General features: G+C 35.9%; 1 pseudogene; it reads right to left on the bottom strand.

The window, feature by feature from the left end:
* Window positions 1-29,637: 29,637 nt before the first annotated feature.
* Window positions 29,638-40,646, bottom strand: LOC137244241 (tRNA (guanine(26)-N(2))-dimethyltransferase-like; annotated as a pseudogene).
* Window positions 40,647-72,089: the final 31,443 nt, after the last annotated feature.

Here is a 72,089-nt window from a genome sequence, read left to right as displayed (position 1 = left end):
TTCTCGTGCACAAGCGCGCCATCTTTGGGAACAATTATCTAAGTTTTCTAATTCGAATTTCAAAGACCTAAACTTTTATGCACAAGCGCGCCGTTTTTGGGAACAATTGTCTAACTTTTCTAATGTGAATTTCAAATTTTATGTATACTCGCTAAATTCGAAAGCACAAATGTTTCACCTACATACAAATATGGTTCCCCATTGTAGCCGCTTACCTATAATAGTCTCTACCAAAATCCTAAAAAATTGTTCCAAAATAGAATTAATTTTTGACCGGCCCATTTTTTGTGGCAAATTTCACTGAAACTTAAATACATAAATCTTTATTTAACAGATTCTTTGTTTTTTATTTTAGTTGTTTTCAAAAAACATGAAATCATAAATAATGAGTTAACTTTAGTTGAAACTAACTAATTTATTTATAACAATTAATGGCAAATTTGCCCGAAAATGTTTTTGCATTTGCAGATTTAATCCTCATTTTAGATAAAGTACGTCTTATACTGAACGAAAAAAAAAGTTACAAAAATATAACATTAAATTTTTTATATTGCCTTTTATGCTAATTTATTTTAGTTCTTATTTCATTTTATTATATATTCTCTTATTTCAAATTGGTTTATTATTATTTAACTGCAACTTGACTGAATCGGAAAATTTCACGTTGTATATTAAACGAAACAAAAAAACGTCCCAAAAACGTCTTTGATTTTAGGTCAAAACGGCAACCGGCATCGTAGCGTGCATAGTCAGTATATTACCCAATATCTATATATTAATACGCTAACAAAATTTCCATACAATCAATTGACAGGCCTGATGTCACGTTGTTTAAATTTTTCCCAAATTATTAAATAAATTATAAAATTAAAAAATTGCTCCAAATAAATGTTTTCATACATTTGAAAAAGCAATATGGGCAATCCCCGATTATTAAAATCATACAAACAGACAAAATTGGTTAATTCGTTGTAGTTCTATAAATAGAACGAAAACAGCAACAAAAACCAAAGTTTCTTTGAAAACCGCCGTACCAAGCATAGCTTTAACACATAATTGCATACGAAGTATGCAATGTGTAAAAGATTAAAATATGCAAAAAGAAGGCAATTGGGAAGAACTTTACAACAGGCATGACGTAGCTGAATGCGTTTACAACCATTTCAACTATCGTAGGAGTGCGAGTTCGACTCCCACTCCCGGGAGAAAAGGCTTTGAAGAGATTTACAAGGTATAATCGAAACAGCTGTCGCCTTGTCCGTCCTGATGTCACGTTGTTTAAATTTTTCCCAAATTATTAAATAAATTATAAAATTAAAAAATTGCTCCAAATAAATGTTTTCATACATTTGAAAAAGCAATATGGGCAATCCCCGATTATTAAAATCATACAAACAGACAAAATTGGTTAATTCGTTGTAGTTCTGTAAATAGAACGAAAACAGCAACAAAAACCAAAGTTTCTTTGAAAACCGCCGTACCAAGCATAGCTTTAACACATAATTGCATACGAAGTATGCAATGTGTAAAAGATTAAAATATACAAAAAGAAGGCAATTGGGAAGAACTTTACAACAGGCATGACGTAGCTGAATGCGTTTACAACCATTTCAACTATCGTAGGAGTGCGAGTTCGACTCCCACTCCCGGGAGAAAAGGCTTTGAAGAGATTTACAAGGTATAATCGAAACAGCTGTCGCCTTGTCCGTCCTGATGTCACGTTGTTTAAATTTTTCCCAAATTATTAAATAAATTATAAAATTAAAAAATTGCTCCAAATAAATGTTTTCATACATTTGAAAAAGCAATATGGGCAATCCCCGATTATTAAAATCATATCGTAAGTTATTTTCGTGAACAAGCGCGCCATCTTTGGGAACAATTATCTAAGTTTTCTAATGCGGATTTCAAAGACCTAAACCTTTATGCACTAGCGCGCCGTCTTTGGGAACAATTGTCTAAGTTTTCTAATGTGAATTTCAAATTTTATGTATACTCGCTAAATTCGAAAGCACAAATGTTTCACCTACATACAAATATGGTTCCCCATTGTAGCCGCTTACCTATAATAGTCTCTACCAAAATCCTAAAAAATTGTTCCAAAATAATTTGTAGCGTACCTAAAAATCTTAAATAGAATTAATTTTTGACCGGCCCATTTTTTGTGGCAAATTTCACTTAAATGTAAATACATATGTCTTTATTTAACAGATTCTTTGTTTTTTATTTTAGTTGTTTTCAAAAAAACATGAAATCACAAATAATGAGTTAACTTTAGTTGAAACTAACTAATTTATTTATAACAATTAATGGCAAATTTGCCCGAAAATGTTTTTGCATTTGCAGATTTAATCCTCATTTTAGATAAAGTACGTCTTATACTGAACGAAAAAAAAAAGTTACAAAAATATAACATTAAATTTTTTATATTGTCTTTTATGCTAATTTATTTTAGTTCTTATTTCATTTTTTTATATATTCTCTTATTTCAAATTGGTTTATTATTATTTAACTGCAACTTGACTGAATCGGAAAATTTCACGTTGTATATTAAAAGAAACAAAAAAACGTCCCAAAAACGTCTTTGATTTTAGGTCAAAACGGCAACCGGCATCATAGCGTGCATAGTCAGTATATTACCCACTATCTATATATTAATACGCTAACAAAATTTCCATACAATCAATTGACAGGCTGTTTCGCATACTTGGCATACGTAAAATCATATAAAATTTATAAGAATCGATTCGTATTGATCAGCCGCAGTGCATAGGCTTATTTTTGTTAACAAATATTACTCTATCAGCCCAATTCTAAACGAAAATTCCGTGCGAGTTTTCTCCCTTCTCCCATTCCTCGTATTCTAAATAAAAATTCCTTGTGAGTTTTTTCACTTCTCCCTTTCCTCCTATTCTGAACAATGTTCGAAAAAGCGGAAACCGGCTATGGGAGAAAAGTAGGTATTATGAATGTGAGGGAGAGGGAGATTTCTCTGCCATTTCATAGGAGTTTTTTCACTTGTTAAATTAAAGGGAATGCATCAAAATAGTTAAAGAAAATTGGTTATTTTAAGAAAGAACACTTATTTGTACAAATTTGTGCTAAAAGATGTATTTATATTCTACCACAATATTCTCACTTCTAATACAACAACAACTACAACCACAATATTCTTTATTTTAAGTTGAAAAGTATATCATAAGCAACGGTAGAGCTCTTGGTATACAAATTTGTTGCAGCCATCCAGAAATTGCGCAAGGATTTTTTAAAAAGGCTTAAATAGATTTTGGCATATGATGAAGGACGAATTCAACTCAACTTGGCCGCCAGAAAATTGCTTTGCTGAATGAAAGCAGGCAACTCCGGCAGATTTGTGTTATGCGGCCGTCTTCTTCTTATGTTCCGCTGTTGATGTTGCTGTGGCACCAATTCATTACTCATTTCAGTGAATACCACATGAAATGCAATAAATACTGTGCAATGTTTATATTTTAGTTCTTAATTTCCAACAAATTTGCAACAATAATTAAACTTTTCAATTTTTTAAACAAAATAAGAAATGTGCAACGAAATTTCAATTGACAAAACAGCTGACTTCGAAAATTCGAAATTCCTATTCCCCAATTATTGTTCTCCCTAGGAGAACAGAATTGGAGGAATTTTTCCGCGGGAATAAAAAAATCCGCGAGAACAAAATTCCGCGAGAATATTTAGAATTGGTCTGTATTTGTTTATAATTAATAGAAAAAGTTATTTGTAAATTCGAACAATTCATACAAATATCGTAAGTTATTTTCGTGAACAAGTGCGCCATCTTTGGGAACAATTATCTAAGTGTTCTAATGCGAATTTCAAAGACCTAAACATTTATACACAAGCGCGCCGTCTTTGGGAACAATTGTCTAACTTTTCTAATGTGAATTTCAAATTTTATGTATACTCGCTAAATTCGAGAGCACAAATGTTTCACCTACATACAAATATGGTTCCCCATTGTAGCCGCTTACTTATAATATTCTACCAAAATCCTAAAAAATTGTTCCAAAATAATTTGTAGCGTACCAAAAAATCTTAAATAGAATTAATTTTTGACCGGCCCATTTTTTGTGGCAAATTTCACTTAAACGTAAATACATAAGTCTTTATTTAACAGATTCTTTGTTTTTTATTTTAGTTGTTTTCAAAGAAACATGAAATCACATATAATGAGTTAACTTTAGTTGAAACTAACTAATTTATTTATAACAATTAATGGCAAATTTGCCCGAAAATGTTTTTGCATTTGCAGATTTAATCCTCATTTTAGATAAAGTACGTCTTATACTGAACGAAAAAAAAAAGTTACAAAAATATAACATTAAATTTTTTATATTGCCTTTTATGCTAATTTATTTTGGTTCTTATTTCATTTTATTATATATTCTCTTATTTCCAATTGGTTTATTATTACTTAACTGCAATTTGACTGAATCGTAAAATTTCACGTTTATATTAAACGAAACAAAAAAACGTCCCAAAAACGTCTTTGATTTTAGGTCAAAACGGCAACCGGCATCATAGCGTGCATAGTCAGTATATTACCCACTATCTATATATTAATACGCTAACAAAACATCCATACAATCAATTGACAGGATGTTTCGCATACTTAGCATACGTAAAATCATATAAAAGTTATATGAATCGATTCGTATTGATCAGCCGCAGTGCATAGGCCTATTTTTGTTAACAAATATTACTCTATTTGTTTATAATTAATAGAAAAAGTTTTTTGTAAATTCGAACAATTCATACAAATATCGTAAGTGATTTTCGTGCACAAGCGCGCCATCTTTGGGAACAATTATCTAAGTTTTCTAATGCGAATTTCAAACACCTAAACCGTTATGCACAATCGCGCCGTTTTTGAGAACAATTGTCTAACTTTTCTAATGGAATTTCAAATTTTATGTATACTCGCTAAATTCGAAAGCACAAATGTTTCACCTACATACAAATATGGTTCCCCATTGTAGCCGCTTACCTATAATAGTCTCTACCAAAATCCTAAAAAATTGTTCCAAAATAATTTGTAGCGTACCAAAAAATCTTAAATAGAATTAATTTTTGACCGGCCCATTTTTTGAGGCAAATTTCACTTAAACGTAAATACATAAGTCTTTATTTAACAGATTCTTTGTTTTTTATTTTAGTTGTTTTCAAAAAAACATGAAATCACAAATAATGAGTTAACTTTAGTTGAAACTAACTAATTTATTTATAACAATTAATGGCAAATTTGCCCGAAAATGTTTTTGCATTTGCAGATTTAATCCTCCTTTTAGATAAAGTACGTCTTATACTGAACGAAAAAAAAAAGTTACAAAAATATAACATTAACTTTTTTATATTGCCTTTTATGCTAATTTATTTTAGTTCTTATTTTATTTTGGTAGAGGTAGCGAAACAATCAATGCTAAACTATCGAACAAAGAGTTCCACCTAACACATATTAGCTTTGTCAGAGGTTTTCCAAGATATTCTATCATTATTTCTCTCTTCTTCGGGGAGCGTAACAAAGACCACAGAGCCTGACAGCGGTTAATCGTTTCACTATGTTGGGAAGACAAAGTGGCTGACTGCTTTATGAAGGAAGTAAAATCAGTGGAGGCAATTAAATTAATCGTATGACTGGCGCATCTCATATGCACCGAAAGCGATGGCTTTGGTCGGAACTGATGAGGTTCATCTTCGGGTAAGGCTGGTTCCGCATCGAATGGTATTTGGGATGATGCATTATTGCCGACATATGGATCAATTGTAACATCGTCTTCGTCATCATCGGACATAAAATCAGTAGCGCCTTCTGCAAAATTAAGTTTAAACTGAAAAAAATTAAGAAATGTTCCGAAATGTGGTTTCTTTTGAGAAACTCAGCAAACTCGAATAGGGTCTACAAACGCTGAGTCTCACTCGCGAGCCATTCGTGTACGTGTTACATCCACGACAAAACCAAAGGGTTTTTGATTTGTTTTATTCATCTATTACGGGGCAGAGGGAATAACAAACACCATGCAGGATAGTGATTTTAAATATTTATAAGACTATTTGAACTGCATACGACCCCTTATTGATACCTTGAATAAACTGCAAGGTGAGAAAAACTGCAGCTATGGGTATTTGTTGCCGTGTATCATAACACTGCGCAGAAAGTTGTTAGCAGTCAAAAAAAACGTCGGAACAACCTTTTGCATTGATGCTGTCGATTATTTGGTAGAAAGAGTGGAGCACCGCTTTAGGGACTTTTTCGAAGTTGAGGATTGCGGGAAATGGGCAGCTATTGCAGCTGTAATTCATCCGCAATTTAAAACTCAGTGGCTAGGTTGCCTCTCGATTGAAGCACAGAAAAAAGTTTACTCAGTGGTGATGACTGCTGCAACGGATGCGGAAGCCGTAGTGTTGTCAACGACAAATACACCGAACAAGGTAGATGAGTTTTTTGATTTCGGTAACATCTCCAGTACTACCTATAGTGAACTTGATATATTCAGTAACACTGGAGCGCAACTTCAGGTAAAAAAATATTTACACGAACCTGTAACGAACAATCTTTTAGCAGTGGATGTTTATCCGGTTGAGAAAAAAATTTTCCTTAAATACAACACCCCGTTGCCTTCCTCAGCAGCGGTAGAGAGGCTTGTTTCATACGCAACGGTGCACAACTTACCTCGGTATAATAGGCTTAAGGACTATAACTTTGAAATACGCGTTCTTGCTAAATGTAATAGTTCGAAAAATTGGCGCTAGACTGGCATGAGCGTAAATAATAAAAGCAATCAGAAATAAAAGAGAGCAGTATAGGCAATAGGTACTCCCTCATTATTCAATCAATGAAAACTTTTTATTCGGTATAAATATGTATGTACATATTTGTTTTAATATTAAAAAAAAATTGATAACCAACTAAAGTATATTTGTTTACATACATATTTGCCATATGTCTATATCTCATATGTACAATCATTCTCAAAAAAATATATAAATAAATGAAAATCTACCTATCTTTGTAATTACAGACGTTCTTATGTACTTTATTGTAGTTTAGTACTTTATTGTGTAAGATCGATACCACTGTTGCTATTTACTTCGCAGCTTTTTATTTATATCATCTTAAGTAAAATGTATATATGTACATATGTTTGTATGTATATATAAAATTACTGCAAATAAAAAGGGTCCATATTAATTTCGTGTGGATTCCAGGTTCCCGGAAGGGTTCCGAACTGATCCCGAAATTATCAAAAATGACCCCGAGGGTGTCCCCAAATGACCCGGAGGGATTCCCCAAAACCATCCCGAAATCACCCCGAGAGAGTCCCCAAAAAGATCCCGGAATGACCCCGGGAGGACCCCCAAATGACCCCGAGGGAGTCCCCAAAAAGATCCCGGAATAACCCCAAATGACCCCGAGGGAGTCCCCAAAACCATCCCGATATGACCCTAGGGACTCCCCAAAACCATCCCGAAATGACCCCGAGGGAGTCCCAAAAAGGTCACGGAATGACCCCCAAATGACCCCGAGGGAGTCCCCAAAACCATCCCGAAATGACCCCCAAATGACCCCGAAATGACCCCTAGGGAACCCCAAAACCATCCCGAAATGACCCCCAAATGACACCGAAATGACCCCGAGGGAGTCCCCAAAATCATCCCGGAATGACCCCCAAATGACCCCGAGGGAGTCCCCAAAAAGATCCCGGAATGACCCACTAATTACCCCAAAATGACCCCGAGGGAGTCCCCAAAAACATCCCGAAATGACCCCGAGGGAGTCCCCAAAACCATCCCGAAATGACCCCGAGAGAGTCCCCAAAAAGATCCCGGAATGACCCCCAAATGACCCCGAGAAAGTCCCCAAAAAGATCCCGAAATGACCCCGAAATGACCCCCAAATGACCCCGAGGGAGTCCCCAAAAAGATCCCGGAATGACCCCCAAATGACCCCGAGGGAGTCCACAAAACCATCCCGAAATGACCCCGAGGGAGTCCCAAAAAGGTCACGGAATGACCCGCAAATGACCCCGAGTGAGTCCCCAAAACCATCCCGAAATGACCCCCAAATGACCCCGAAATGACCCCGAGGGAGTCCCCAAAATCATCCCGGAATGACCCCCAAATGACCACGAGGGAGTCCCCAAAAAGATCCCGGAATGACCCCTAGGGACTCCCCAAACCCATCCCGAAATTACCCCCAAATGACCCCGAAATTACCCCGAGGGAGTCCCCAAAACCATCCCGAAATGACCCCGAGGGAGTCCAAAAAAGGTCACGGAATGACCCCCAAATGACCCCGAGTGAGTCCCCAAAACCATCCCGAAATGACCCCCAAATGACCCCGAGGGAGTCCCCAAAATCATCCCGGGAGGACCCCCAAATGACCCCGAGGGAGTCCCCAAAAAGATCCCGGAATGACCCACGAATGACCCCAAATGACCCCGAGGGAGTCCCCAAAACCATCCCGAAATGACCCCCTAATGACCCCGGGAGGACCCCGAGGTACTTCCCTAAACCATGCCAAAGTGTCCCAGAAATTACACCCAAACGGCCCCCAAAAAACCCCGCGAATACTCCCCAAAATCATCTCAATATTACCCTAAGAAGCTTCAGAACTACACGCGAAGTGGTTGCGCATATGGGTATATTTTGAGGGTATCTCGATGGTTTATTTTTTTATTTTTGAATAACTGATTAAAAACTAAAATTTTATTGTTATTCAATATTTTGTAAATAATGAATAATAACTCAACTCTTTATTCAAAATTTGCAAAAATACGAATGGGCGTTTATCATCAATTAGAATATTTTGAATAACGAGAAAATGTTATTCATTATTCAAGAAATGCTTGAATAAAAAATAACATGTTATTCATTACTCAAGTTTTCTTGAATAATGAATAAAAATTTATTTTTTATTTTTTCGTCAATGGTTATTCAAATTTGTTGATAACGCCCATCCCTGCCTATAATAGTCTCTACCAAAATCCTAAAAAATTGTGTGGTTACCCATTGTTGCCGCTTACCTATAATAGTCTCTACCAAAATCCTAAAAAATTGTTCCAAAATAATTTGTGGCGTACCAAAAAATCTTAAATAGAATTAATTTTTGACCGGCCCATTTTTTGTGGCAAATTTCACTTAAACGTAAATACATAAGCCTTTATTTAACAGATTCTTTGTTTTTTATTTTAGTTGTTTTCAAAAAAACATGAAATCACAAATAATGAGTTAACTTTAGTTGAAACTAACTAATTTATTTATAACAATTAATGGCAAATTTGCCCGAAAATGTTTTTGCATTTGCAGATTTAATCCTCATTTTAGATAAAGTACGTCTTATACTGAACGAAAAAAAAAAAGTTACAAAAATATAACATTAAATTTTTTATATTGCCTTTTATGCTAATTTATTTTAGTTCTTATTTCATTTTATTATATATTATCTTATTTCCAATTGGTTTTTTATTATTTAACTGCAATTTGACTGAATCGTAAAATTTCACGTTTATATTAAAGGAAACAAAAAAACGTCCCAAAAACGTCTTTGATTTTAGGTCAAAACGGTAACCGGCATCATCGCGTGCATAGTCAGTATATTACCCACTATCTATATATTAATACGCTAACTCTATTTGTTTATAATTAATAGAAAAACATTTTTTTGTAAATTCGAACAACTCATACAAATATCGTAAGTTATTCTCGTGCACAAGCGCGCCATCTTTGGGAACAATTATCTAAGTTTTCTAATGCGAATTTCAAAGACCTAAACTTTTATGCACAAGCGCGCCGTCTTTGGGAACAATTGTCTAACTTTTCTAATGTGAATTTCAAATTTTATGTATACTCGCTAAATTCGAGACCACAAATGTTTCACCTACATACAAATATGGTTCCCCATTGTAGCCGCTTACCTATAATAGTCTACCAAAATCCTAAAAAATTGTTCCAAAATAATTTGTAGCGTACCAAAAAAACTTAAATAGAATTAATTTTTGACCGACCCATTTTTTGTGGCAAATTTCACTTAAACGTAAATACATAAGTCTTTATTTAACAGATTCTTTGTTTTTTATTTTAGTTGTTTTCAAAAAAACATGAAATCACAAATAATGAGTTAACTTTAGTTGAAACTACCTAATTTATTTATAACAATTAATGGCAAATTTGCCCGAAAATGTTTTTGCATTTGCAGATTTAATCCTCATTTTGGATAGAGTACGTCTTATACTGAACGAAAAAAAAGTTACAAAAATATAACATTAAATTTTTTATATTGCCTTTTATGCTAACTTATTTTAGTTCTTATTTTATTTTATTATATATTCTCTTATTTCAAATTGGTTTATTATTATTTAACTGCAGCTTGACTGAATCGGAAAATTTCACGTTGTATATTAAACGAAACAAAAAAACGTCCCAAAAACGTCTTTGATTTTAGGTCAAAACGGCAACCGGCATCATAGCGTGCATAGTCAGTATATTACCCACTATCTATATATTAATACGCTAACAAAATTTCCATACAATCAATTGACAGGCTGTTTCGCATACTTAGCATACGTAAAATCATATAAAAGTTATATGAATCGATTCGTATTGATCAGCCGCAGTGCATAGGCCTATTTTTGTTAACAAATATTACTCTATTTGTTTATAATTAATAGAAAAATTTTTTTGTAAATTCGAACAATTCATACAAATATCGTAAGTTATTTTCGTGCACAAGCGCGCCATCTTTGGGAACAATTATCTAAGTTTTCTAATGCGAATTTCAAAGACCTAAACCCTTATGCACAAGCGCGCCGTCTTTGGGAACAATTGTCTAAGTTTTCTAATGTGAATTTCAAATTTTATGTATACTTGCTAAATTCGAAAGCATAAATGTTTCACCTACATACAAATATGGTTCCCCATTGTAGCCGCTTACCTATAATAGTCTCTACCAAAATCCTAAAAAATTGTATGGTTACCCATTGTTGCCGCTTACCTATAATAGTCTCTACCAAAATCCTAAAAAATTGTTCCAAAATAATTTGTAGCGTACCAAAAAATCTAAAATAGAATTAATTTTTGACCGGCCCATTTTTTGTGGCAAATTTCACTTAAGCGTAAATACATAAGTCTTTATTTAACAGATTCTTTGTTTTTTATTTTAGTTGTTTTCAAAAAAACATGAAATCACAAATAATGAGTTAACTTTAGTTGAAACTAACTAATTTATTTATAACAATTAATGGCAAATTTGCCCGAAAATGTTTTTGCATTTGCAGATTTAATCCTCATTTTAGATAGAGTACGTCTTATACTGAACGAAAAAAAAGTTACAAAAATATAACATTAAATTTTTTATATTGCCTTTTATGCTAACTTATTTTAGTTCTTATTTCATTTTATTATATATTCTCTTATTTCCAATTGGTTTATTATTATTTAACTGCAATTTGACTGAATCGTAAAATTTAACGTTTATATTAAACGAAACAAAAAACGTCCCAAAAACGTCTTTGATTTTAGGTCAAAACGGCAACCGGCATCATAGCGTGCATAGTCAGTATATTACCCACTATCTATATATTAATACGCTAACAAAATTTCCATACAATCAATTGACAGGCTGTTTCGCATACTTAGCATACGTAAAATCATATACAAGTTATATGAATCGATTCGTATTGATCAGCCGCAGTGCATAGGCTTATTTTTGTTAACAAATATTACTCTATTTGTTTATAATTAATAGAAAAAGTTTTTTGTAAATTCGAACAATTCATACAAATATCGTAAGTCATTTTCGTGCACAAGCGCGCCATCTTTGGGAACAATTATCTAAGTTTTCTAATGCGAATTTCAAACACCTAAACCGTTATGCATAATCGCGCCGTCTTTGGGAACAATTGTCTAACTTTTCTAATGTGAATTTCAAATTTTATGTATACTCGCTAAATTCGAAAGCACAAATGTTTCACCTACATACAAATATGGTTCCCCATTGTAGCCGCTTACCTATAATAGTCTCTACCAAAATCCTAAAAAATTGTTCCAAAATAATTTGTAGCGTACCAAAAAACCTTAAATAGAATTAATTTTTGACCGGCCCATTTTTTGAGGCAAATTTCACTTAAACGTAAATACATAAGTCTTTATTTAACAGATTCTTTGTTTTTTATTTTAGTTGTTTTCAAAAAAACATGAAATCACAAATAATGAGTTAACTTTAGTTGAAACTAACTAATTTATTTATAACAATTAATGGCCAATTTGCCCGAAAATGTTTTTGCATTTGCAGATTTAATCCTTATTTTAGATAAAGTACGTCTCATACTGAACGAAAAAAAAAAAGTTACAAAAATATAACATTAACTTTTTTATATTGCCTTTTATGCTAATTTATTTTAGTTCTTATTTTATTTTATTATATATTCTCTTATTTCAAATTGGTTTATTATTATTTATCTGCAACTTGACTGAATCGGAAAATTTCACGTTGTATATTAAAGGAAACAAAAAAACGTGACAAAACGTCTTTGATTTTAAGTTAAAACGGCAACCGGCATCATAGCGTGCATAGTCAGTATATTACCCACTATCTATATATTAATACGCTAACAAAATTTCCATACAATCAATTGACACGCTGTTTCGCATACTTAGCATACGTAAAATCATATAAAAGTTATATGAATCGATTTGTATTGATCAGCCGCAGTGCATAGGCCTATTTTTGTTAACAAATATTACTCTATTTGTTTATAATTAATAGAAACACATTTTTTTGTAAATTCGAACAACTCATACAAATATCGTAAGTTATTCTCGTGCACAAGCGCGCCATCTTTGGGAACAATTATCTAAGTTTTCTAATTCGAATTTCAAAGACCTAAACTTTTATGCACAAGCGCGCCGTTTTTGGGAACAATTGTCTAACTTTTCTAATGTGAATTTCAAATTTTATGTATACTCGCTAAATTCGAAAGCACAAATGTTTCACCTACATACAAATATGGTTCCCCATTGTAGCCGCTTACCTATAATAGTCTCTACCAAAATCCTAAAAAATTGTTCCAAAATAATTTGTAGCGTACCAAAAAATCTTAAATAGAATTAATTTTTGACCGGCCCATTTTATGTGGCAAATTTCACTTAAACGTAAATACATAAGTCTTTATTTAACAGATTCTTTGTTTTTTATTTTAGTTGTTTTCAAAAAACATGAAATCACAAATAATGAGTTAACTTTAGTTGAAACTAACTAATTTATTTATAACAATTAATGGCAAATTTGCCCGAAAATATTTTTGCATTTGCAGATTTAATCCTCATTTTAGATAAAGTACGTCTTATATTGAACGAAAAAAAAAAGTTACAAAAATAAAACATTAAATTTTTTATATTGCCTTTTATGCTAATTTATTTTAGTTCTTATTTTATTTTTTTATATATTCTCTTATTTCAAATTGGTTTATTATTATTTAACGGCAACTTGACTGAATCGGAAAATTTCACGTTGTATATTAAACGAAACAAAAGAACGTCCCAAAAACGTCTTTGATTTTAGGTCAAAACGGCAACCGGCATCATAGCGTGCATAGTCAGTATATTACCCACTATCTATATATTAATACGCTAACAAAATTTCCATACAATCAATTGACAGGCTGTTTCGCATACTTAGCATACGTAAAATCATATAAAAGTTATATGAATCGATTCGTATTGATCAGCCGCAGTGCATAGGCCTATTTTTGTTAACAAATATTACTCTATTTGTTTATAATTAATAGAAAAAGTTTTTTGTAAATTCGAAAAATTCCTACAAATATCCTAAGTCATTTTCGTGCACAAGCGCGCCATCTTTGGGAACAATTATCTAAGTTTTCTAATGCGAATTTCAAACACCTAAACCTTTATGCACAAGCGCGCCGTCTTTGGGAACAATTGTCTATCTTTTCTAATGTGAATTTCAAATTTTATGTATACTAGCTAAATTCGAAAGCACAAATGTTTCACCTACATACAAATATGGTTCCCCATTGTAGCCGCTTACCTATAATAGTCTCTACCAAAATCCTAAAAAATTGTTCCAAAATAATTTGTAGCGTACCAAAAAATCTTAAATAGAATTAATTTTTGACCGGCCCATTTTTTGAGGCAAATTTCACTTAAACGTAAATACATGTCTTTATTTAACAGATTCTTTGTTTTTTATTTTAGTTGTTTTCAAAAAACATGAAATCACAAATAATGAGTTAACTTTAGTTGAAACTAACTAATTTATTTATAACAATTAATGGCAAATTTGCCCGAAAATGTTTTTGCATTTGCAGATTTAATCCTTATTTTAGATAAAGTACGTCTTATACTGAACGAAAAAAAAAAGTTACAAAAATAAAATTAACTTTTTTATATTGCCTTTTATGCTAATTTATTTTAGTTCTTATTTTATTTTATTATATATTCTCTTATTTCAAATTGGTTTATTATTATTTATCTGCAACTTGACTGAATCGGAAAATTTCACGTTGTATATTAAACGAAACAAAAAAACGTGACAAAACGTCTTTGATTTTAAGTTAAAACGGCAACCGGCATCATAGCGTGCATAGTCAGTATATTACCCACTATCTATATATTAATACGCTAACAAAATTTCCATACAATCAATTGACAGGCTGTTTCGCATACTTAGCATTCGTAAATTCATATAAAAGTTATATGAATCGATTTGTATTGATCAGCCGCAGTGCATAGGCCTATTTTTGTTAACAAATATTACTCTATTTGTTTATAATTAATAGAAAAAAAATTTTTTGTAAATTCGAACAACTCATACAAATATCGTAAGTTATTTTCGTGCACAAGCGCGCCATTTTTGGGAACAATTATCTAAGTTTTCTAATGCGAATTTCAAAGACCTAAACTTTTACACACAAGCGCGCCGTCTTTGGGAACAATTGTCTAACTTTTCTAATGTGAATTTCAAATTTTATGTATACTCGCTAAATTCGAAAGCACAAATGTTCCACCTACATACAAATATGGTTCCCCATTGTAGCCGCTTACCTATAATAGTCTCTACCAAAATCCTAAAAAATTGTTCCAAAATAATTTGTAGCGTACCAAAAAATCTTAAATAGAATTAATTTTTGACCGGCCCATTTTATGTGGCAAATTTCACTTAAACGTAAATACATAAGTCTTTATTTAACAGATTCTTTGTTTTTTATTTTAGTTGTTTTCAAAAAAACATGAAATCATAAATAATGAGTTAACTTTAGTTGAAATTTGCCCGAAAATATTTTTGCATTTGCAGATTTAATCCTCATTTTAGATAAAGTACGTCTTATACTGAACGAAAAAAAAAGTTACAAAAATATAACATTAAATTTTTTATATTGCCTTTTATGCTAATTTATTTTAGTTCTTATTTTATTTTTTTATATATTTTCTTATTTCAAATTGGTTTATTATTATTTAACTGCAACTTGACTGAATCGGAAAATTTCACGTTGTATATTAAACGAAACAAAAGAACGTCCCAAAAACGTCTTTGATTTTAGGTCAAAACGGCAACCGGCATCATAGCGTGCATAGTCAGTATATTACCCACTATCTATATATTAATACGCTAATAAAATTTCCATACAATCAATTTCAGGCTGTTTCGCATACTTAGCATACGTAAAATCATATAAAAGTTATATGAATCGATTCGTATTGATCAGCCGGAGTGATATTACTCTATTTGTTTATAATTAATAGAAAAAGTTTTTTGTAAATTCGAACAATTCATACAAATATCGTAAGTCATTTTCGTGCACAAGCGCGCCAACGTTGGGAACAATTATCTAAGTTTTCTAATGCGAATTTCAAAGACCTAAACCTTTATGCACAAGCGCGCCGTCTTTGGGAACAATTGTCTAACTTTTCTAATGTGAATTTCAAACTTTATGTATACTCGCTTAATTCGAAAGCACAAATGTTTCACCTACATACAAATTTGGTTCCCCATTGTAGCCGCTTACCTATAATAGTCTCTACCAAAATCCTAAAAAATTGTTCCAAAATAATTTGTAGCGTACCAAAAAATCTTAAATAGAATTAATTTTTGACCGGCCCATTTTTTGAGGCAAATTTCACTTAAACGTAAATACATAAGTCTTTATTTAACAGATTCTTTGTTTTTTATTTTAGTTGTTTTCAAAAAAACATGAAATCACAAATAATGAGTTAACTTTAGTTGAAACTAACTAATTTATTTATAACAATTAATGGCAAATTTTCCCGAAAATGTTTTTACATTTGCAGATTTAATCCTCATTTTAGATAAAGTGAACGAAAAAAAAAGTTACAAAAATATAACATTAACTTTTTTATATTGCCTTTTATGCTAATTTATTTTAGTTCTTATTTTATTTTATTATATATTTTCTTATTTCAAATTGGTTTATTATTATTTATCTGCAACTTGACTGAATCGGAAAATTTCACGTTGTATATTAAACGAAACAAAAAAACGTCCCAAAACGTCTTTGATTTTAAGTTAAAACGGCAACCGGCATCATAGCGTGCATAGTCAGTATATTACCCACTATCTATATATTAATACGCTAACAAAATTTCCATACAATCAATTGACAGGCTGTTTCGCATACTTAGCATACGTAAAATCATATAAAAGTTATATGTATCGACTCGTATTGATCAGCCGCAGTGCATAGGCCTATTTTTGTTAACAAATATTACTCTATTTGTTTATAATTAATAGAAAATAATTTTTTTGTAAATTCGACAACTCATACAAATATCGTAGGTTATTTTTGGTGCACAAGCGCGCCATTTTTGGGAACAATTATCTAAGTTTTCTAATGCGAATTTCAAAGACCTAAACCTTTAGGCACAAGCGCGCCATCTTTGGGAACAATTGTCTAAGTTTTCTAATGTGAATTTCAAATTTTATGTATACTGGCTAAATTCGAAAGCACAAATGTTTCACCTACATACAAACATGGTTCCCCATTGTAGCCGCTTACCTATAATAGTCTCTACCAAAATCCTAAAAAAATATTCCAAAATAATTTGTAGCGTACTAAAAAATCTCAAGTAGAATTAATTTTTTACCGGCCCATTTTTTGTGGCAAATTTCACTTAAACGTAAATACATAAGTCTTTATTTAACAGATTCTTTGTTTTTTATTTTAGTTGTTTTCAAAAAAACATGAAATCACAAATAATGAGTTAACTTTAGTTTAAACTAACTAATTTTTTTATAACAATTAATGGCAAATTTGCCCGAAAATGTTTTTGCATTTGCAGATTTAATCCTCATTTTAGATAAAGTACGTCTTATACTGAACGAAAAAAAAGTTACAAAAATATAACATTAAATTTTTTATATTGCCTTTTATGCTAATTTATTTTAGTTCTTATTTTATTTTATTATATATTCTCTTATTTCAAATTGGTTTATTATTATTTAACTGCAACTTGACTGAATCGGAAAATTTCACGTTGTATATTAAACGAAACAAAAAAACGTCCCAAAAACGTCTTTGATTTTAGATCAAAACGGTAACCGGCATCATAGCGTGCATAGTCAGTATATTACCCACTATCTATATATTAATACGCTAACAAAATTTCCATACAATCAATTGACAGGCTGTTTCGCATACTTAGCATACGTAAAATCATATAAAAGTTATATGAATCGATTCGTATTGATCAGCCGGAGTGATATTACTCTATTTGTTTATAATTAATAGAAAAAGTTTTTTGTAAATTCGAACAATTCATACAAATATCGTAAGTCATTTTCGTGCACAAGCGCGCCATCGTTGGGAACAATTATCTAAGTTTTCTAATGCGAATTTCAAAGACCTAAACCTTTATGCACAACCGCGCCGTCTTTGGGAACAATTGTCTAACTTTTCTAATGTGAATTTCAAATTTTATGTATACTCGCTAAATTCGAAAGCACAAATGTTTCACCTACATACAAATATGGTTCCCCCATTGTAGCCGCTTACCTATAATAGTCTCTACCAAAATCCTAAAAAATTGTTCCAAAATAATTTGTAGCGTACCAAAAAATCTTAAATAGAATTAATTTTTGACCGGCCCATTTTTTGAGGCAAATTTCACTTAAACGTAAATACATAAGTCTTTATTTAACAGATTCTTTGTTTTTTATTTTAGTTGTTTTCAAAAAAACATGAAATCACAAATAATGAGTTAACTTTAGTTGAAACTAACTAATTTATTTATAACAATTAATGGCAAATTTGCCCGAAAATGTTTTTGCATTTGCAGATTTAACCCTCATTTTAGATAAAGCACGTCTTATACTGAACGAAAAAAAGGCTACAAAAATATAACATTAAATTTTTTATATTGCCTTTTAGTTCTTATTTCATTTTATTATATATTCTCTTATTTCAAATTGGTTTATGATTATTTAACTGCAACTTGACTGAATCGGAAAATTTCACGTTGTATATTAAACGAAACAAAAAAACGTCCCAAAAACGTCTTTGATTTTAGGTCAAAACGGCAACCGGCATCATAGCGTGCATAGTCAGTATATTACCCACTATCTATATATTAATACGCTAACAAAATTTCCATACAATCAATTTACAGGCTGTTTCGCATACTTAGCAAACGTAAAATCATATAAAAGTTATATGAATTGATTCGTATTGATCAGCCGCGGTACATAGGCCTATTTTTGTTAACAAATATTACTCTATTTGCTTATAATTAATAGAAAAAGTTTTTTGTAAATTCGAACAATTCATACAAATATCGTAAGTCATTTTCGTGCACAAGCGCGCCATCTTTGAGAACAATTATTTAAGTTTTCTAATGCGAATTTCAAAGACCTAAACCTTTATGCACAAGCGCGCCATCTTTGGGAACAATTGTCTAAGTTTTCTAATGTGAATTTCAAATTTTATGTATACTGGCTAAATTCGAAAGCACAAATGTTTCACCTACATACAAACATGGTTCCCCATTGTAGCCGCTTACCTATAATAGTCTCTACCAAAATCCTAAAAAAATGTTCCAAAATAATTTGTAGCGTACTAAAAAATCTCAAGTAGAATTAATTTTTGACCGGCCCATTTTTTGTGGCAAATTTCACTTAAACGTAAATACATAAGTCTTTATTTAACAGATTCTTTCTTTTTTATTTTAGTTGTTTTCAAAAAAACATGAAATCACAAATAATGAGTTAACTTTAGTTGAAACTAACTAATTTTTTTATAACAATTAATGGCAAATTTGCCCGAAAATGTTTTTGCATTTGCAGATTTAATCCTCATTTTAGATAAAGTACGTCTTATACTGAACGAAAAAAAAGTTACAAAAATATAACATTAAATTTTTTATATTGCCTTTTATGCTAATTTATTTTAGTTCTTATTTTATTTTATTATATATTCTCTTATTTCAAATTGGTTTATTATTATTTAACTGCAACTTGACTGAATCGGAAAATTTCACGTTGTATATTAAACGAAACAAAAAAACGTCCCAAAAACATCTTTGATTTTAGAGAAAAACGGCAACCGGCATCATAGCGTGCATAGTCAGTATATTACCCACTATCTATATATTAATACGCTAACAAAATTTCCATACAATCAATTGACAGGCTGTTTCGCATACTTAGCATACGTAAAATCATATAAAAGTTATATGAATCGATTCGTATTGATCAGCCGCAGTGCATAGGCCTATTTTTGTTAACAAATATTACTCTATTTGTTTATAATTAATAGAAAAATTTTTTTGTAAATTCGAACAATTCATACAAATATCGTAAGTTATTTTCGTGCACAAGCGCGCCATCTTTGGGAACAATTATCTAAGTTTTCTAATGCGAATTTCAAAGACCTAAACCCTTATGCACAAGCGCGCCATCTTTGGGAACAATTGTCTAAGTTTTCTAATGTGAATTTCAAATTTTATGTATACTGGCTAAATTCGAAAGCACAAATGTTTCACCTACATACAAACATGGTTCCTCATTGTAGCCGCTTACCTATAATAGTCTCTACCAAAATCCTAAAAAAATGTTCCAAAATAATTTGTAGCGTACTAAAAAATCTCAAGTAGAATTAAGTTTTGACCGGCCCATTTTTTGTGGCAAATTTCAGTTAAACGTAAATATATAAGTCTTTATTTAACAGATTCTTTGTTTTTTATTTTAGTTGTTTTCAAAAAAACATGAAATCACAAATAATGAGTTAACTTTGGTTGAAACTAACTAATTTTTTTATAACAATTAATGGCAAATTTGCCCGAAAATGTTTTTGCATTTGCAGATTTAATCCTCATTTTAGATAAAGTACGTCTTATACTGAACGAAAAAAAAAGTTACAAAAATATAACATTAAATTTTTTATATTGCCTTTTATGCTAATTTATTTTAGTTCTTATTTTATTTTATTATATATTCTCTTATTTCAAATTGGTTTATTATTATTTAACTGCAACTTGATTGAATCGGAAAATTTCACGTTGTATATTAAACGAAACAAAAAAACGTCCCAAAAACGTCTTTGATTTTATGTCAAAACGGCAACCGGCATCATAGCGTGCATAGTCAGTATATTACCCACTATCTATATATTAATACGCTAACAAAATTTCCATAAAATCAATTGACAGGCTGTTTCGCATACTTAGCATACGTAAAATCATATAAAAGTTATGTGAACCGATTCGTATTGATCAGCCGCAATGCATAGGCCTATTTTTGTTAACAAATATTACTCTATTTGTTTATAATTAATAGAAAAAGTTTTTTGTAAATTCGAACAATTCATACAAATATCGTAAGTTATTTTCGTTCACAAGCGCGCCATCTTTGGGAACAATTATCTAAGTTTTCTAATGCGAATTTCAAAGACCAAAACCTTTATGCACAAGCGCGCCGTCTTTGGGAACAATATTTATTATTAGGTTAACTTTGTTGGATTATATATCCATTTATTAATTTTTTTATGTCGCTTAAAGTTATCAAATCAATTTTATTTTAGTAAATATGTTTACGTTTATATTTATATATAATGTTTATGTTTGTTTTTCTTTTCTTTCTAATTTATTCTGCTTTGTTATATCTTGGTATGGTATTTTTCACAGACGATATTTTATGGTAGATATGGTCATATATATTCATGAAATGGAGTGTTTACAAATTTAATACAAATTAATTACGTGCATAGATCTCAATGGGAATCCCAACATTAAATATCTGAACATTAGAATCTTCATATTTCCACAATGATCACATCAAACCCCGGAAAAAGTCTAAGTGCACTTATTGACTTTTTATATGGAACTGTTTGTTCACTTCACTTAATTTTTTCGCAATTTAAGTACTTTATTTTTTTCTTAATTAAACATTTTATAGTAAACTCTGCTTTCTTTCTCATTACATAATTTTTTTATATTTTTATTTTATTTTTTATGAAGGTATCCTCTATTCTACTCGAAATTTTTGTTTTGTGTCACACTTACATATTATATATGTATTTATACACAATTAAACGGGTGGCGTGAAATAGGCTAAATTCCTTTAGCAAATTTCTTCGTTTTTAACTAAAAGTTCGTATTTTTTGAATTATGACACTATTGAAGTAAATGGGCGATATATGTATATGGGTTATATACGCCTACTGAGGAACCGAGCTCCCAAAACTAACTTCGGTAGCGCGCCAAAGGGGAACTTCCGGGTGGAAAACCCTATTTTTCAATTCAATTTCAAGTAATTTCACCATAAGTCTGTCAACTTCATTTGATTTTACATAATTTTTATATTTTTGTTTAAGGAGCTCCATACCAAAACGTTATAATTACACGAGAAAAGTTTGTAGAAAATTTAAGAAAATACATTCAAAAAGTACAGGGTCTTAGATCAAATTCAAAATTTTAAAGAAAAAGTTAAGTAAGTTAGACCAGTTTGCTATATTTCCAACACTTGATGCATAGACTGATTTGAAAAAAATATACGTTGGTCGAATTTCGACCACAGGCTATCCTAGTTTAAATTATTCCCTTATTACTCTAGTGAACTTTACATATGTGTATATTGATATGTACAAGCTAATTAAGTACAATATCGTCTATTTATATCTGTGCCCTTTCTGAAACTTTCGAAGCTCCGTGATGATGCCCAATTTTTCCTGCGCTGGTGGTGTTGTTCAACATCAGTTTGCAGAGCCATACGAGTTTTGTAGGGATAATACCGGAAGCCCCAATTCGTGCTATCAAAGTCGATTTACTGGTGATATTGATCCTTTGGTATTAACCCTTTCCCATAGTATGCTTGTTAGCGCCTTATCTGTGGTACTAAAAAGGCGGGGGATAGTAGTCGCAGTTTTCTTATAATGTGAGCAAATTTATGTTCTTCCTTCAGCCACAGCTGGAATATTTGGAATATTGCTATGCGCACATCGTCAAAATCAAATTACCTAGAATGAGAAAGAAACTAATATCAGTAAGGATAGATTAAAGTTTTTAATATATTTAACCCGAAAAGTGTTCTATAAATAGGGCTCCACAATTAGCTCTTTTCTGAGAAGCCAAAGGCACAAGGGTACCCGAAGATACTTCGCTGTTGCATTCATTGAGAAGACAACATTATAACAAGGGATAATTGATTGATGTTACGAAGGAAATTAGACGTGCTACAAAAACAAACAAATGCAGATGACTGTTTAATTCAACAACAACAACAACAACAACAACAACTGTTTAAATCATTATCCCAATTTCAAAGTGCAAAGTAATGCTAAAACTGATTTCCCCGATTAACCCGGGAACGAATTGATGTGACTACGCCTATCCTTCTTTAGCAGCAGGGTCTAGAATCACAGGACAGGAAAATAAACGTTTCGTTGTCTCCAAGTTGATCATATGCTATTACAGAATATATTCGTTTGCTGCATCCGACCAGTACATCCAACTTTCCCAGATATTCTGAACTCAGCAAGGGTATCCTCCTGAATGGTGCATTTGTTGCACGCTGCTGCCTGGCCGCTCACCCAACAACACCAGACACGACGGAACTTGCCTTGGGACACCCAAGGTCACTAACGCTTCTCATGGCTCCAGAGGGTTAGGGGGCTTAGAGTATACCCGCGGTAGACATGCCTGCGTAAGAGGCGATTAAAATACCAAATTTGTTCAGGGGGTTGCGTAGCGCAACCCGTTCAATGGGTTGCCAGCGCAATATATAGCTTCTCCAACCCAATTGTGAACCTCATCTACCCGTGGCGAATCCTGTTTATTTAACAGCCGAGGCTCTGGCGACCCCATATTCCTTATGGGTCTACATTTGAAGGCGCTTAGTTAGCTGACATCGCTTACTTAAACGGTTGATTCTAAAGTAAAAATCAAAACAAAATATAGGTTAGGTTGAACTGGCTGGTTCATGAGGACCTCACATATACTGAATGAGTCCGTAGTGTTACCAGAAGTTTGTTTTAAGGACCAAGCCAAAAACCCTATCAACAACCAGGACATGTTATAAAATAACTCCGTCCTCTTGACAAATACCAGAGGCTTCCTAGAACTTAAGCCACTTGCTGCTTCTAGATCTGACAGCTGTCAGCTGGAGTCTTAGCCTGGCAAGCGCAGGGCACGAGCACAGAACGTAATCGATCGTTTCTTCCTCCAACCCGCACTTCCTACATCTCATATCACTGACCGAGCCTAATTTAAAGGCATGTGACGCCAGAAGGCAGTGTCCAGTAAGAATACCCGTCATGAGTCTACAGTTTAATGATAATGAAAATATAAGAATCAGTGTGTATGAATAACATATTTTAATTAATCTCTTACAACAACGTGATCGGTGGCTACATCGCCATGTAGGCAGTGTGGTATTCCACCTTGTATAAACGTAGGTACTGTATGTGATCAACCGTGCAAATGGACATTAGAAGTAACATTATTCACATAAACATAGCTTGGTATTTGTACAGGCATCAATATAGCATACATTGGTCCAGTTCGGTGTGCACCAGCCACTGGTACAAACACTTTTGAATGTATAGCTTTCATATAGATTGGATGTCCAGCAGTGCTCCGGTTGTGCCAAAATGTAATGGGCTGCTCCGTCTCTTGGTACGCCTGTATAGGTATGGGCGGGTGCAATGTATTACTAGTCTGCTCAAGATTGTATGGTATATAGATGGCTCGAAGACGCCAGAGGGGATCGGATCCAGAGTTTTCGGATCCTGAGTTTTCGGACCCAGAGCCAAAATATCAGTACCTCTAAAAGCACATCCGAGCATTTTCAAGCGGAAGTATTCGCCATAAGTTAGAGCGCTAAGCTGAACCTTCAACGCTGATACCCCAAAGAAACAATTGCCATACTCAGTCAGGCAGTCAGGCCCCACTAAAGGTATTTACGGCGTTCGAAATAAAGTCAGCACTGGTCCTTCAGTGCGTAGAAAAGCTAAATCAATTAGGAGCACACAACGTAGTACTGTTGCCGTGGGTCCTAGGCCACAGGGGAGTAGAGGGTAATGAGCAGGCGGACTCAGTGTTTTAATTTGTTGCGTCCCTCCCACAAATTGTCATCCTCCCAGCAGATCCTTGCAGCGGGTCTGCGCCATACTCTCCTCTTCCGGGAAGGTATCGACCCCAATCCGGGTCCTTCTCCTGACCCCGGTCCTGAGAAATGAATTTGCTGCGTTTGCCGGAAAATAATCTTTTTAGGACGGTCATATATATAAGGGCCTGAAATATTTCAATGAACTTCCTAATCACATAAAAGGTAGTAATAACTTCAATACTTTAAAAAAAAGTTTATTGGAGCATTGTAAAACACTTCCAATAAGATAAAGTTTTTCTCCTCTTATTTTTTACATGATATATCCGATACTGGAGCGCGAAAAGGGAATGGTAATATTGGAAGCAGCAAAATACAATGCATCCGGCCCTAAGGAAAAGAAAATCGGTCACCACCTGTAACTCCAGACAGTTCCAACAACTAATTTCGCTGGAATTCGGTATTTTCAGCCGATATTTACTGCTGCTGATCGGAATCACTCGCATTCCGACAGCATTAAAATTATATAATGCGTAACGAAAATAAGGCCAAACAAAAGTTGGAGCGGGGGGGATTGGAAACACGTCTTTTCAACCTCCCATTATATGTTGAGCTGTGCTAATCGGAATCTTCATGCATTCCGACAGCGTCTTTACTAAACAAAGTTGAGGGGTGATAGGATACACGTTATTTTCAATTTCCAACATCCAAAGACATGTTTAGCTGTGTTGATCGGAGACTAATACATTCCGACAGCTTAAAATACAAATATAATTGAAAAATATAAGTTCCAAATTTTGTTGCCTTAAGCTGGGAGCACTGGAGGATTGGAAACGCGTCCTTTTCAACCTTCCTTAAATGAGTGGCTGCCAGACTCGTCCCTTTGTCACGCTAGTAAATATGCTGATCGGAATCACATGGCATTCCAACAGCATATTCAATAGAAATAAGTGATTATAACAATGAATTGTACTTAGCAGTTTAAGTTGTAGGCCTAAACAGCCGTAATATTAAATAAATTAAATTAAAAAAATAAATACTCTTGTCAGTGTTTCACGTGCAAGGGATGGTTGCATCGTACAGGTTGCTCTGGGCTAGATTTCAAAATCCAGCGTCCTCGTAACTTTTATAAATCTTTTGTGGCTCTTGTTGTTTACGGCCTCATTACATTATGAGGAAATACGGCACCTGGAACACAGCCGTATGAAGCTAAAAAACACAAGCATGTCTTCAGTGAAGTCCACAAACATGCGTCGGACCTCTATGCCGGTGATTCCTGTACTCAGAGAACAAAACTAGCAGAGGAGGAACGCACTCTCCCTAGGGAAACGAGAGTAGTCACTCTAGCTCAACTTCGAGCTGGATAACGTAACAGGTTAAACTCTTACCTATCCAGAATCAACCCCGACATACAAAACATTGTCCTGCTTGTAATGTATCCCCACACGACGCCAACCATCTATTTAACTGTATTGTGGAACCAACGCCTCTAACACTCCTCTCATTATGGTCCACCCCTGTTGAAACAGAAAGTTTCCTTCGACTCCCGTTAGAAGACATTGATGACAATTTGTGATCGGTCGCACCTATTGGATGGGACGAAGAACTGCTACAACAACAACAGCAGGCGGACAACCCGGAAAGAGAGGCAGCAACTGCGTGACCCATCGATCCCGAGCCGTTCCTGGCAGTTGGCTCACTCAATAAATGCCCCTATTAGTAGAAGGTAGGGAAAAGAGAGAAAACTGGCGCAATATGCCAGGCCTGAGTCAATCTAAGTTACTGGTAGGGGGTTACAGCACAACTCGATATAGGGCATTAATAAGCTTCTCAAAAAGATAACCTAAGAATCCTAACGGCTATTCTTACAAGACACTGTTGACTGAAGAGTCACATGCAAAAGCTGGGTATAATATCGAACAACACATACAGATTTTGTGATGGATCAGCAGACGGCGGACCATATCCTTCTAGATTGCGGCGCAATTTCAAGACGTAGGGCTAAGATTATGGGCTCACCATGGCCAGAGCATTCCCACATTTAATCCCTCAAGCCAAGAACACTACTGGGATTCATCAAGGAAGTCGGCTAGGATGAGGTGCTGTGAAGGAGATGTGCAAGTCACTGTGCAATTCTCAATAAATTATCTATCTATCCACGTTCCGGTAACAAGCACCATTGTGGTACTAGCCCCACCATCTCGGGAACTATTGATATGACTACATTAAACCTTCTAGGGATTGAATATTAATAATGACCCCAATGCGAAAGTCTGCTAAAATGTACCATTCTCCATGGAATGCTCGATAAATAACTTTCCACGTTTTGAAACAGTGATGAAAAGAGCAAAATTTACTAAAATTTTAACTGGCTGTGGGTAGTAAGGTGTTGATGTCCTCTCTTAACGCAATTTAATGACAACTGCGACGCAGGGAAAATTACAAAAATCTTGTAAATCTACTGATAATAATTAATTAATTCCTCCCCTTCTATGCAGTTCTATGCATACATACATGTGTATTTTTATCTCCAAACGCTAATTAAAAAAATTAATTCGTTTTCACATGAACTTCGAACTGTCGTATTTGCATTCTTCAATTGATTATCAACAAAAGCATGACAAATTATTTAATATGGTAGCCAATTTACTTACCCTTTCTGGCGCGATGATTCCTGGACAATCGGGCCTGACTAGATGCGATTTTGTTTGCGTTAAGAGAGCGTGCTTATCGCGAACCATATCATGTAATGGCACACCTTTGGTGATGCAAACAATCAGACATTTCTGCTTCTAATCTTTCTAGGATAGCAGCAGCAGCTCCCGGTGGCGCCACATAAATAACAGTTGCATGCCGATCAGTTGCCTTTTTTGCTCTGGCTACCTATTCAATTTTAATTCACATTACATTATCTACTATTGCAATTTTTAATCAATACAAATAGATATAAATTACCGAAGCAAATACTGGCAAACCAAGATGCTTAGTTCCCCCCTTGTTTAGGGAAATACATCCAACCAGTTTGGTACCGTATTCCAAGGCATGTTGGTTGTAAATTACCTTGTATCCTTGGCAAATGACACGTGAATCTGCATTTAATTGTAGATTTCCTCTGATTTTGGCATATTCTGAGCTGAATCGCAACCCGGCGGAGATGCTATCTATTAGAATAATATAACATTTTTTTTTATTATTTAAAAATGCACATACGTATGAATGAAAATCAGAAAGTAAATAATGTTGTTGTAATTAATGTTGTCTCTGCAACAAAATTTTTAATTTCCGTCACATGTCACAACTAAAATTAACTTAATATTATTTTGGGCGAAGGCCGCCAACGCAAAAAGGTGTTCTCTGCAACAAAATTTTTAATTTCCGTCACATGTCACAACTAAAAGCACAAGATATTTTTCGTTGTAAACAATGATATTTTTTCTCCGTTTCAAAGTTTTCTGGAATAATTAATGAACTGTCATTTCGATGACAGCATGAAATGTCGATGCGTTAGTGGAGAGCGAAAAAAGCTTTGAATGTGTGGGTGAACTACCCTACAAGAATACTGACTATCATCTGATTGTCAGCAATGCCAACCTAACGATCAGCGCCTCATACAAACTTTCTATCACGAACTTAAGGAAACTTGCGCAAATGTGATGTAAACAACCGTGTACGTGTGAGTTTTTGTCTCCTTCTTGTACACCAACATGGCCTACTGATTAAGTATATAGCCGTACTGCTCACTCTCATTCCTTTTCCTGGACCAGTGCTGACACTCTAACTATCAAAAAGTGTCATAAATGATAGTTTACTGTAGATATCAGGTTTGACTGTTATACTATCATAACTGAACATTGTTATATTCCGCCAAAAATGAAACAATGCTTTTTGCTTTTTATTCACTTTATTTCATTACGTTTTTAATTTTGTACGTGATAAAAGCATACGTGTTTTTTATTTGTTGAAAATAAATAGTTTTATAAGAATTCGAGTTCAGAATGTTCAATTTAAATTCAGAAATTCATGCGGAAACACATTTAAAAATGAATCACCACTAACCACTATTATTTTTCGGGTATCAAATTTTTGAGTGCGCCCCATACATTCCGACAGCTTTTGGTGTTTTTTAATATTATTTTCGATTCTTTTCTTTTAGCATGGAGCTTTGAAATGCTCTCTTTTTCATTTTTTAAACTTATTTTTTATATGGTTTTCTTCGGTTGAAAATGGCGGAATTTAAAAAATAACAAAACAACCGTGATAATCATTTGATTGTCATATGACAGTCAGTAGTCACAACATGATTAAATCGGATAAACTGTTCTCGCATACATAAAATTCCGTTGAGAATTATGTATCTGTCTCACATGCATAATGGTATCTGCTGTACGTTCTTTTGTTCTGTACCAGGTGTCCGAAGCTTTCCCAGTTTGAGTCCTTTTTCATGATTATAGGCTGTCGTTGGGAACATGCGGACATGCGTGAGCGAACAAAGGAACATACATAAATTTGACTATCAATGTTTACGTCATCGCAGGATCAGCATTGTCAAGTACAAGTGTGAGTGTATTAGTAAAACTATCAGCGTTTCTTGTAGGGTAGTTACCTCCGTCTTGTAAGGATGCAATACAGAATAATATAGTTACCCTGCAAAAACGCTCCACGTCATTTTACTAGTCATTTTACGGTCATTGTGACTTTCTGCAGCGGTTATATTCATAGCCACGTTTGCATCGGCGTGATGAACTTTTGTGACCAAATTTTCCGTTTCGTTCCTATTAATGTGATCGTGCATTCCGCTCCCACTTATAGGATGTGAGCATAGCACTGTGCTGCTCACACACGTCACAATGCTCGTCAAATGGCGGTCATTTTTCCGTCATTTCACTCTACATTTTCGAGCCATTTAACAATCAATTTTACTGCGGTTTTACCATTTATATAACCGCCATATAACGTGAATTTTACCTGCAGATTTACTTTACCTGGAGCAGCCATATGAATAAAATATAAACCAAAAAAATTTAATTTTCAATATTTATTATTTTCAATATTATTATATATGTACATGAAATTGGAACTTATATTAATCCAGTTCATATAAAACAGAAGAACTTTAATAATAAATAAACTCGCTTAATTGGTTTTTGTTTTCCAATCTCTTCTAAGCGAGCAAAAAAATAATATTAAGCTTTAGAAAAAACTCCAATTATTTGAATAATCTACAACTTAAAGCTTAGTAGAAATTCAGATCAAGAATATTCAAAGGTGTCGTGGATCCGATTGCTGTCGTAATTGAAGAACTTAAAAATGTACGACTATTAATTGAGTCAGACTTATTATTGTTCTAAATCTAATCATTCAAGCAATAATTCTGCAACCCTTAGCAGGAGTATTGATTGGTTTCAAATCTAATTCCAACAGCAATCATATCACGACATCCCTTATTATATATGCACATGAAATTGTAACTTAAATTAATACAGTTCATATAAAGAAAAGTAAGTATTTTAATAATAAATAAACTCGCCTTATTGGTTTTTATTTTCCAATTGAAATCTTTTCCAAGCGAACAGAAAATAATTTTAAGCTTCAGAAAAAACTCCAATTATTTGAATCAATTTAAATCTACAACTTAAAGCTAATTAGAAATTCAGATTAGATTTACTCTTTTTTTTCAGATCAAGAATATTCAAAGGTGTTGTGGAATCCGATTGCTGTCGTAATTGATGAACTTAAAAATGTACGACTAGTAATTGAGTCAGACTTATTATTGTTCTAAATCTAATCATTCAAGCAATAATTCTGCAACCCATAGCAGGAGTATTGATTGGTTTCAAATATAATTCCGACAGCAATCGTATCACATCCCTTATTATATATTTACGTGATATTGCAACTTAAATTAATACAATTGATATAAAAAAAAAGTAAGTACTTTAATAATAACATAAACTCTCTTAATTGGTTTTTGTTTTCCAATTGAAATCTTTTCTAAGCGAGCAGAAAATAATTTTAAGCTTTAGAAAAAACTCCAATTATTTGAATAATCTACAACTTAAAGCTTAGTAGAAATTCAGATTAGGTTTACTCTTTTTTCAGATCAAGAATATTCAAAGGTGTCGTAGAATCCGGTTGCTGTCGTAATTGATGAATTTAAAAATGTACGACTTGTAATTAAGTCAGACTTATTATTGTTCTAAATCTAATTATTCAAGCAATAATTCTACAACCCTTAGCAGTAGTATTGATTGGTTTCAAATCTAATTCCGACAGCAATCGTATCACATCCCTTATTATATATGTACGTGATATTGCAACTTAAATTAATACTGTTGATATAAAGAAAAGTAAATACTTTAATAATAAATAAACTCTTTTAATTGGTTTTTGTTTTCCAATTGAAATCTTTTCCTGTGCAAGCACATCGCTAACCTGTGTTGGCAAAAGATATGATTATACTGTCTTCGATAGATAGTCGGACGAGCCGTTACTCGACGAAGTAGAGATGACCGTTGTTTCGGTGGCAGCTGTTACAACAGCAGTTTCTAACTTTACACCATCCGTACAGTGTGATGAATGCTTCACTGCCTTTTCAAATTGCTTGGCGCCAGCAATTTTTGCTGTTTGTAAAGCTTTAGCTGTAATGCAAATATATAGATGGGTTAAAGTGGTTTTCGTATGTTATTCAACAACTCACCCTATACCATCATCACAGCCTCCTCATCGATTTTGAATATGTGTACGGTTTCAGTATTCAGACCCAGTTCGTTTGATGCAATATTTTCGATTTGATAAATATGTATACTATCCGTTGGGCAGACAATTAGGTGCGTTCGATTCATTCATATACTGTGGGTATTTGAGCCGTAGACGCAATTGATATATTGTAACATTTGTAAACAGTTGGGTTTCTCTGCTGTCACCATCACCACTAGAGAGCTATTGAAGAAACGCTCGACCAAGATATGTTGCGATTTACGCGCATAGATTTTTTCCACCTTGTCACAGTTATTGATGGAGAAAATGCGAAAGCCATATTTACCATCCAATACGGAAATGGAACTGTGGAGGAAGAAACATTTTATAAAATTTAATAAAATCAATAAATGATAGTTGTGTTAAAATGGGGTAAAGTATCGTATGTTAAAGTATAGCGAAGTTTGAATAGGTCTCATTATTCACTCTTAGAAACATGTACGAAGGTACCTCGTAAGATATTAAAAATCCTCAACGCTTTTTTGCAATAACTTAAAAAAAAACTCATATTCATCAAATTTCTGTTTAACTTCTACATATCACTAGCTACCTTTACCACCAGAAGGAGTCACTATTGCTACTACACCTATGCTATTGTTTCCTACACCGATGAGCTTTGTAATAAAATAAACAGCTATCTCCCCAATCTCTCCAGTTTTGTCGCCTCGCGAAACCTGATATTGTAACCAACTAAATCATCGGTGATCTTATTTAAAACATGGCCGCGCCAAATGTCGACCATATGACATTACCCTACCGACTGTCTTACACCTTAACATTTTGGGTGTGACTTTCATCAGGATCTACATTTTGGTGAGCACGCAGCCGCAATTGTTCCGAGAATTCAGAGTCGTACCAAAATCATCAAATCCCTCGCTGGCAGTACCTGGGGAAAGTATAAAGAAACGCTCAAAACGCACACAAGCAATTAGCCAGCCGATTAAGTGCTATGCGTCACCCATATGGTCGCCAAGCCTAAAAATTACCCACTGGAAGAAGCTACAGGCCTGCCAAAATACTGCTCTCAGAATTGCCACGGGCTGTCTTCTTATGTCCCCAGAACACCATCTGCATAATGAGGCGAGAATACTCCCCATCAGGAAGAGAAACGAGATGCTGACCAAACAGTTCCTGTTGAATACCCAGAAACCTGAGCATCCCAACAGACATCTGATTGGTCAACCAGCACCGCCTAGGGGCCTAAGGAGTCATCTCCGTAAGCATTTTGAGGAAATACGGCTCCTGAGAACCCAGCCGTATGAAGCGAAAAAACACAAGCAGGTCCTTGGTGAACTCCATAAACAAGCGTCGGACCTTTATGCTAGGAATTGCCCGGTGAATCCAGTACTCAAAGAAAAGTATCCAAACCTCGCGGAAGAGGAACGCATACTCCCAGAGAAAAGCGAGTCACTCTAGCTCAACTTCGTTCTGGATACTGTAAGAGGTTAAACTCTTACCTATCCAGAATCAACCCCGATATACAAAATGTATGCCCCGCTTGCAATGTGTCCCCACATGACACCAACTTTTGAAAGCTTATGTGTGATGATGCATCCTCACCACCCAAAGAACTATTAGACTGATCTTCGCAATTTTCCTCTAGTATAGTAGATGGTCTGAGAAGTCTCACCATTTTCAAAGGTGAAGTGTGTAAAGTGGTATCGCCCACTATTGTGGAGTCCCACATTTTAGATGGCGCTTCAATATCTTCTAGGAGTGTTACATCAATACTTTTTAAAGGAGTTTCATTATCCAATTGATGCTGCTCCTGTACGCATAAGTCATGCAATAGACGTTGCAGTGATTGTGCTTCTTCATCTATTTCTTGTAGTTCTAAGATTATATTATTAAATTTATACCACGCAATCTTATCAACTTTCAATATGTTGTATATTCACTTACCTTGTTTACAAGGGATTTTAATATAGTTTCCATCGGCGCTGCGCTTTTTAGCATCTTCTTTAACCATATCCTTGTTCTCGCTATGTATGTACTTAAATAGTGTGCTGTCAGGATCGGATGCTGTTTTATCACACATTTTTTCCAAACCCATACAACTTTCATCAGACGTACGTTGCTATTGGCATTCGAATATAGTTTCGTCACAAGATGCCTTAGTTGAAAAATTATAAGGAATCCTTTTTATAGTGTTTGCATTGTTGGATTTATTTTCATCCTCCATTTCAAATATTTTGTTCATTGCATTTCCGCTAACAGCAACGTTACTTTCGTGTTGATCCACATTCGCTACACGAGGAGCTGCGCGTGCTTCTAGCAAAGTTTGTAGATCCTCCTCTAAATCCAAGCTAAAGCGTTGGCAAGATACCGGCTCTTTAGCAGGCGTTGTAGCCTTTCTAAATGTGTTCGTGAATCGAGAAAAAAATGTTGAAGATATTGTTTGTATTAATTTTTAATAATAGGTATATATTACCATGCTAAAGTGATTTATCTTTTTAAAAGTAAAGTAATAAAGTTCTACAAGCTAGTAGCTACTTTTTAGTCAAAGATTTGGAAAAATTTCAAATTCTTATATAGTAAGCCAATTTACTCTACAGTATTTAAAACATCCATCTCCATGCTCACTCGAATGGCTCATCATAAACAAGCATACAATTTTAATGATATATTTATAAGCATTTACCGTTGCATGACAAGTAATTTCTTGACTTTTGCACGCCAAGCTTTATTTGCTTGAAATTTTTCCAATCCAGACATTTGTATTCAGGAAAATTGAAAAAGAGCAACAAACACCCAAGTTATATTTTGTTGAACCACAGCAGACAAGGCGCGGTAATCTTCCAGGGTTTTCGTTACGAAATATCTTTTCCAGATAATCTTATACCACTTGAGCACGCTACGTTGTGTTATTATTTTATCCAATAGTTTCTTAATGGTTGCCCCATCATTTGAAATTGTGGCCTTACCACTGGAATCAACAATATGCTTGTCCATGTTACGTGAACCCAATGTAGTGCGTACAGCGTCCACAATTGAATGCGAGGTATTGATGTTGGATATGATGAATATTTTTTACATAAAAACTCATGTACCCAATACAAATTCAGGCATACCGCCGATAACACACCTTTTAAACGACGTTGTGTGTCCAAATCACTTAGCGGTTTTTCTTCTATGATTTGTAGCAATTCTTCAACAAACGTTGGATCATGTATGGGATGCGACCAAAGTGGACCGCCCATCTATATTTGGGAATATAAGAAACAATTTGGTGCGAACAATTGGTGCCAGTTAACCCTCTGAAAAAGCGACTGACGCGCCTTTTTGAACGGACATAACCGTTTAAACGGTTAAGCACCAATTAAGTAAGAAGGAAATAATTTGATTTATTCGGGTTTAAATACTTAAGTGGGATAGTTGAAACTTACATGATGTTTATCACCGCAATGCGCACAATTTGTATTAACATTTGGTCCAGTTGGTATACCGAATTATACTTCCGCATTGCCTTTATCTGAGATCTTGCTTTTTACAATACACATAGGCTCTAGCGTATAGGTATCACAACCAGTGCATTGAAATACCATTCATTGTTTGCTGTGTTCATAATATAAAGATATGGTAAGTAATTGGATTGTGGTAAAAGACCAAAATGCTGTATACCAACCTCATGCTATATTTACATTTCGCTTGACTACTATGCATACGCACAAATACGGGTATATAAAAATTTGCAGAAATGCTCAAAAGTGGCTCAATATATTTTCCATAACGATTAGAGTGCGTTTCAATGCAATGCAATAGTATACGCAATCCCATCTCATGGCAGCATTTCATACGCAAAGGCACAGAACTATATTTGGCATTGCAGGCTTCAGGCGTATTGCCTGCCAGCACAGCCATATCATTCGCAGTTACAAGTAATGAACCCCCACTCGTCAGTGATTGTATAGCGCCATCCAGAAAGCGATTCGGACAACCATAAGGATTTAGGTCTATAACATCGAAACGCTTCTCATATGAAGTTGAAAGGTACATGAGAGTCCTATTGCGAATTTTATTATTGATTATTACAGTTAAATCACTAGCTATTGATTCGTATATCAAACCTACATTGCATCCCCTTCGCTTGGCACAATTAAATGTTCCACTCCATTGTGTCGCATATTTACGCTAATGGAATCTACTGCCACCTTAGATAGATCATTTGCAACAATTTCACGCACGCCTGCTACTTCTTTTGCATAACTTATGCTACGTAAACCTGTTGCAGCAAGCGTTTCCAATATTCGCAGTCCATCGTCGTATTTTACACCACCAGCCGTGTATGGTTTCTTGTCATTAGCATTGCTTGCTTTCCTTTGTATTTTGTGGATTTTTATGCGCCGCCGCTTCCCGCTCTCTTATCAACCGCTTTGAGTATACATTAAGTACTGAAATACTTAAATCACGATTAAATTCTTGTACTGGATTGTAGAATACGGCCCCGCCGGCAATAATTTCTGTAGTGCTTTCTTTGATCACACGTTCGGGTGCTTTGTCGTTCGTAGCGATCTGTTAATTCATAAAATTTAGGGCGATTTTGTTAATAACGCGAAACATATATTTACCTTATTTTCAGATATTTCCTCAACTTCCATTTTGGCTTTAAACTGCTGTGCATCCAAGTTTTTGTTATCAGCTGTTCGGTGGTAGCATACGCTGGCTGCTGCTTTTGTTGAACAGTGAATTATAGAAACTGTTTCAACAGAGGAAATATTTAAGCATTAAAGATGAACAACACTGTTTTTTTTATAAATCAACGATGATAGCCAGCCTTGGGAGGTTGTTGCTGCTGCTATCGTGGCCTTGCATTACCCGGTTGCTGTTGTGGTATATACCTTGGTATAACTGGATGTGGCGTCATTGCCCCACCTGGTCCAGTTGATGCGGACCACGAACAACAACCACCACGACCTACACTGTTTGAGTTCACTTTGCTGCTGCAAACACACCTCCGTCACAATAATTAATGGAGACCATGGAGGGGTATCTCAACAAGAGAGGCTATATTATTGCACACATAGCCGTTTTTTTACACCGAATTTTCTAATCTTTTTTTTTCAATTTTGGATAATAAATCTTAATGGTAACAAGAATTTTTTTCTTGTATGTATGTGGAAATCAAAATTTACTATTCTGCATTAGAATTGCTCACGATTATTTATACTATGCAATTACATATTTCACTTTCTTTCTTTATAAACATGCACACATTGATATGAGTTTTTTTTGCTAAAACACACTTTAGTAGACCAAAAAATATTAAAGAATGCGTATATTAATTTCTGCAAAATGTAAATCACACAAATTGAAAAAAATTTCCACTTTTCTGTAGAATTAGAAATGGCGCAAAAATGACATATTTTGTTATCCCTATGAAAATAATAGGTGCGAGAGAGCACGATACATTGTGGGAAAGCAAAATTTGTCAGCATGCTATTTCATTTGCACAATTTTTCATTCCAAATCGTCACCCCTGTCAAGAATTCGTGTGGCTGTGTGCGTTGTTGGTCACACGATTTTTGCAGGGTTATTTTTGTATTGCCGGCTATAATTAATCTGTGGACAAGAAAAAGCTACTTAAAAATTAGAGCTATGTTTACTAATATATGTATGTGTTTAGGAAGTCTACATTATATAACCACAACTTTTGTTTAAATAGAACAATAGGCAAGATTATGAATGCAATCAACACACGTAATACTATGTATGTATGTGCACTTAAAGTCCCATCACATACGCAGTTATTAATATACATAAATGAGTTTAACTCAATCTTAAGTAGATTGCATGTATTTTTATGGAAAACGGCGAACTGAGTTACACTGGCGCCATCTGACATAAAAAGTAGTGTGATGACCAAATATTGCCAACAAATTTGGCCCACACAACATTGTCATAACAACACACAACATACTGCTGAGCGAAGCCAGCAACATACGAAATTAGCACCGCAACATGATGCTGACGAAGCCAGCAAAACGATCACACAATAAACATATCATGCCTACAGCAAGGCAAACACACGAATACAACACGCAATAGACTAGGCCATATCAACTTCAACAGCAACATCAAACAACAATATACCCAAACCATGCGACAACAACAACTATAGCTTCTATCGACACATGACCGAAACAACACGTCGGCGAGCAAACTAAAATCATCAACACATTTATTACGAGTAGGCAATTCTATAAAAGCAACGACCACAGCAAGAATATAGTGAGTACAGAGCCGTGAAAGTGGCAAGTGACGGATAGTTCGTTGCGCCACCCGTGAACCGATATACTGACGCGAGTGAGTACAGTTATCACATAAAGCCACGCCGACGTCGACCCAGTCAGTCAACAGTACCAGCGGCAGAGTCATCAACGCCGACGCCACCCAGCGACACCAACATCGGTATACCCCGGCACGCTGAGTATAAGTCGGATCTACGGACGGAGGCGATAGCTCGTGTAAGGAGGTCTCTTCAACACGACAGATCATAACCCTACGTAGACGCAGACTGAGTTGTAAGTGGGTGTGTGGGCTTCTCGTCACTGAACGCTTAAGGCTGCGCTCCGCCGACTCATCACTGCCGACTGTGAGGCGACCCGTGTTTGCTGCAGGGCCAGCGACGCCAACAAACGGTATAACCCGGTACTGTGAGCCAAAATCGGATCTGCGGACGGGATGCGATAGCTCGAGTAAAGAGGTTTCTTCAACACGAGACATCATCACCCTACGTAAACGCAGACTGAGCTGTAAGTGAGTGTGTGGGTTTCCCCGTTACTGAACGCTTAAGGCTGCGTTCCGTCGATTCATCACAGTCGACCGTGTGGCGACCCGTTATCGCTGCAGGCCAATAACGCCAAAAAACGGTATAACCAGGCATTGTGAACGTAAATCGGATCTACGGACGGGCGGCGATAGCTCGTGTGAGGAAGTTTTTCCAACACGAGACATCATCACCCTACGTAGTAGCAGACTGAGCTGTAAGTGAGTGTGTGCATTTCCCCGTCACTGAACGCTTAAGGCTGCGCAAGCGTCCTCAGCAACTAAATACTAACCGCGATGCCAGCGTCAGCAGCGACAGAGCGCTATCATCGTATGTCCTCAGTGACTAAATTTTAACCGCAACGCCAGCGTCAACGCGTCGCCAACGAGCGTCCCCAGTGGCCGCATACCCATTATAATCGAGCATTCTCAGTGACTAAATATTAACCGCGACGCCAGTGTCAACGCGTCGCCAACGAGCGTTCCCTGTGGCCGCACACCCATATAGAGGGAATATTTAAAACAGTTCTTCGCTAAATGTTGTATGTGATTGGGTAAGGCGAAATAAATTTCAATTGCCAAGTCTGAAACTACCTTCATACTTATAAGCGCAACATCTCGGTTGATTGTGGTGATGTTACTGGAATACATAAGATTTCGTTGAACGTATCTATATGAGAAACTTCACTGCGGCTCAGCCATTACAGTCTGAGTGTCATTCTCTGTGCTGTCGAGTGTTTTACTGTGTTAGGAGCCATTACCAGTTGCATTTCAATGCATATTCAGCTTTGTACCATCGAATGTGCTGTTGTGTTATAATTAGTCGATAACTATGTGGGTGCGTGTCGCACATTACTGAGTGTTATCACAATAACACAGCACAGCGCTGTGGTACCCAGCCTTAATTTGAATGCTTGAACAGGGAGCACGTGTCATATTCGGTACTCTATTTTACGCGCCAGTGCGACACTTCCTTACTTTACGGCCATCGAAATCAAACTCTTTGTGAATGAAACTAAGTGTCATATCTTCTGCATAGACGTCAAAATTCCAAAGTGATTGGATCACCTGATTTGTAATTGACTATCGCTGTCTCATTCTGTATCTCTTTCTATCACCCGCTGAAGATAGCCGTCCCTATGCGCCGTCATATTGAACACCCTGTCAAAACGCTAAAAAGTTGCCATATTGAACATCCTGTCAGGCAGTTGATAGATAAGATATCACACTTAGTTTGATTCACAATGTTGTAAACCTTACCAAGTAGCGCAACTAACAGCTGATCGCCCAAAATTAGCACATTCACACAAACATCACTAAAGGCCGTATTACGAAAATCTTTAAAGAAATCCAAGTTACATTTTTCAACAGCATAAACTGTGATAATTTAGGATAATATAGCATCAAGGACACCTTCTTTGCAGTAGTTAAGAGAAAATGTTTATATTTAAGTATTTATTTATTTTTTCTACATTTGTCTTCAATATTGGTACAAATATTGAACGCAACACTGTTCTTCATCCAGTGCCTTCTTTTACTGCCTTCCGCTCTATTCGCAACATAACCTCAATTTAAGTTGCCAAACTATATGGTAAACATTGATTTTCAATTTTTCGTTGCTACATCTTGGTGTATGCTTATTTGTTTCACGTTTGCTTTCAAGAAAAATTGGCAAATAGAAAACACAAAAGGGAACGCGAGCAGAATTGAACTAAAGAATTCCACAATGTCACGAAATACTCCGAAGACGTAAATCAAAAAATTTGTTGTCCATCAACAGATATTTACAAAACCTCGAAAAATTTACTTGGGCCGCTCTGAAACCGGAGAGCACCTTTCTGCATTTGCGGTCGGAAGTTAAAAAAATTACCTGGGTAGGTGGTACACCGGTTTGGTAATCGCAATTTTATTTGCGCAAAACACCTCTTTACACAATTTTTTTTTTCTATGAACACCAGCCCAATCAAAAATATAACAACCACTTCAAACTTTAATTTTTTTTGAAAATATCCTTTCTTTCCACCTTCGTATTATTGTTACTGAGGACAAGGAGTGTCTTTAAACTTAAACTTTAAATTATTACCTTGCACTGGGTATATATTTTTATAATTATTGCTAATTGTCGGCCTCAGTGGTTTGGTGGTAGCATGATCAGCTTAACACACTAAAGATCCTGGGTTCAAGTCCCGGGCAAAGAAATATCAAACATTTAGAAAAAACACTCCCAGTGTATTTCTGCCATGAAATGCTTCTCAGTGTAAGTTCATCTGCTTTGCAGATGCCGTTCCGAGTCGGCGTAAAACATGTAGGTCCCTTCTCACCAATTCGTAAGAAAAATTTAAAAAGGAGCACGACGCAAATTGAAAGAAAAGCACGGCTTACATTTCTTCGGAGGTATATCGCGCTTTGTATTTACTGTATTTATTGCTAATTTTAAAACTGGGGTGATAACTTTAACTAATAAAATGCCAATATATTGAAATTCACACAAATGTTCACTACCTATCAATGCGGAAAAATCTGATTAAAGGGCCAATTAATGGTGTCTTATCCATAACCAGATAAAACAGCTGATCGAATCAACCTTATATGGAAATCAAGGTAATGGATTAATGGTGCCATACCATAACGCTAAAGCCATAACCATTGGAGTGGATCGATTTGTATGGCCCAAAGTTAACCTATATCGCGCCATCGATTTTCCGATAGGATTTTGGCTCAGGAAAAAAAAATTCCACACGCATACCAAAAAAAAAAAATTTTCCAGCCTGCGAAAAAAACCGATTTTCCACCAAAATTCTTCGAAATCTCCATAAAAGAATTTTTTTTCCAAAAAACTGCATTTACCAATCTTGCATTTCCCAATTGACACGAAAAAAATACATAACAAATGATTTGGAGGCTTGAAGATGAAAAAAAAAAAAATGCATCAAAAATCGATGAAATTTCGCAGGCTCGAAAATGATTTTTTTGGGAATGCGTAGTGGAACTTATTTTTCCTGAGCCCAAATTCTATCGAAAAATCGATGGCGCGATATCGGTTAATAAATCGGCACAGTCTAATAAGCATATCATAGCCAACTAATTGATTTTTGGTTTATCGCCATATCCATAACCTAAAAATATTTGAGTTGGATAATTTATTAACTTTTTGTAGATTTTATTTATTGTTTTGGATATGTTCTAACTAAGATACTTATTTTTTGTGGTGTATGTTTGTAATTTTTTGCGTTTTCTTAATTTTTATGAAATTTGCACGATTTTTAGGTTAAGGCACCAATAACTGATGCAAATTTGATATAGATAAGGAAAAATATGGTTATGACTATGGCGTTAGGGTTAAGGAAGTTTAATTGGCCCTTAAAGATTATACCGATTTTGCATATGTGGAGTAACCATTGAAAAATTTTAAATTGCGTGCTTTTAGTCACAAACATATAAATATGCATTCATAGTATAACAAATCAATTCCTGGGTGTTATTTGCTTGACGGGAAACATTTTACTTAATTGGCGCTTAACCGTTTAAACGATTATGGCCGTTCAACAAGGCCCACCAGTTGCTCCTTCTCTCTGCCAACCGGCGCCAATTGGCCACACCAAGGGAGTTTAAATCGTTTTCCACCTGCTCCTTCCAACGGAGTGGGGACCGCCCTCTACATCTGCTTCCATAGGCGGGTTCCGATAGAAACACTTTCTTGGTAGGAGCGGCGTCTTCCATTCGCATAAGATGTCCTAGCCAGCGCAGCCTCTGCGTTTTAATTCGCTGGACTATGTTGATGTCTGAATATAGCTCGTAAAACTCATAGTTAAATTTTCTTCGGTACTCGCCATCGCCAACGCGTAGAGGTCCATAAATCTTTCGAAGAACTTTTCTTTCGAACACTCCCAGAGCCTTTCCATCTGATGTTGTAATGGTCCATGCTTCTGCACTATATATCAGGACGGGAACGATAAGAATATGATTTTCGTTTGCCGAGAGAGGACTTTACTTTTCAATTGCCTACCTAGTCCAAAGTAGCATTTATTGGCAAGAGTGATTCTTCGCTGTATTTTTGAGTTGATGTTGTTGCTAGTGTTGATGCTGGTTCCCAAATAAACGAAGTCTTTTACTTATTCGAAATTATGGCTGCCGAAGGTAGCGTGGTTGCCAAGGCGCATATGTGCTGACTCTTTGCTCGATGACAGAAGGTACTTCGTTTTGTCCTCATTCATCATCAAACCCATCTTTACCGTTGCAATTAAAACCCTTTTCAAAAAATTAAAAAAAGCAATGCTGTAAAAATCCATTGTGTAGGAATACAATATACCATTGTAGGAAGGAATACATACTTATGGTATTACGTTATGGCGTAGGGTACACTATAATATTGCATCAGAAGTGGTGCGCGAAACCACCCTGACATTCACAAAGCAAAAGTTAAGTAAAAAAACAAATTTAAACGATGAACAAAACCAGTGAAATAATAAATGCCGAGAAATATGCGCTGTTGCAACAAGAGCGTGGCGCACAGCAGTGGGTGTAAATGCGAGCGGCGCTGAAGCTTCTTTAGCGGCACGGCTGAGTGAGTTCTCGGCAGAAGCGCGTGGACTTTGTCCTGGGAATGGCGTTCCCGAAGGAAGCTTTCCAAGAAGACAGCATGTAACTGCCGATAGCGACGATGAGACTATATCTTCAGATAACGGCTCAATCAACGGTGCACATAACGGAGCGAGCAATGGTGCGAATAAGAATATAGTAAATCAAGGTGCGTAAAATGTAGCGGTAAATGAGTCCAACAACGATAATGGTGCGGCTGGTAATCTTATTAACGACAATGGTGAGGCTAATAATCATAATGACGACAATAATGCTATCCTAAACTTGAGGAAAGCGACGACAGTGACATGGCTTGCGTTTGAGCCGCCAACAAAAGTCACGAAAAAACCAAAATTCTACTGCTTGAAAAAGAAATAGAGTTACTAAAACTACAATTAGCGCTAGAAAAAGAAAAAAAAAGAAGTGAATAATGTGACAAGTAATGGCGATTTGCCATTCGAAACACTTAAACAATTATTGTCGACGTATGATGGAAGTGATGGCTTTGAGCTGTGGCAGTCACAGTTACAACACCTCCAAAATGCATTACAAATTAATAGCGTTCTCGCTCAGTTTGGTTGTTCGCCTGAAATTAAAGGATGTTGCTTTGTCATGGTATAACACCAACAACATGTATCTACACAGTCTTGACGATATGCTGAAGGAAATGGCAAAGGTTTTTACGCATAAAGACAGCACGTTAACCATGCGTCGTCGTTTCGAAAAGCGCGTCTGGAGCGCAGATGAATCGTTTGGCAACTACTACTATGATAAATGCCTACTGAGCAGCGGCCTTAAAACTAGTGAAATTGAACTAGTGGAATACCTCATTGACTGTATTCCCAATAAACAGCTGCAAATCCAAGTAAAACTACAAAATTTTAACAATGTAAATAATTTAATGAGAGCATTTCGCACCATTGAGCTGCCGCAAAGCTCAAACGCTCGAGCTATTACAAACAGGTTGAGATGCTACAACTGTAACGCTTCAGGCCACATATCCAGGGACTGCAATAAATCAAAGCGCTAAGTTGGGGCATGTTTCGCATGTGGCGAAAAAGTGCATTTCGCGACCAGCTGTAAACAGTATAAGAAGCCAGCAAACAACAAAAACAACAACTTTGTAAGTTATTTTAGCATATGTCTTTTAGCTAGCCCTAATATTAATATGGTTGTAGAAGGCCTAATCGATTCAGAGAGTCCCATAAGCTTGCTTAAGCAATGTCTAGTTCCAGGAAGAGTGCGGTTACAAGAAATCAAAAAAAAATTCCTATGGAATAATAATTCAAAATTAATAACTTTTGGAAAATTACTCTGTTATGTAAATATATTGAATAAAGACGTTTTAATTGAAATCGTAGTGGCTCCCGATAAATCGATTAGACACAATATTATACTAGGTAGACATTTTATTGAGGCAAACCTGCAAAAATTGTTGCATTACGTGTTCTATTTTCTTAATGTTGGATTACTCTAACAATACTCCTTTGCAATGCGTTTGCGGACCACTATCAGCCGATCATTGCTCGTTTTTTAACGACCGTGATCACGACACGATGACGATCGAACAGAGTTGCCAAAAGTTAAATATTGCATACAAATAACTGATAATAAAATTTTACTATGGCAACTCTGATAAAATGCAACCGCGCACATACTACAGTATAGAGAAATATTAGTTTCTTTATTCGCGCAAATGCTAAATAACATAAGAATATTCGTAGTAAAAAATATAAAAGTTGTATTGCCCCTATTCATTTACTTTCATTTTATATTATATTCACTCCGATAATCCTTTCCGACACAATTCCTCTTTAGTACTTTGGCATATGATCCTCTGTGGGTGCTCCATAGAGTACTACAGTGAAAGTACTTTGGAAAGTACTCTCACGTATGTACTCTATGGAATACTCACAAACAAAGCGAGAGTGGGATCACCTACTCCTCTCCTAGGACATCACAATGTTAATTGGAGCACATTTTTTGTATGAATACAGATTAGTTTTGGAACACGCCTATACTCCCAAAGGAGTATTCCTTACATTATTTATGGAGTACTAGCGTTTTTTGAAGGGAAGTGAAGCCAAACTCAAAATAGGTGAAGTAGAGATGATAGGTGAGGTAGAGGTTATCGAGTCAAATAAAAATGTAAACTTTAAAAATTCGGAAGTTGGTTAGGAACAAAGTGTTACAAAATATACATACGAAAAAGAAGGTGACGTTATAAGAGAATTACTGGCAATCAATATCGGTAGTTCTAAAGATGTTGAATATACAGTATGAAATAAAGTTAGTGATATCGATAAGAAAATTTTTCACAAACTATCCTCGAGTGAATACTTGCACGCGGAACGGCCACTCGAACCTAGAGTTAAACAAGAATTAAAGTTAACGTTAGAGAAAAAAAGCCTTTCAGCTCCGCCCCTAGAAGGTTGTCATACAGCGAAAAATAGAACTGCAAAAGATCGTAGACGATTATTTAGCACCGGTGAATTGTGTATGTGCATAGATTATAGAAAATTAATAAGGTTACAGCGAAGATGTTGATGTTGAGATGACTTGTTAGACAAGTTGGTGAACAAAATATGGTTCACAAAGCTAGACCTAAAAATGGGTTCTTTCATGTATCTGTGGAAAAAGAATCGGTTAAGTACACTTCCTTTACAACACTCGGACAGTAAGAGTTTTTAAGAATGCCGTTCGGCTTAAGAAATGCCCCGGCCATGTTTCAAAAGTTAATTAATAAAGTTTTCGCTGAATTGATACGTAGCAATGAAGTCATTGTATATCTGGACGATATCATGGTGGCAACAGAAACGTTGGACGAATACATGCGCATCCTTAAGAAAGTCTTTAGGTGTTTAGTAGAAAATAACTTAGAACTGAGGTTGGACAAGTGTCAATTTTTACAGGCAGGGATTTCGTACTTGGTTTACTCTATCACGGGTGAAGGAATAACTGCAGATAGAAAAGGTCTAAAAGCTGTTAAAAACTTTGCAGTGCCAAAAAAGGTACAAGAAGTACAGAGCTTCTTGGGACTTTTTCATACTTTCGAAGGTTCATAAAGGACTTTTCAACTTTAGCGAAACCACTTTATAACTTATTGAGAAAAGAGAAGAAATTTCAGTTTGGTCAATTAGAAATGAAAACTTTCGATACTTTAAAAAGTAAGCTGTTGGCATCACCCGTGTTGGAGATATATAATCCGAGTGATGCCACTGAGCTGCATTGTTATGCAAGCGCTTTGGGTTTTGGAGCCGTACTTTTGCAAAAGAAAAAAAGTGAATAATCTACATCCGGTTTTTTATTTTTCTAAGCGTACCATCGATGTCGAATCAAGATATTATAGTTTCGAGTTGGAAACATTGGCCATAATATATGCCTTGAAGCGGTTTCGAGTATATCTACAGGGAGTGAAATTTAAAATTTATACATAGTTGTTGTAACTCTCTGACCTTAAAAGGATATGAACCCCAGAACTGCAAGATGGGCATTTGAATTGCAAAACTATGACTATGCGCTTGAACACAGAGCAGGCAAAATGATGCAACATGTTGACGCACTAAGCAGAGTTAGCAATGTTCTAACGATCCATACAAATACCCTTGAGGAAAATCTAATCATATGTCAGAGTAGAGACGTAAATATAAAAAACGTAAAACAAAGTCTAGAAACTCGTGAATATGAAATGCGAAACATTGTTGTGTACAAAAAGAAAGACGGCAGCATATATTTTTACGTACCGGAGTCAATGGAAGAATATATTTTCTATAAATACCATGATGAACTAGGGCACATAGGTATTGATAAAATAGTAGAGACGATAAGCAAAAGTTATTGGTTCCCCAAGGTAAGACAAAAAGCAGCGAGGCATATAGAAAACTGCCTTAAGTGTATAGCCTTTTCCGCAAAACATGGTAAAAAAGAAGGTCTTCTAAACATGATTCCTAAAGGAAACAAACCTTTCGAGATGATACATATCGACCACTATGGACCAATTCAAAATAGTAACACAAAATATAAAAATGTTTTGGTAATTGTAGATGCGCACACCAAATTTGTCAGGTTATACCCTGCTAGAACGACAGCGTCGAAAGAAGCACTTATTTCATTGGAAGACTACTTCGGAACGTATAGTAGACCGACATGTATAACGCCAGACAGGGGAACTTGTTTTAGGTCCATCGAATTTGATAACTTCTAAGTGGTTATTATGTACATCATATGAAAATAGAAACAAACTCCCCACAAGCAAACGGACAAGCCGAAATCGTGAACAAGAGTTTAGGTCCCATGTTAGCAAAACTAGTCAGTACAGAAAAAGGTGTTGGATGGCATAGAACGCCGTAAACTATTGAATACACTATGAATAATACGGTACATAAAGCAACAAAAGAATGCCCAAGTGTGCTGTTATTCGGAGTCGCACAAAAAGGAAAAGTGTTATATACTCTTAAAGAAAATTTTTTAGAATCGGTACAGGTACCCGATACGAGATCGATAGAAGATATTAGACAATAAGTAGAAATAGTACAAAAAATGTCACAGGAGTATAATAAAAACACGCAGATGCAAAAAGAGTCCAAACAATTCGAAGTAGGCGACTATGTGATGATAAGTAGTTCCAGTTCCCATATAGGGGTTTCTAGCAAATTAATTCCTAAATTTAGAAGGCCGCATAAGGTATCAACAGTTTTAGAAAATGACCGATACAGCGTAGAAGACCTAGAAGATTTTCAGCAAACTCAAATACCTTATAAGGGTACTTGGTCAGTAACAAACTTGAAACCTTGGTTCGACCACACTAGAAGTAACAAATAATAGACTTAGAATGGGGGGATTCTACTTGTCAGGACGGCCGAGTTGTAGGAATACGATATAACATTGTAGGAATACATACTTATGGTATTACGTTATGGCGAGGGTACACTAAGTTGTACATATGTAAACACAGCCTAAGTACTGGTTATACCTTATATTTATGTCTATGAAATAGCGAGTAATATTCGTTTGTCAAAGCTAGAGAATAAGAAAATACGATGTACACGCCATTTTGAAGAATAAAAAGAGATTGATTCGATTTTGGACACCGACGTGATTGCAAGTGCGTCTTTATTCCTCGCGGAACCATATAATATTGCAATTGTTACTAAGTTTTTAAGCGTGCCTATAAATTCCACACCATTCGGATTAAACAGTATATAGAATTATGTGTACCTAAAATGGTGAATAAAAAAGGAATAACACCGAAGGCAACACTTAAATACCAATTGCAAAGCGAGCAGCGGGGCATTCACATGGCAGAGTGGTCAACGGCATCTCCCTTTACACTGGTATGATTCGAGATTCGAGTTCAATACTCAGCTCGCGAGAAGCTAGCTGATAAAGAAGTGAAATTCAGAAACATGTCCAAGCAACCATCGCCGTTTGTAAACTTTGCAATTTTTCTCTAATATCAATAACAAGACGATTGTATAAAGCAATATGAGCAAGTCTCGCTAATTAAATACATATGATATCATTCATATAATAGCTAACAGCGGAAGCACTGCTAATGAAAAAAGCAATGCTGTAAAAATCCATTGTTACTAAGCTTTTAAGCGCGCCTAAAAATTCCACACCATTAGGAATAAACAGCATATAGAATTATATGTACTAAAATGGTGAATAAAAAAGGAATAACAACAAAGCAACACTTAGATAATAATTGCAAAACGAGCATGGGGCATTCATATGGCTGAGCGGTTAACGACATCTGCTTCCGAGAAGCTAGCTGATGAAGAATTGAAATTCAGAAACATGTACTAGTAACCATCGCCGTTTGTAAACTTTGCAATTTTTCTCTACTATCAATAACAAAACAATTGTATAAAGCAATATTAGCAAGTCTCGCTAATTAAATACATATTATAACATTGATATAATAGCTAACAGCGGAAGCACTGCTAATAAAAAAAGCAATGCTGTAAAAATCCATTGTTACTAAGCTTTTAAACGCGCCTAAAAATTCCACACCATTAGGATTAAACAGCATATAATATATAATTATATGTACCTAAAATGGTGAATAAATAAAATAATTAAAAAAATAAAATTTTGAAGTTAAACGGTTTTATTGAAAACAATACTTACATTAAGTAGTAATAATACTAAAAGATAGAAAATAATTAGGTAGGTCCTAGGTATTAGTCATCACACTCCTCGTCAATCTAGTGCGTTGATCGGACAATTAAATAAAGCGTTGGACGCGTCAAATTTCTATTGATAGTCATAAGTAGGACCAATTTAACCTTAATCAGGTTATGCTACGTCTCACATTTTTAAAAATTTCACTCGCGCAACGCTTTTATTTAATTGCCTGATCAACGCCCCAGATTGATGAGGAGTGTGATGACTAGTACCTAGGACCTACCTAATTATTTTCTATCTTTTAGTATTATTACTACTTAATGTAAGTATTGTTTTCAATAAAACCGTTTAACTTAAATTTTTTTATTTTTTATTTTATTTTTACTAAAGCGGTTTCTATTTCTGTATGTCGAATATGATTTCTAAATATGAGCTAAATCGGACCACAAATAATATTTTTTGTGAATATCTCGATCCTTGCGCCACATAGCGGCCACATATTTTCATAGGTCGCTTTCTATTCATGTATGTATTATGTGTTCCAAATATGAGCGAAATCGGACTACAATAACGATTTTTGTGAATATCTCGATCCTTGCGCCACCTAGCGGCGATTGTTTTCATAGGTTGCTTTCTACTCATGTGTGTATTATGTTTGCCCAATATGATCCAAATCGGACCACAAATACGGTTTTTGTGAATATCTCGATTCATGCGCCACCTAGCAGCGATTTTTTTTTCATAGGTCGCTTTCTTGTATATTATGTGTTCCAAATATGAGCGAAATCGGACCGCAAATACGATTTTGGTGAATATATCGATCCTTGCACCACCTAGCGGCGATTTCTTCTTATTATTACATTGTCATCGGGTTCTGACCTATATTCCAAGTTTCAAGCTTGTAGCTTATCGGGGAGTACTTAAATTTTAATTACAAAATTCGCGCTGGCCGTGCAGCCTGTAAAGTCAACCTAAATAAAACCTTTTAAAAAGGAATAACAACAAAGGCAAATCTTAGATAACAATTGCGAGCAGCGGTGCATTCATATGGCTGAGTGGTTAACGGAATCTGGCTTTAAACAGGTATGAAAGTTGGAGATTCGAGTTCAATACTCAGCTCCCGAGAAGCTAGCTGAGGAAGAAGTGAAATTCAGAAACATGTACTAGTAACCATCGCCATTTGTAAACTTTGCAATTTTCTCTAATATCAATAACAAAACAATTGTATAAAGCAATATGAGCAAGTCTCGCTAATTAAATACATATCACAACATTGATAAAATAGCTAACAGCGGAAGCACTGCTAATGAAAAAAGCAATGCATTAAAAATCCATTGTTACTAAGCTTTTAAGCGCTCCTAAAAATTCCACACCATTAGGATTAAACAGCATATAATGTATAATTATATATGAGTATTCTTTTCTTTATATATTGTGGTAATCTACGCCTAAAGGCCTAATGCAGTTGCTGGACAGCGAAAGCGAGTCATTTTAATCGTAGATTACTATAATATATAAAGAAAAGAATACTTAAAAATCATTTTCTTAAATTTTTTTGTTATATAAATAAAATTGATAAAAAAAAAATTTTTATTGTTGAAAATTTTTTTTTCAATAAAATAAAAAAAAAAAATCGGCCCACTCCGGGATTAGTGGGGATGATTGCAGAATTGATTAAAGTTTTTTATGAGAAAAAAAAAATAAAATGGCAAAATTCGAAAAATCTCGAAAAACTGAAAAATTAAAAAAAAACCTTTAAAATTTTTTTCGTTTTTTCCGAAAAGTACAAATTAAAAAAAAAGATGGTAAATTTTTGAAAAAGTTATAGCATTTTGAAAACAAAAACGGTGTTTTTTTTTGAGTTGGATGAAAAAATTTGAAAAAATTCTGAAAAACGTCTTTCGTAAGCTAGAAAAGAAGAAAAACTTTCAGCCAATTCTAAAGGGGTCGGGTTCAAAATTGGTCGAAATGGGATGGAATACCCCATATATAGAATATATAAGGCGTATTTGTTGTTCTTAAAAAAGCTTTTTATTATATTAAAGTTTTTATCAATTTTTTTCAACTTTCTTTTAACAATTTCATGCGTTTTTAAAGCATTTTCATGCATTGAAATACAACCATGTGCTTATACGTTTTGACATTACATTTCACTCACGTTCGTATATGCCATTCTCATTATTTCTAAATTCGTAAACAATGACTGCAGTTATTCGGTGTGATTTTTCGAAAAAATATATTTTTTGTGAAATTTTATACTTAATTTGTGGTTTGTGGTGGTCAAAAAGGTTTTATGCAACAATACTTTGCCTCACAACGCGACAATGTATTTCTTTTTTTTTTTTTGGTTTTAGGAATTGCATCTTTCAATTCCAAAAGATGGCAAGAGGACCCTTAATTTGCCTCTTAAATCGCCAGGTTAATAAACGTATAAGACATACTTGTGACATTTAGACGTGCCTAAGCAACTAACACATGTCACAAAGTAAACACCCGTAGCACAAAGATACAAAGATGTTTTCTTGTAAATCTGATTTTAATATATGGCGTATTGCCATGTGCTTTTTCAAGATTTGTAATTCCTCGTGAATTATATTTTTGTGTCAGTATTACTGTGTTTGCTTTATGATTTCACCATGTGAATAATCCATGTGTATGTTTCCATGATTTCAATGTCTATATCATCTCTTATTTGTGGTTACTCATGTACTCATGTATCCAAAATTTATGTTGAAATAGATTTAATTTTAGTCAAGTTTGTAGCTCTGTTATGTCATGCCACCGTATGTGTTAATTAATCCAATTAGTTCAAATTTGATGTTTTGTTTTATTTATGTAAATTTCTTATGTTCATTTCCTACAATAACAAACATGCCAAGTGGTACCCCCAACATGCCCAAGCCATTAGCAGTAGATATCCTCCAATTGTTATAGAAATATTAATTTGACAAATTGTTGTGCTAAATCATCCAGCTAGTGCAATTTGTGGTAACATGTTTATTTATGTAGATTTTTAATAATTGAAGCCATCAAGTCCTCCCGATATTGCCATGTGGTGTCTTGTTCTCCCATTTAATCTACTTGATATTTATTCCATGTGTGCGTCTATTCCAATAATTGTTTTAAATTTATATTTGTAACGTTGTAATAATGTTATTTAACATAATTATTTCAAATAATTGCCCGCTTTGAAGCTCCTTATATTCAATTTTTCTTCGTATTTAGTGTTATATTCTAAAGAATTTATATTCACTCTAGTCATGTGTGCATTACTGTACATTAAAATATGAAGATATTATCTATCCCGTTGTTTGTCCTCGGTGGAGTTATATGTATTTTTGTAATTTATATATGAGGTAATCTCTACCCCGTTACATGTTCCGTTAATTGCACTTAGATATCAGTTATGTATATGTGTAAAACAAAAGTTTTTTATATGCTTTTATTTCTTGTAATTTTTGAATAAAATTTCTATGATGAATGCATTATTTAACATTTTAATGTTAATTTGATTATGTCCGAAATCAATTATATGTATTTTTTGTACAAAATGCGTATTTTTATTTTAATGTTTTTTAAGATTTTTGCCCGATAGCAATAGAATCTTTTTGCACAATTTGCATATTTTTACATTAATTAAACAATAAATTTATTATAATTGAACTAAAACCATAATTTTTAAGCTACACGAAACATTATATTTTTACAAAACACTTTGTACTGTACTACATTTAAACGATAATGTAAGTATTATACCGACATTTTAAAACATAGTAAATTTTACCAAGTAGCGCAACTAACATCTGATCGGTAAAATTCGCACATTCACACGCACAGTTCTCGACTCAGTTTCAAAAAAAAACTTTAGATTATTTAGCTTAAATTTTAAAGTGAGATAATCCTTACCAATATATATAGATATATATATAGAATATATAAGGCGTTTTTGTTGTTATTAAAAGAATCTTTTTATTTATATTAAAGTTTTTATCATTTATTTTTGAATTTTTTTTAACAATTTCATGCGGTTTTAAAGCATTTTCGTGCATATAAATACAACCATGTGCATATACGTTTTGACATTACATTTTATACACGTTCGTATTTGCCATTTTCATTGTTTCTAAATTCGTAAACAATGACTGCACATAATCTGTGGGATTTTTCGAAAAAATGTATTATTTTTGTGAAATTTTATACTTAATCTGTGGTATTGTGGTGGCAAAAAAGCTTTTATGCAAAAATACTTAGCATCACAACGCGACAATGTATTTCGTAATGTCGACGTACTTATTATATGTATATGTATTTGATGTGGAAGCTTGCATTTGAGAACACGGTTGCCACTTCAGTCCATTCCCTTCCGCCCCTATTTGGTCCACAGCTCCCTTTTTCTCAATTTTGGTTCTTTTTCGGCACGGTTTTGGTACTTTTATTTCCATTTCACTGAAACAAAAATTCAAAACACTGCTAAAAAAACTGCCGCAAATCTATTACCCACATATAATTTTCAATTTACTCCAATGGAATTCTTACCACGAAAATAGCTCTATCAATAAAATGTAGCAGAAAAATGACATTTCACTTGGGAGATAATTTAGGCCAGGCATTAAAAATGAAGTGTTGAATGTTCGGACAAACACATTGTCATAAATTTTTGATGAAACAACGCACTTATCAGAAAAAGACTTGTTTTAGTGTTTAGATTTTTCGATCGGTATTCAATTATTATACAGTTGAAACTTTTAAGACGCTTCATTTTTAGTCTGAGTTCAAAACTTACACTTACTGAATCTAGGCTCTGGTATGAAGTTTAAACTGTGAGTATTAACACAATTGCTTAGTTTCATTTACGATTTATTGAGTTTGCCACAACGCAAATTTTTTAACCGTTCCTTACTAAAACCTAGCTGCGCTGTACATTTTATTTCATTGCAATCAAGCAAAACTAGGTTCACAACGTTAGATTGGTGAAAGACATAGTCTTATCCTAAAATATTGAAAATGTGATACCTAAAGGTACACTTTATTTTTGTTTGTGCAATTTGAACTAAAGCCAAGTGTCTCCTTTATTAAAATTTTATATAGGACACCCCTGAAACATCCTACAATTTTCGCTTTTTACAACAAATACGATACTCTAGTAACTTGCCGAATTGTTTGTATACCAATAATTTAATACTAAATTTGGTCCTTTTTGTAGGTCTGGTCCTTTTTTCGATAAATTTTGGTCCCAAATGACAACATGGTGTGGCAACCGTGTTTGAGAATGCACGTGATAAGGTTGCATTTTTCCGAACTTAATTTTATTTAAATAATGAAATAGTAGTATGCAAGAGACTGCCATAGTAGTAGACATGTACATGAATATTATGAACAAATTTTAAAGCTTTGAAATATAATCTAAGAGAAGATGGACACGAGGCGTAGCTTCATAGACGCGTATTATGCACAGCATAAGCAATCTTGAGGTGTAGAGAGATCTTAGCTGCATGTCATATTTTGCAGGCGTCTACGAAGCTACGCCTCTTGTGTATCTTGCCTAAGTTCAACTTTTTAGGAGATCTAACATTTTTAATTAATATTGATAAATAACACCTAAACCAAATACGCTTAAGGTGACTTTTGCATAAGCAAAATTTAGTCAGCACAAAACGAATAGTTAGAGAAAATTTTAAATATAATGCATATGTATAAAATGCATGCAATTTATGAAATCATTTTTATTATATAAAATTATTTTTACATATCAGATTTGTCAATATTATTTTAGTCCTGCTACTTTTAACACATTATTGAAATTTAAGAAGAACATTTAAGAAGTAAGAAACATGATTAATGCTTACATTAATACGCGTTTCATTTATTTTCATTGAGGAATAAGTTCGTAAAAATAAAAAGCACGTTTTTATAAAGTGCATGTGAAGCGCCATAGATAAAATGAGTAATAGAAGGAACATTGGTTTATATATTACATTTTTAAAATGAAAATCTCCTGCTAAAAAACTAATAGAATGAACATTGGTTTGTACATTATATTTTTAAAATGAAAATCTCCTGCTAAAAAAGGAGCACACCCTAACTACATTTTTTCATTTTCGCCCTTAACTATACTTCCTTTTGTGATTCAGGATTTCGGGCAAATTTTGAAAAAACTCCGAACATCAATTCATTATATGACATTCGACTGCCTAGTCCACTGCCTTCCACTCTATTCGCAACATAAGCTCTATTTAACCTGCCAAACTATATAGTAAACAATGTTTTAAAAAGAAAGATCCAGCTAATTCGACGAACTGTTGCGGAGTGACAATGTATTTCGTAATGTCCAAATACTTATATGTATATGTATGTGTTGGATATGGAGGCTTGCATTTGTGAACACTGTTGCCACTTCAGTCCATTTGGACCAAAAATGCTCCTTCCAACACCATATGGTCCGCTGGTCCATTTTTCTCAATTTTGGTTCTTTTTCGGCACGGTTTTGGTACTTTTATTTATTTTTCACTGAAACAAAAATTCAGATTACTGCTAATAAATTATTCCGCAAATCTATTACCCACATATAATTTTCAATTTACTTCAATGGAATTCTTACCACGAAAATTGCTCTATCAATAAAATGTAGCAGAAAAATGATATTTCACCTGGGAGATAATTTAGGCGAGGCATTAAAAATGGAAGTGTTTTCATGTGTCACTGACCGGAATCGTATACATTCCGGCAGTATAATCTTATGGGTCAGGCATCGAGCTGATTGAAATCCGGTGCATTCCAACAACACAGGTCATGTTACTTTTTTATGCCTTGTGATGGCGTATCCTCATTACACTACTCATAGCACTGCCGGATTCCCATGACATGCTGATTGGAATCTTGTTGCATTCCAACAGCAAGATTGGAATCCACTGCATTCAGAAACCATTGTTGAAATCTCGATATATCTTAAATTTTAAATTTTGAGTTGTGTATTTATATATCTATTATATTATGCATTCGACCATAATTTGTCGTCGACTTTAATTAATAAATAAATAAATAATGTTCGGGCAAACACATTATCATTAATTTTTGATGAAACAACCGACTTATCAGAAAATGTACTTGTTTAAGTATGTTAAAGTTAGATATTTCGATCGGTATTCAGTTATTATACAGTTAAAACTTTTAAGGCGCTTGATTTTTAGTCTGAGTTCAAAACAAGCACTGAATCTAGGCTGTGGTATGAACTTTAAACTGTTAGGGAAAAAGTAAACCTCTATAAGAATAGCACTAACTCCATTGCTTAGTTTCATTTACGATTTACTGAATTTGCCACACCGCAAATTTTTTAATCGTGTTTTAATAAAACCTAACTGAGCTATACATTTTATATCATTGCGGGAGGTGCCAAACGGAGTTAAGTTAATACTAAGACTCCGGCTTTTCCCGAGAAGATTGTAACGAACCCCGTTAGTCGGTTTTATAGCTGGGGTATAACTCAGCGAAAGGGTTCGCCTATACAATAAAATATGTTAGTTAACGTTATAAAACGATGATTTATTTCAATCAATAATAAAATCTTTATACGTATGTGGTTATAATACGTTTAGTCACCCAGTGTTTTACACGCCTAGGTGGTATTCCTGGTGAATATACGTAATCGGTGAGCGTTTCACACAACTCACCTGATCCATAGTAGAATACGTAATCGGTGAGCGTTTCACACAACTCACCGGATCCCTAGTAAAATACGTAATCGGTGAGCGTTTTACACAACTCACCGGATCCCTAGTAAAATACGTAGTCGTCGAACGTTTTACACGACTCGGCGGTATACCTAGCATAAACAGCTGAAGTTTGACACCACCAGCTGCTCCGTAGTGGATGTTTAACACAGCCCACTATATATCTCACTCTACGACTTCTAAGCCAAGAGTGCCTTGCTTATGAATTTGCCGCTCCTTTTATACCATTTTTGAGTCGGCTTCAGTTGATTTACAATAAAAGTTCTTAAAACTAAGCTAAGATTACTAAATATATATATTTGTACGCATGTGTGTTCGCTATCGTTTGATAATTTCATTTCTCCTTGTTCGCTTATACGTAAGTATGTATGTTTGTGCATAGTTATGTGAGTTCTTACACTCTGCGATAAAAGTTTTCATATCCTATATATAATTTAATATGTATTATAATTATATATTTTTTAAAATGTATGTATGATTGTACAAATTATATTTAATTCAAAATGTATGTACATATATGTATAAGTGAATTCATTTCATGCCATATATTTATAAATTATTATACTTCAGTTTATAATTTTAATAAGAAAAATCCAAATTTGTGGAGGCCCTGAAGGCCTGTAATTTTGGGGTCTTCACATCCCCCCTTACTTCCGGCTCGTGATAGTTACCTCGCCGCCTCTGTTGATCCGTTGTCATCGTGTGGAAGCTGTAAATTTTATTCAAAACCAGCTAATCGTAACCCGAACCATGTTGGTATTTTCTTCTTTAAATTTCCAAAAGTTTTCAATTTCGTATGTTTATGTGTATAAATGTACGTGTGAGTTTGCTAATTTCTTACTTGTTGTTGCTGTCACCAAATATTCTTTCTTAAGTTACGTTGTTGTAATACTGTAGCCTTAATACCTCGCAATTCTTATGTTAGTTGCTGTCGGTATCTTCGTGTCTTTGCCCTTTCTTGTATTGCTTGTGTTTGTTGTTGTTGTACCACTGTATCTTTTCATTTCGTGCTTGCTTGCGTTGCTTGTTGATGTACCATGTAGCTGTGATATTTTCTATTACTTATGTTAAAGCCTTCCGCGATTTACAACCAGATTGACTGAATTTTGTGTGTGTTAGTGCAGTCGGGTGGCTTCGTGACACACGTATTTGTTGTCGGCTACACGTTGATGAAAATCAAAAATTTTTGATTGTTTCGTTTGACGCTAGCTTATTTGATAGTCGCGGGGTGTGATTGACAAAACGCAGTGTTGTATTTAGTTTGTGTCGACATTTAAAATGAACAAGTGCGCGAAAGAACAGCAATTCATATTAAAATTTATTGAAAATTATCAATATTTATCAGCATTATGGAATATAAAGCTGTAAGCATATTCGAATCGTGAGGAAAAAGCAAAATAATACGAAATTCTGCTGGAAATTTATAAAGAACAGTACCCTATCGCCACAGTGGAGGACGTAAAAAAAAAAAATTAACGTTTTGCGTACAAATTACCGCCGGGAAAAACAACGCCTAGCTGAAATTAGCCGAAGTGGGGCTGGCGCCGATGAATTGCTTGAGACAAATCTCTTTTACTATAATGAAATGGAGTTTTTAAATGATATTGACACTCCATGCGCATCAAAGAGCACCACAGGGAAAGAAGTGAGTTAAATAAATTGCATTTTTAAATTCACTTGTGGAATTTATAAAGTATACAGTGTTGTGCAATACAATCGCTATACAGTAGCGAGCAGTAAAAAAGATGGGTGTGAAGAAATTGTAATAGTATAAATAAAGAAAGTCCTTGGTATTGGTGTGCTATTTATAAAATTAGATATTGCCGCATTCCCCCTAAATGAAATATAAAATACTAATATATACCAATTTCAAATGTTTTGCTTTTTTATTTAATTAAATGGAATATTAAATATACATTGTTGTCAGTATTATTGTTGGATGTATTAGCGGATGTACTTTTTTTTGCCACGAAACAGCTCCTTCATTCATAAAGTACTGTGCAAAATTGTTGCGAACTTCTTTCGCTTTGTTCGAGGAGTTTCTTAAATATGTACTCTCCAACGCATTAAGGTGTGTTTCATTATTGCGCCATGACCCTTGAACTATATTTCCAGAGTTTACATTCTCTTGGTCAATTAAGTGGCTAAATGAATAACATTTTTTTGGCGTAAAAAATTGTGCAAATAGCAACAAGCCAGAACTATTATTTGCGCCTTTTCTGGTGCCAACTGAATAGTCGTTCGCAGGACTCCGAATCGTGCTACTAAAATCCCAAACACATTTTCGACAATTCGGCGTGCTCTGCTCAACCTATAGTTGAATATTCGCTGTGTATTAGTTAGGTTGGTACCAGGATAGGGTTTTATTAAATTTTCTTGCATTTGAAAAGCGTTGTCAGCAACAAAAACGTATGGCACTACCTTATCGCTATTTGGCAACTGTATTGGAGTAGGAAGTGGTAAAGCTTTTCTGTAAATAGCTCTCCCAAATTCCGTGTTTTTTATAACACCACCATCTGATACGCGGCCATTTGTTCCAACATCCGCAACTATGAACTCATAGTTGGCATTCACTGTTCCCATCAGGACAATGCTATAAAATTTTTTATAGTTGAAGTATTGTGAGCCGGAGTCAGGTGGCTTTTTGATCGCAATGTGTTTCCCATCGATCGCTCTAATGCAATTTCGAAAATTCCAAGCCTCACCAAAGCCATGGGCTATAGACTTCCACTCATCTTCTGACTGCGGAACCTGAAAATAATTCAAAATTAAAAAAAGTATTTATTTTTTACCCTATTTTGTTTTCATTTCAGAATCTATTTAGGAACACGGTAAGAAGAGAAGCCAAGAGGAAGCCAGATGCTGTCGATGCTCTGGTGGAAATTGCGACAAAACGGTTTTCTCCGAAAGAAAAAAATATTTCTACAGCAATTACTGATTCATGGGCAGTAAAATTAGAATAATGTTTGAGGGGCAGATGGGAACTTTGCACAGAAACTCCCTTCAAATAAACGCAGGATATTCCTACCAAACACCAACAACATCAAGCCGCACCAATTCACCAATAATTCAGTACTCATACCAATCAACACCAATCAGATCAAGGAGCAATACTTCCACACCGATTCAGTTTAACAGCAATAGCAGCACTACTCCGAATCAATTTCACAATTTTTCTCTACATTTACTGACTCTTAAATATTAAAAAAAAATATAATTTTAATGTTAAGCCAACAAGAGACTCATAGAATTCAGTATTACTTTTTTTTGAAAGTGTTTTAAGTTTATATATTTTTTATTTATTAATTATATGTACACAATTTTATGGATATTTTTATATGGTAATAAAAGTGGAATTATTTTTGAAACAGCAAAAAATAAGATACATTATTTTATTATGGGCATTTTTAAAGAGTTATAAACATTATAAGAAAGTAATCATGCCATATTAAGAAAACTTGTCACATCCCTATTTGACTTCTTTTAAACCTAGATTTTTTACTTGTTTTAAGGTACTTACCCTGATAGCATTTGAGAGACATGAAATAATAGCCTCACAAGTTTCCAAAACAATCAAACCAAGGGATTTTGGAGAAATTACTTACTTACTTAATTGGCGCTTAACCGTCTAAACGGTTATGGCCGTCCAACAAGGCGCGCCAGTCGCTGCTTCGCTCCGCCAACCGGCGCCAATTGGTCACACCAAGGGAGTTTAAATCTTTTTTCACCTGGTCCTTCCAACGGAGTGGGGGCCGCCCTCTACCTCTGCTTCCATAGGCGGGTTCTGATAGAAACACTTTCTTGGCCGGAGCATCATCTTTCATTCGCATAACATGGCCTAGCCAGCGCAGCCGCTGCGCTTTAATTCGCTGGACTATGTTGATGTCTGCGTATAGCTCGTACAGCTCATCATTAAATCTTCTTCGGTACTCGCCATCGCCAACGCGTAGAGGTCCATAAATCTTTCGAAGAACTTTTCTCTCGAACACTCCCAAAGCCGCTCCATCTGCTGTTGTCATGGTCCATGCTTCTGCCCCATATAGCAGGACGGGTACGATAAGTGACTTGTAGAGTACGATTTTCGTTCGCCGAGAGAGGACTTTACTTTTCAACTGCCTACCTAGTCCAAAGTAGCATTTATTGCCAAGATTGATTCTTCGCTGGATTTCAGTGCTGATGTTGTTGCTAGTATTGATGCTGGTTCCCAAATAAACGAAGTCTTTTACTATTTCGAAATTATGACTGCCAACAGTAGCGTGGTTGCCAAGGCGCATATGCGCTGACTCTTTGCTCGATGACAGCAGGTACTTCGTTTTGTCCTCATTCACCATCAAACCCATCTTTACCGCTTCTTTTTCCAGCTTGGAGTAAGCAGAACTAACAGCGCGGGTGTTTAGGCCGATGATATCAATGTCATCAGCATATGCCAGTAATTGCACGCTTTTATAGTATATTGTTACAGTGCGGTTAAGTTCTGCAGCTAGTATAATTTTCTCCAGCATCAAATTAAAGAAATCGCACGATAGGGGGTCACCCTGTCTGAAACCCCGTTTTGTTTCGAACGGCTCGGAGAGGTCCTTCCCAATTCTGACTGAGCTGATGGTGTTGCTCAACGTCATTTTGCACAGCCGTATAAGTTTTGCGGGGAAACCAAATTCAGACATAGCGGCATATAGGCAGCTCCTTTTCGTGCTGTCGAAGGCGGCTTTAAAGTCGACGAAGAGGTGATGTGTGTCGATTCTCTTTTCACGGGTTTTTTCCAAGATTTGGCGCATTGTGAAAATCTGGTCGATGGTAGATTTACCAGGTCTGAAGCCGCACTGATAAGGTCCAATCAGCCGGTTCACGGTGGGCTTCAATCTTTCGCACAATACACTTGAAATTACCTTATATGCGATATTAAGAAGGCTGATTCCACGATAGTTGGTGCATTTTGCAGTATCCCCCTTCTTGTGGACTGGGCAAAGAGCACTTAGATTCCAACCGTCGGGCATGCTTTCGTCCGCCCATATTTTGCTAAGAAGCTGCTGCATGCGCCTTACCAACTCCTCGCCGCCGAACTTGAATAGCTCCGCAGGCAATCCATCAGCGCCCACGGCCTTGTTGTTTTTCAATCTGGTTATTGCTATTCTAACTTCGTCATAATCGGGCGGGGGGACATATATTCCATCATCATCGATTGCGGGATCGGGTTCTTCATCTCTGCGCGGTGAATTGCTGCCTCCATTTAGGAGAGCAGAGAAGTGTTCCCTCCATAATCTAAGCACTCTCTGGAAATCAGTTACAAGGTCGCCGTTTTCATTCCTACAGGAGTTTGCCCCGGTCTTAAAACCTTCCGTCTGTCATCGTATTTTTTGGTAGAATTTTCGGGCGTTATTCCTGGTGGCTAGCAGCTCAAGCTCCTCGCACTCACGCCTTTCTGCTTCTGCTTTTTTCTTCCTGAAAAGGCGTCTCGCTTCCCTTTTCAACTCACGATAGCGTTCACACACTCCTCACACACAGCCCTGTAGGCAGCGTGTTTTCTTTCGGTTGCAACGCTGCATTCTTCATCAGACCAGTTGTTTTTCGTGGCCGCTGGTAACCAATTTTTTCCTCGGCGGCGGTACGAAGTGCTTTGGAGATATGCTCCCACTGCTCCTGTATTCCTTCAGGATGAGTTATGCCCTCAGAGAGCAGGTGTGAGAGTCGAGTTGCGAAATCATTGGCAGTCTGTTGTGATTGAAGCTTTTCGACGTCTAGCTTCCCTTGTGTTTTTTGTTCCTTGTTTTTAGCCGCGTTGAGGCGGGTGCGTATTTTGGCTGCAACGAGATAATGGTCCGAATCGCTGTTAGGTCCTCGGATCGTGCGCACATCTAAAACACTGGAGGCATGCCGTCCGTCTATCACAACGTGATCGATCTGATTGCGAGTATTTCGATCAGGAGACAGCCATGTAGCTTGATGTATCTTTTTATGCATGAACCTCGTGCTTGATATGACCATGTTTCGAGCACCGGCAAAGTCAATCAGCCTCAGTCCGTTAGGAGAAGTTTCATTGTGTAGGCTGAACTTTCCGACTGTAGGGCCAAAAACACCTTCTTTGCCCACCCTGGCGTTAAAGTCGCCAAGCACGACTTTTATATCATGACGGGGGCAGTGCTCGTATGTGCGTTCTAATTGTTCATAAAAAGTGTCTTTCACCTCATTTGGAGAAATTGCTGTTAAGAATTTGAGGTCTTCATATTTTTCTCCAGTCGCCAAATATCGCAATGTTGCTGACAACCGCATGTCGGGTGCTATTGCAGCTCGGAGCCTTGTATTTTTCTTTTCAATTAACGGTGTCACCATATACAAAAGTTTGTCAAATATTTCCGAGTCCATTCGCAAAAAATTTTTATATTCCACTTTGCATGAAAATTTTAATTCGTTTAAAAGATGCACGTGTGTAAACCTATTACGTTTTGCGTACAAGCTTTTCATCCTTACTTACTTACTTAATTGGCGCTTAACCGTCTAAACGGTTATGGCCGTCCAACAAGGCGCGCCAGTCGCTCCTTCGCTCCGCCAAACGGCGCCAATTGGTCACACCAAGGGATTTTAAATCGTTTTCCACCTGGTCCTTCCAAAGAAGTGGGGGCCGCCCTCTACCTCGGCTTCCATAGGCGGGTTCCGATAGGAACACTTTCTTGGCCGGAGCATCATCTTTCATTCGCATAACATGGCCTAGCCAGCGCAGCCGCTGCGTTTTAATTCGCTGGACTATGTTGATGTCTGCGTATAGCTCGTACAGCTCATCATTAAATCTTCTTCGGTACTCGCCATCGCCAACGCGTAGAGGTCCATAAATCTTTCGAAGAACTTTTCTCTCGAACACTCCCAAAGCCGCTTCATCTGCTGTTGTCATGGTCCATGCTTCTGCCCCATATAGCAGGACGGGTACGATAAGTGACTTGTAGAGTATGATTTTCGTTCACCGAGAGAGGACTTTACTTTTCAATTGCCTGCCTAGTCCAAAGTAGCATTTATTGGCAAGATTGATTCTTCGCTGGATTTCAGTGCTGATGTTGTTGCTAGTGTTGATGCTGGTTCCCAAATAAACGAAGTATTTTACTATTTCGAAATTATGGCTGCCAACAGTAGCGTGGTTGCCAAGGCGCATATGCGCTGACTCTTTGCTCGATGACAGCAGGTACTTCGTTTTGCTCTCACTCACCATCAAATCCATCTTTACCGCTTCTTTTTCCAGCTTGGAGTAAGCAGAACTAACAGCGCGGGTGTTTAGGCCGATGATATCAATGTCATCAGCATATGCCAGTAATTGCACGCTTTTATAGTATATTGTTCCAGTGCGGTTAAGTTCTGCAGCTAGTATAATTTTCTCCAGCATCAAATTAAAGAAATCGCACGATAGGGGGTCACCCTGTCTGAAACCTCGTTTAGTTTCGAACGGCTCGGAGAGGTCCTTCCCAATTCTGACTGAGCTGATGGTGTTGCTCAACGTCATTTTGCACAGCCGTATAAGTTTTGCGAGGAAACCAAATTCAGACATAGCGGCATATAGGCAGCTCCTTTTCGTGTTGTCGAATGCGGCTTTAAAGTCGACGAAGAGGTGATGTGTGTCGATTCTCTTTTCACGGGTTTTTTCCAAGATTTGGCGCATTGTGAAAATCTGGTCGATGGTAGATTTACCAGGTCTGAAGCCGCACTGATAAGGTCCAATCAGCCGGTTCACGGTGGGCTTCAATCTTTCGCACAATACACTTGAAAGGACCTTATATGCGATATTAAGAAGGCTGATTCCACGATAGTTGGTGCATTTTGCAGTATCCCCCTTCTTGTGGACTGGGCAAAGAACACTTAGATTCCAACCGTCGGGCATGCTTTCGTCCGCCCATATTTTGCTAAGAAGCTGCTGCATGCACCTTACCAACTCCTCGCCGCCGAACTTGAATAGCTCCGCAGGCAATCCATCAGCGCCCACGGCTTTTCATTCACAATTTCTTTTTATTACCCTTTTTCTTTTTATTTAATAAAACTGCTGTAGTTGCAAGTAAAAAAAAGTCATCATCCGATGACGACATATTCACGTCCGAACGCTACGGTTTCTCAATGCAAATGTTGATTGATGGCTTTTTATTTATTGTATTGCTTGTGTTTGTTGTTGTTGTACCACTGCATTTATATTTCGTGTCTGCACGTGTTGTTTGTTGTTGTACCATTGCATTTCTTTGTTCCTTGTTATTGTTAGTCGGCTGTGATTTGTTTGGAGATGCTGTTTGTGGTAGACGGAGTAGATAAGCGTTGTTTTGGCGTGTACCAAATTAGGGTTGCCGAAAACTTTTGTTACCGGTAATATAAATGTGATGGTTACTATTATTGTGATTATTACTGTGATCATAAATAGTGCTATTATGATTATTAGAGCATTATCATTAACTAATAACAATATTATAGAAAATAAAACTTATTAATTGTAATAATTATTAGGGCAATGATTCAAATTAATGAAACTTGTTCGTATTGTGATTTACCATCAGATTTCTTCGTGCTACGCCTTCCTTTGTAGTTTTCGGTGATTTTACTTTTCGGTTGTGTTTGCAAAGATGTAGATGGGCATCTGTGGAGGGTTTTGTTGCGCTTTCGTTTCCTCCGTTGATTAACTTGTTTTCATAAAATGGTTTAAGCTCGCTTAGATGCGCTGTTATCTTCTTGCCTTGAAACGTTTTGTCCAGTTCGACGATGACTGGCGAAATAAAATTCGTGATTCTATGGGGCCCGCTGAATTTTGGTGCTAGTTTGGCCGCAAAGTTGTCGGTTGCCTTTGACGGATGGTGTTCCTTTACCAAAACTATGTCTCCAATCGCCGGATTCCATTTCCTTCTCCGCAAATTATAATGTCGTGCCTGTTCTGCTGACGCATGTTGCTGGTTTCTTCGTACCATTTGAAATAACTCCTTCATTTTCGCTCATTTTTCATTTGCCGTTGTTGTGGCCTCGCCTGTGCCAAATGTTCGTTCATCGTATAAGGCGTTTGGGATCGGTGGCTCTCGTCCCTGTACCAAGAATGCCGGGCTGTACCCTGTTGCCTCGCACACACTCGAATTTAGTGCTAACATTATCTCTGGTAATAACTCGTCCCAGTTGCGTTTTCTTTTCCCGTGAATTGTGCTAACATTCGTTTGATGTTTCTGTTTGCCCTCTCCGTTGGGTTCTCTTGTGGTGTGTAGGGTGCTGTCAATTGGTGCTTTACTCCATAATCCTGAAGGAGTCTCTTGAATTGTCTGCTCGTGAACTGGGCGCCGTTTTCTGTAATAAAGACCTTCGGAACTCCAAATCGTGATAATATACGCTCTCTAAATGCTTTGATGAGGCCTTCCGCTGTTGCCTTACGTAATGGTACGATCTCTAACCACTTGGTGAAGCGATCTAGAAATACTAGAACCATGGTATTGCCGTGGTTTGAACGTGGTAATGGTCCAACGAAATCCGCGCTCACCGTTGCCCACGGTTGTTTTGGACTTTGGGTTAACATTTTCCCCGCTGCTTGTTGTTGATTAGGCTTGTAAATTTGACAGGTTGGGCATAGTTGTACATACCGTTTTATGTCGCGAAACATTCCTGGCCAGTAGTACCTTGTGGCTGCTCGAGCTATTGTCTTTCGGATACCCATGTGTCCGGCGCTTGGACTGTCGTGCACTTCCTGTAATACTTTACCGCGTTGTGGTTTCGTACACATAGTTTCCACGGCATCGCGTCTTGATCGTCGATCTGAACTGCTATGTGCCGATATAACTCACAGTTTTCAATTATGTGGTCTGAAAACTTCTCCGGGTTTCGTTTATCTTCCTCCTTCCTTTTCTCAAGCCATTTACACGATATTTCGTTTTCGTGTTCCAGCCTGTTGAGTTGTGCATCTTGTGGCTGTCGTGACAGTGCATCCGCTACTACGTTAAGCTTACCTTTTCTGTACTGTAAAACGAACGAGTATTGTTGTAACTCCAACGCCCATCTCGCAATACGTCCCGAAGGACTTTCGATGGCGTTCAACCATTTCAGTGATAAGTGGTCCGTGATTACCGTGAAATTGTAGCCTTCCAGATATGGTCGCATTTTGCGTATAGCCCATACAATGGCTAAACACTCTTTCTCCGTGGTGAATAATTAATTTCTGCTTTGTTGAGGCGGCGGCTAGCGTACGCAATTACCCGCTTTCCGTCGTCTAGCTCCTGTGTGAGGACTGCTCCTAGTCCAAAATCGCTCGCGTCTGTTTGTAATGTGAATCTTCGTGTAAAATATGTGCACGCCAGTACTGGTGCTTCGGTGAGTGAATACTTCAGTGTCTGAAATGCTGTTTCTTGTGTTTCGGTCCATTTTCATCTGTTACCCTTCTTTAACATGGTTGTCAGCGGATACGCTATTTTTGAAAACTCTGGTACGAATCGCCGGTACCAAGATGCTATACCTAAAAATCTTCTTAATTCTCTTACGTTTGTTGGTGCTTGCAATTCCTTAATCGCTGCTACTTTATCTGGGTCCGTGTGTATACCCTTTTCGCTTACGACATGTCCCAGATACTTCAGTTGCTTCTTGAAAAATTCTCACTTTTCGGCGTTGATTCTTAAATTTGCTTTTCGTAGGCGTCTAAACACTTCCGTTAGATGTTTAATATGCTCCTATAGCGTTGAACTTGTAATTATGATGTCATCTAGGTATGCGAACGCGTTCGGTTCTAATTCGGGGCCGATTACTTGATCTAATGCCCGTTGAAATGTTGGGGGTGCTGAATGAAGCCCAAATGGCATCACGCGCCATTGAAACAGCCCGCGTCCAGGTACAGTAAACGCCGTATATTGCTTACTTCCTTCCTCCATAGGGATCTGCCAGTACCCGTTTTTCATATCCAGGCTACTTATGTACTTCGCGTTTCTTAGCCGGTCTAGTATGTGTTGGATCCGCGGTAGTGGGTATGCATCGGGGGCTGAGCGTGCTTTGAGCTGGCGATAGTCTATATCAGACGTGTTTGCTAAGTGCTCGCATTAAAGTTTTAAAGATTTTTTTAATCATCTGTGCGAGAGAGAAACTTTTGTCTCCATTCGTTTTGTTTTATCATTAAAATGCCTTGTAGTTGTGGGCAGAGGGTTGACCGCAATCAACCTAAGATCCAGTGTGCTAGCTGCAGTGAATTTTTTCATCTTTCCTGTGTTAATGTTCTTCCTACTGATCTTGACTACCTAAGTAAATCAAGCATTGCTTTCTATTGTGCAACTTGTGAGAGGGCGCGTCGTAACTCCCTTCGCTCGCCCCCTTTCTCGATAAACACAATGTCCGGAAATTATACTCATTCGATCGCTGACAATGGCTCATTTGACAAAACATGCAGTGGTGGTGCTATCGAGTTAGATTTTAAATCACTTTTGAGTGAGTTTGCTGAATTAAAAGCTGATAATGCTAAGTGTTCATCTTTGCTTGATTTGGCACTCGATGAATGCAAATGTCTCCGTGCTCAGGTCAATGACTTGCATGCAGAATTGCTCTCTGTAAAAAAATTGGTTGGTGACAGTGGCAGTGTTGTTGCTAATGGCATCAAAGAATTGAGAGCTGACTTTGCCCTAATTAAATCAAATCTGCCCTTGTTGGATTCGCGCTTTTGCTCTTGTGATGAGTTGGATAATGCTGATGCTGAGAAATCGTTGATAAAAGATTCTCGTGTAGCTCGTTCAAATGCTACCATTGAGGTTGTTGTTGGCCCGACCAATAATAATTCGTGTTTGAGTGCTTCCGTAACTGCTCAAACTGACAATAATAGTCAATATAGTAATAATTTAGTTAATGTTACGAATAATACCCAAAGCAAATGCAATGAGAGTCTCTCAATAATGAATGCTCAGTCTCAACTTGCTATAACTGATGCTACCATTAGCTATGTTGACAATAATAATAGCAATAATAATGATACTGCTGACGTCATCCCAGTGGAAGCATCTACGTCAGAAGGAAATTCTGAGTGGATCACTGTGGACAAACGCAGAAACAAAAATAAGAAGAAGAATACTCAGTCAAATAAGGCGATCACGCAAAATAAAGAAATGCAAAAAATTGTTGTTGGTACAAGCTTAAATTCAGATTTGGATGTTGTGCGACGTGACGCCGTGAGGCGAATTGAGTGGTTTCATTTATCATCATTTTTGCACACCGTAACCGAAGAAAACATCATAGATTACGTTGCCCTACATGCTGCTCTTGATAAAAGTCAACTAACTTGCTACAAATTGGTCAAAAAAGGCGTTGAGCCAAAAACCCTTAAATGGGTTAATTTCAAGCTTGGCGTTCCTGTTGCAGTTTCTGACACTGTTTTAAAATCAGAACTCTGGACAGCTAATGTCACAGTACGACCTTTTCGTTCCTTTCGTGCGAACCAGGAGGCCTCCTCATAATGTAGCTGTATCAAATTCGGCTAAAAAATGTTTAAAAATATATTTTCAAAATATGTCTGGCCTTCGGACCAAATGTACGGCTGTATACAGGTATAGCTCTGACCTAGATTATGATATATTTGTGTTTGTTGAATCTTGGCTGAATGATAACTTCTTTGATAGCGAAATTTTTGATCCTAATCTTTATGACGTTTTTCGTAAAGACCGTGATCCTGTTAAAACTGGTTGCCTCCGAGGTGGTGGCGTTCTTATTGCTGTTCGGAGGAAATTCCGCGCCGCATTGGTAACACTTACCAACTCGGACACAATCATTGACCAGCTTTGCGTACGTGTGCATGGTTCGTCTGATATATTGTATGTATGCGCCTCGTATATTCCACCGAATAGTGCAGATGGTTTATACTTTGCACATGCTGACAATGTTGTTTCATTAGCATCAAATATTGTTGGTGACAACCATCTTTGTGTCCTCGGGGATTTTAATTTATGCCATTTGAATTGGTCCCGAATTGATAACACGGGTGCACTTATGGCCACTAATGTCAACTCTTCAGCCGAAATTCACCTTATAGATAATATTTTAAGTACTGAATTAGTTCAAATTAATCATTTCTATAACGGTTTAAATAGAATTCTAGATTTAGTATTCATTTCTAATAATATTCATTACACTTTGTCGGAATGCATCACACCAATCTCGCAAGCCGATAAACATCACGTTCCTCTTTCTCTGGAGTTGGAATTTTATGAATTTGCCGACGTTGCTCCTGAGGCTGGTATAAAATTTAACTATAGCGCTTGTGACCTATCTACCTTAAATAAAATTTTGTCAAGCATTGATTGGTGCGATGCTTTCTGTGGCAAAGATGTTACATCTTGTTATTCATCTTTTAAAAATAAGGTTTACGAGTTGTGCTTGCAGCATGTTCCTATTTTAAAAATAAAACCATACAAGACACCCTGGCATTCCAAGCGGTTAATGCATTTGAGGAATCTAAAAAACAAATTTGGGAAGCTGTACAAAAAAACTGGGAATGCAGTACACCACTCTAAATTTCAATACTATTTGAAGGAGTTCAACTGTTTGAATAAGTTTCTGTATAGAAACTACATTTTAAGTTTTGAGAAAAATATAGTTTCTAACTCGAAGGCTTTTTGGGGCTTCATAAAATCTAAAAAGGCTTCTTCGACAGTTCCAAATAATGTATTCTACGATAGCACATTTGCTAATAGTGCTGTAGATTCCGCTAATTTTTGCTCCAACTTTGAATCCGATTTGCTCTCTGATTCAAGTTTTCCTTCCACGAAGGATTTTTCTCTTAACTTCGGGTCTCTGCGTGTATACGTTTCGGATGTTATAAACGGCATAAAGAAACTTAAGCCGTCAACTAAGACTGACTCTGACGGCCTCTCGGTCATTTTGCTAAAAAGCTGTCTGTGTTTGGCAATGCCACTCACAATCATTTTCAACAATTCTCTGGCCGCTGGTCTTTTTGTGGATGACTGGAAATTGACAACGGTTTCACCTATATTTAAGAGTGGAAATAAAAACGATGTTCGCAATTATAGACCGATTTCTAAGCTATCTTCGGTGTCCAAACTTTTTGAAATTATTGTCAATGACAAATTGTATTTTGCGGTTAAAAGTTTAATCACTATCAACCAACACGGTTTCGTACCAAATCGCTCAACTGTAAGCAACTTAACAGTGTTTTGTGAATACTGCATTTCTGCTTTTCAGAATAAATTTCAAGTTGATACAATTTATACTGACTTCTCGAAGGCATTCGACAAAGTTTCTCACAGAATACTTTTATTGAAGCTGGCTGCTTTGGGTTTTCACTCTACTTTTTTGATGTTGATTAAGTCTTACTTATCTAACAGGCGCTGTGTCGTAGAGGTTGATAATACCACATCCCGTCCCTTCATTGCATCCTCAGGAGTCCCACAAGGTAGCATTCTAGGACCTCTCCTGTTTATACTTTTTATAAACGACATTGGCTCATGCTTCTCGTTTGCGGAATATCTGCTGTATGCGGATGATCTAAAAGTGTTTGCTGCTATGAATAGTTCTCGCGACTCTGAACGTCTGCAATCAGACCTTAATAATGTCGAAAACTGGTGTAGTTTGAATCGTTTATCGTTAAACATTAAAAAATGCTTTCACGTGACTTTTTCAAAATCAGTTAATACCCTTCGTACTTGCTATAGTATCGCTGGCTATACATTGCAATCTGTTGAAGAAATCAAAGACCTAGGGGTGTATTTTGACACTAAATTTAATTTCTCTACGCATGTAATCTATGTCATAACTCGATCTTACGCAATGTTTGCGTTCATACGACGTAATTGTTCCGCATTCACCAGTCCCTACACTAAGAAGTCACTATATTGTGCCTTTGTCAGGTCGAAGTTGGAGTATGCGGCTGTCATATGGAGACCCTACCAAATTGGCGCCTCTAATCGGCTTGAGCGTGTTCAGAAAGTTTTTTTTACGATTTGCTCTTCGATCTTTAAACTTCTCTGAGCCAATGCCTTCATATGAATCTCGATGCCTTTTAATTGATCTAAACACGCTTGCAAATAGACGATCCATTCTATCTTGCTCATTTGTCATTGGCATAATTTGAGTGACTGTCGATTGTCCATCACTTCTTGATAAAATTCAGTTTAATGTACCATGCAGAAACCTCCGACAGTTTGAACCCTTAAAAATTGGGTTTTCTAGAACTATTTATGGTATAAATGCTCCCATATCTAGGGCTTGTGCTGATCTGAATATGTTTTTTAACTCCTCAGGTGCTGACTATACATTTCCTTACGCTGCCTTAATTAACAATCTAAGATCTTATTTTTCTTAGGATTAAGTTAATGTAAAAATTTGCATAATATAGTCTGTAAGAATCTATAAATTCAAAGACTCAAATAAATAAATACATACATAACCTCCACTTACCATTCTCCTTCTTTACGAGTACGATCGGTGCACTATGTGGGCTTCGCGAGGGCTCGATGTACCGCTTCTCCAATAGCTCGTTTATCTCCATATTAATGGTTTCCTGCATCTTCGGATTCCGTGGAAAGTATCTTTGTTTTATCGGCCGATCATCACGC

Source organism: Eurosta solidaginis, chromosome 3, assembly GCF_040869045.1.
Source record: "Eurosta solidaginis isolate ZX-2024a chromosome 3, ASM4086904v1, whole genome shotgun sequence".
Taxonomy (NCBI): Eukaryota; Metazoa; Arthropoda; class Insecta; order Diptera; family Tephritidae; genus Eurosta; species Eurosta solidaginis.
The sequence above is the reverse complement of the archived record's forward strand: the minus strand, read 5'-3'. Positions and strand labels throughout refer to the sequence as shown.